We start from the raw sequence: 71677 nt of genomic DNA on the forward strand, positions 1-71677 counted from the left end.
GTAAAGTTCCACCTTATCTCAGTTCACTGGTCACGATAACAACACTCACCCGTAGCACACGTTCCAGCAGGTATATCTCACTGATCATCCCCAAAGCCAACACCTCATTTGGCCGCCTTTCATTCCAGTTCTCTGCTGCCAGTGACTGGAACGAATTGCAAAAATCGCTGAAGTTGGAGACTTTTATTTCCCTCACCAACTTTAAACATCAGCTATCTGAGCAGCTAACGGATCACTGCAGCTGTACATAGCCCGTCTGTACATTGCCCACCCTACCTACCTACCTCATCCCCTTACTGTTTTTATTTTATTTACTTTTCTGCTCTTTTTGCACACCAGTATCTCCACATGCACATCTTCATATGCTCATTTATCACTCCAGTGTTAATCTGCTAAATTGTAATTATTTGCTCCTATGGCCTATTTATTGCCTACCTCCTCATGCTTTTTGCATGAGGATTTAGAGGATTTAGACTTTCTTTTTCTACTGTATCATTGACTTGTTTATTGGGTTATTGGCTTGTTTGTTTACTCCATGGGTAACTCTGTGTCTATGTCACACTGCTTTGCTTTATCTTGGCCAGGTCGCAGTTGTAAATGAGAACTTGTTCTCAACTCACCTACCTGGTTAAATAAAGGTGAAATAATTGTATTTATTTTTTAAATGCATGGTATTTATCTTTGTGTATGATAAGATTAATGAATCAATCAATGTACATGCAAAAATAAACAAAACAGACGTTGAAACAAACAATTGTAAAAATCAAACAGCAAATAGAGCATGCTGGGAAATATTATGGGTGTGGTTTTGCCAGACCATCTTGACCAGCTAGACCATGCTGGACCAGCATGGTCTAGCATACCAAGCATCACCAGCATCACCAGCATGAGCTAGTCACCAGCATCACTAGCTTGAACAGCTGGTCGGCCAGCTAGACCCGCTTGAAATTTAGGTTGGTCTATACCGGGGGTTTCAGCAGGAAATGCATGTATTTGTTAAAGGCGTAGTTCATTGAAATAGGCTACTGAAGTCTCAGTCTGAATAACCCTTTGAAGCCTATTTCCGACTTTACAGCCTCTTTTATTCAATACGGAGACAAAGAAGGAGACTTTGAAGCTATGATAAGGTGCGACTGACTTCAGAGGCTTCTACATGTAGACTGGACCAAAAGCCAGTCTCGAGGTTGCTATCCTGTTGTGGCCTCGGACAGGGTGAGAGAGGGATGTTAGCTCGACTCCACCCACTCTGTTGAAGCTCATATTAAGTCGATGCTGCCGCTCACTCTCTCTCATTCACTCCACCTCGCTCCCTCTTTCTTTTCATTGTTTTCTTCAGGGTCAATTAAAAGTGTTTCATGAAGTGGAGGCTACATATATAACCCCTCAGCTGAGACACACACAGGACCTTGTTCCTGCACCAGTAAGGATGATTTTTATTAAAGCAAGAGAGCAACACAGGTAGCAAATCCTAAACTAGATATGGCCCCCTTAAGCCACTCATTTACACTCTCCCTCTCCTTATATCTTTCTATTGCTCTACCACTCCCCCCCCCACTTCCTCTCTGGGTAGATCAATTCACACCCGTCAGTGTCATAACTGTTCACCTCTCGAAGACGTGCATGTTGATTAATCACACCTCTCTGATTCAGAGGGGTTGGGTTAAATGTGGAAGACACATTTCAGTTGAATGTATTCAGTTGTACAACTGACTAGGTATCCCTCTTTCCCTCACTTTATCTCCTCATTCTTTCCTTTTCCATCCCTCTCTTCCTCCCCCTTTCCTTCCATCTGTGTGCCCATCTCTCACCCTCCCTGCTCCATGCCACACCACTCCAGTCAGTGTGCTGACCACAGAGAGAGCTGTTTTGGTGGTGGATGACTTAGTGAATGGATCGCATGGTCCCATGATGACTGAGGGAACATACAGAAAGGAAGTAAGGGAAAACAAACACATCCCTCTCTAAGAAGCAGCACAGCTGCTGACAGAGAATTAAACAAGAGGGTAGTCACATCACTGCCGTTCCAGACCTACAGGGCAGTGTGAGTCAGTTTCCTGATTCTCAGTAGCTGGCCCCCTCCGTCCCCCTTCTCTATCTCATTCATCCACAGACTGCTGGAGAGGGGTGCTGAGTCATGGAGATGCGGGGGAGGAAACAAACACACACACACACACACACACACACACACACACACACACACACACACACACGGAGCAATTGCAACGAAAGTAATGCTCACTGTCGAATGCTCTTCCTAAAATATGATTGGACGCAATCACAATGGAGTTGACGCTTAAAAGTTCCAAGCCATGTTTCCATGGCAATAGGAGCCGACACCATCCCGTCGTGACAAAATGTCTTTGTATACAGAGACCTGGGGTAGCGCCGCAGCCGTAAGATCTAACACTGGAGGTAGAGGGAGGTATACAGGAGAACAGGCACATAACTAGTACATGATCCTTTCTGGAAATCTCTGGTAGCCTAAACAAAACGCTACAGCTGTCGGCAAAAACATTCAGCGTCTTAAACGACCTCGTCTGAGAGACAGAGATGAAGAAAGATAGAGAGAGCGAGGGAGGAAAGAGGGAGGGTAACCACAGGGGGAGGGAGAGAGAGAGAGAGAACCATTAGACAACCAGTTTATTTACTTATTTTCTACATCTCAGATTCTTCAGAGAACATATGTTTTGGGATAAATGGGAAGCAATGTGTCGATGATTAAGCTAATTATTTGTTCATAATAAACACCTCCAATAAGGGTCAATACGGGGACACTGTTCACTTAGGTAAATGAATGATTATGACACAGATGAATAGTTCTTAGAAGTTGACCACCGATTCCTTTTTCCCTGCTAACCTAAAACGATTTGTTCACCTATGCCTAATGTTGTTCTTACTGGGAGTGATCCACACTGTCTATAGACGACAGCTCTACACACACACACACACACACACACGAGTCATCACCTCCACAATACCGAGGCCAGAAAACAAAAATGACTGTATGTCAATCATAACCATCACAATTATTATTATCATCCTGATAATGATCATGGGTTTGAGTGAGCATAATAATTATAGACATGATTCCCGAGTGGCTGAGTGTGTTGGTCTGTTGGATGGTGTGGGAGCAGAGCAGGGCTCAGCAGGTGTGCTAGACAGTGTGCGTAGGGGTAGCGTCCGCCACACGACAGTCAGCCCTGTCTTTTCTCTAAAGGGCTGGGGAACTGCATGACCCTAGAACAACTAATTAAGTCAGGAGCTGGCACCGTGTAGCCAATTGTCTCACTGCACCACTACTGAGAGTGCACAGGGACAACACAGCACAGAAATAGCGTACACTTACCTCATCTATGAGGTTATATTGGTCGATAACAGCTAAGAGGTAGAGGTTTTGTCTCAAGGTTATGAAATGGTGTTCTGAAGTTCTGGTCACATATCCACACTAGCCCAAATGCTAAGGAGGCAGACCTGTAGGCAAAAGGTCGCCGGTACAAATCCTGTGCTGGGTGACAAATGTCCATTGTTCACTGTATATCAAATACACAATAAGTGGTATGCTATGGACAATGGAAGGCAGCCTGTTTGACCACATCATACATAATCTCGTGAACAGAGACCTCTTACCCAATGTGAGTGAACTCTTTAATCTGGACTAATCTCGACAGTATTTGGTTGTACCCAGGTCTGATTCAGTTGTGTAGCCCCCAGACTTTGACTAAGCCCTCTAACAGTCAATAGGTCATCCCATTACGCAACAGGCTAACTGAAATTAGTCTAGTATGTCAAAACAATAACAAGGCCCTCCCTGTCTGCTCCACTGAATCAGTTTTATGCAACTGGCCCCTTGTCTAGTACACCAAATGGCAGACTAGCAAATCACTTCAGAATGTCCCTGGTTCAGTGAGTTCACTATAATCTAAAGTTTAAGTATTTGATTTCCGGAGCTGTGTTAAAGTGACTGTTTTAAACCACAAGATGGTAGCAGAGGGTTACAGTAGGAATCTTTAGTCTAGCAGCTTGATCCTGGCTCTGTTTCAAAGCTAGGAAAACGCTTGCTTGCTTCTGGAAATTGTAGGTGGTGTAACAAATATGTTTTTTAAAAGTGAGAATAATTGCCTACATTACAATATCCTCGTACCAGTATAGAATACACGCCCATGCATTTGATTATAAGACACTAAACTAAGGGTGTCAAATACTAATAACTGTTGCTGCCATTCTATGTTGTCATCTTAGGTCTATGTAGTGTTGTCTCACTTGTCATGAGCCAATAAAAACAGGTCTGGTGTTTGACTTGTACATTTTCTCTGAGGGTTGATGTGCTGTGGTATAGAGATGTATTAAAAAGGTAATCTCCAGATTCTGAGTGATGGAGATTTGAGACTGAAACCTTGATAAGTGATCTGTGTCCAGATATAGAACTAAATAAGAGGGATAGGAGACGCAATCCGTCAAAGAGTCGTCTCCCGTGGCCATCCTTTCTGATCTCGTCTCGTGGGCTTCCAAGGCTAGTCAAGGAGGAATGAGGCAAATCATGAAAGCACTTAATGGCTGTTCTTGGATGAAAATATATTAAAAAAAAACATTCTTTATTGACCATATGTTGATGTACACAGCTGTTTTTTTTTTATAAAAGCGCTCACAAAATGCTAATGTAGGATCTCTTATATTTTTTAAATGCTGTAACAAACGAAATGTTTAATTACAAATCGATAAAAAAATATTATAATTCAAATTCTTAACTGCTCTAAATGCAAAATAGTCACGTATTGTAGTATGTGCCACATCCCAACTGTCTGCAATAGCTAATAGCCTTTGTTTCCTGTATGTACACAGGAGCATCTACCATTTAATAATACACAGAACATCAAATAAAAGTACATTATATGTACAATAGTAGATTAAGCCATTTAGTACAGGATGTCTACTAAAAGGACACTTGCAATATTATTATTTTGAAATAGAAAAAAAATGTGCTTATGTAAAATAAAGAGGGCTCCAAAGAAACTATAATATTAAAGCCATTTGATGAAGAACAACAGTCACCAAAGTGAAGTCCTCTGTTCTCAGGACATTGGAACAGACAGGGTTGGGATCCATTCTACTTTGTCAATTCAGGAAGTCAACTGAAGAGCCAATTCTCCTCTTTGAGAAGCAATGAATTGGAATTTAAGTTTACTTCCTTAAATGTATGAAATTGTAAGTGAATTGACCACAACCCTGCAGCCATCCAGTTGTTTGTGCCATCTGTAAAGCACTCTAGACTTCCTTCTAGTAATTGTACAGCAAAATTGTTGGGAGTGGAAGGGGATGGCATAAATTGGTGAATGTTATTCCTTAAAAAAAAGAAACGAAAAAGAAACCGCAAAACGTGATCATGGTAGTAATTGTAGTATATTTACAATTTGCACATTCAATTTGAACATCAGAGTTTTTGCAGGCAAAGGAATAGACCTTGCAAGCATCCTGAAGCAGTGTCTCACACACACATACACAGCAGCACCACCTGGATGGTGAGCATCTCTAAAGGGATACAGCCAGAGTCCTTGTCTGTCTGGGGGAGCAAACAATGGTACTGCAACAGACACATCAATACTCTTGATAGCGTCTCAAATGGCACACTACTTCCTATATAGTGCAGTACTTTTGATCAAGGTCTATTGGGCTCTAGGGGAACAAGTATCCATTTGGGACAGATCCTAAATGGAACGGGGAATAAGAGGTTAATTGGGAAGCATCCTTCTATACACGTTATATATCAGGCACACAGAGGGACTGACAGAACCGACCAGACCACACAGCATGACTGACTCATTTTGGATATTTTTATTATTCAAGTTCTAAAAATCAGGAAGTCCTTCCATGTTAAGTCGTTGGGGCTACTCCCCTCCTCTCTAGCTTGACCACCATCATCTGCTTTGTAGATTTAACAAGGCATGCAACTGAAGCTAAACAGCTCATATGCGTTTTGCACTCGACACAGATGTAAATAAACACGGAATACTCTGGGGCAGTGTGTGTTTCGACGCGTCTCTCTGGTCTGTTGGGAAGCTAATGATGAATTCAACGTTACTCTTCTTTCTCAGTTTAGCCGATGTCCCCCATGTACAATAAAGGCACTATGAAAAGAAAGGCTTGTGTTCAAATTCGACTCGGTTTCTCCAGAAAGAATGGTCTTTATATGACTGAACTAGCCTACTACTTGCTAACACATAACAGCAACATCAGAAAGGAAGGGGTTTTGGTTATGAAAAGTAGAAAAACCAGCAATGAGTATTCCTCTGTGTGTAGCCCAGTTCAGTTCCTCTTGTCCCACTCACACACAAACTCAAAATGGGAGTCTGTAAACACTGAACTACAAAATTAGACCTTGGAGTTTTCACATCAATAACATGACAGAAGTTGGATATCATTGATCAATATTAATGAAGAATAAAAGACTGGTGGGGATTGTGAAGTGCACAGACAGAGTCTGTGTCTTTTGTTTTTACATGGACAGTAAACTCCAATGGATCCAGAAAACCATTGACCATTGTGTGAACAACCCAAACACACTGCAACCTGGGTCAATGTATTGCCTACAATATCATTCAGATAAAAAAAGAAAGTGAAGTTGGCACCAAACTATGTTTGTACAGACCAGCAGATGTCCAGTGGAGGACAGAAGAGCCCCTCTTCCTGTCCCTCAGCCTCAACCTTCCTCAGGCCAGCACATTTAAATCCCCACAACTTCATTAGAACAACGTCTGTTGACCAACAGACAGTCCGCCGACTGTCCCCCTTGCTTCCCCTCCTATCAAATCATAGCAGAACAAAGAAAAATGCACACAGAGAGAGAAGGGTAAAGCTCATGGCAAAAGCAGCTGTAATGGGGCTCTGAGGAAGAAGTACAGAGTTTTCCTTTCTATGCTCAAGTAGAGAGAGATGGGAAGAAAATAAAGTGGTCCTCAACCAAGCTGCTTCTTCCTCCGCCCATTACGTACAGATTGTGCCTATAATACATGTCTGTTCGCCAGTCCAATTGCCAAAGCACATGTCATCATTAATAAGAGAAAAAGAACAGAAACAAACCAACAAATAAAAACAAGAAAAGAAAACCTGAGAGAAATTACCAAAAGGGGGCACCACTTTCACAAGACAGCGAGAGCAGGACAGAGGGATAGGGAGGTGGGGTGAGGGAAACAATGTCATGTTTGGTCATGCCATAACGTCCTGTGCCATTGACATCTGTTGCGCAGGGCTGGAGTGGACTGGGCTGGGGATCAATTGTCATAGTTGGACTGGGCTAAGTAGAGTTGTGCTGATTTGGTTTGAGCTCCAGATTTTTTCAGCCAGGTCATTCTGTTCTCTTCTGCGCTGGTCCGTCCGTCGTGTCCTTCCATTCGTATCGGACTGTCAGTGTGAATCGGACTGTACTGTGTGTGGTTTCTAGTGGCCGTCGTGTGGTGTGACCATGTTCTCAGCCCTCCGGTGTGTCTCCAGGGCATTGACGGTGGAAATGTCTTGAGGCAGCTCAGACTTCCTCCTGACCAGCGGACGCTCCTTACGCTCGTTCCTCTGGAGCTATCAGGGACAGGCAGGAACAGAGAGAGAACAGTTAAGCATAGTCCAGTCATACCAAAAGCTACAAAATAGTAAGAAATTGCCAAGCGCTCCCATTTTTGGGTGTATTTTCCAAATAGCATGCACAACTTCACGTTGGCTGTTGGCCTATCAAGCACAGTGCTGAAGCTAGCTAACGAGACCCTACCCCGATTGGTTATTGGTTGCTGCTAATTTGCATAAACATGGGACTCAGTCGCTGACCGTTAAGTTACTGAATGTATCGTTGTGTCTCCTGCCCCCATTGAAAACAAATGATCTCCAGCAGTTTATCGTTAGAGACGGTGCCTGGTGTAATCAAAGCATTGGACTGGTCACACACCCATACTGGTTCCTCTGCACCAAGAGACAAGGGAACGGCTACACAGAGAGTGAGTTCACCCCCTCAAAACAAACGTTCTCTAGTCCTTAACTTCTCTAGGCTAGGGGGCGGTATTTTCACATCCGGATGAAAAGCGTGTCCAAAGTAAACTGCCTGCTACTCAGAAGCTAGGATATGCATATTATTAGATTTGGATAGAAAACACTCTGAAGTTTCTAAAACTAAAATGATGTCTGTGAGTATAACAGAACTTATATGGCAGGCAAAACCCTGAGGACAAACCATCCAGGAGAATTTTCTTTTTTGAGGTCACTCTTTTCAATGGGAATCTAGAATTCTAAGGCAGTTGCTTGCAGTTCCTATTGCTTCCACTGGATGTCAACAGTCTTTAGAAATTGGTTGATGTTTTTCCTTTGCGTAATGAAGAAGTAGGCCTGTTCAGAACGAGGGTCGAGTGAAGTGTACTGTTGTGGTTGAGGCGCGTGACCTGAAAGCACGCTCCACTTTGTTTTCCTCCGGTATTGAACACAGTTTATCCCATCTTAAATTGTATCAATTATTTATGTAAAATAATACCTAAAGTTGTTTGAAATGTTTTGACAAAGATTACAGGTAACTTATGAGATATTTTGTAGTCATGTTGCGCGAGTTGGAACCGGTGTTTTTCTGGATCAAACGCGCCAAATAAATTGACATTTTGGATATATAACGACGGAATTAATCGAACAAAAGGACTATTTGTGATGTTTATGGGACATATTGGAGTGCCAACAGAAGAAGCTCGTCAAAGGTAAGGCATGAATTATATCTTTATTTCTGAGTTTTGTGTCGTGCCTGGCGGGTTGAATTATGATTTTCATGTGTATGTTTGATGGGGTGCTGTCCTCAGATAATCGCATGGTTTGCTTTTGCCGTAAAGCCTTTTTGAAATCTGACACGTTGGCTGGATTAACAACAAGTGTAGCTTGAATTTGGTGTATTGCATGTGTGATTTCATGAAGGTCTAATATTTATAGTAATTTAATTTGAATTTGGCGCTCTGCCATTTCACCGGATGTTGTCAAATCGATCCCATATTATTATTATTATAATAATAAACAATGTGCATTGTGATAAGTTATGTAAAATTGCTTATAATACTATTAATACTCCAAACATTTTTTGGAAGAAAAACCTTTATTATTATTATTTTTTTATATAATAATTTGTATACCACTTGCAGTACCCCTGCGGACCACAGGTTGAAAACAACTGCTGTAGGGTGTACACTACAGTACGGTGTTTAATTAATTAATGTCAGCTCTTCGCTGCCTTTGAAATGTGAGCCTGCCTATATCTGATCCTGTCAATAAGTGCAGCACTCACAGCCCTCTCCCTGAACCGGTTCTTCACCTACAACCTAGACTTCGTCCCAAATTGCACACGATTCCCCACGTAGTGAACTACTTTTGACAAGGGCCCATGCTACCCTGCTCCTGTTCATACACAAGTCTGTCTCTCCACCTATTTAAAAACTGCAACAAGGTGTGAGAGGACCCACAAGATTAGTTCTACTAATGTCACACTGGTGCTACATTTCACACAGTGAGGAAGACACTGCTCTGGACATTCACGTGAACACACGACAGCATGGAGGTGGTCAGCGGAAAGGAACACACACAGTCCCACACCCACAGTACCTGTGTGGCCTCTTCCTCTATAGTCTTCTTCAGCATGTTGAAGTCCTCTATCATTGGTCCGTCTGTCTCCATGGGACTACCCAGGCCTGACGGGTCCACGTACACCAGGAACTAAACAAGGAGAGAGAAAGGGGGGAGGATTATAATGAGACACCAGGAAGTAAACCCAGCAAGAGAAAGAAGTGAAGGACTCCCAGAACCAAAGATAATAAATATACCTTTTCAGATCATTTGGTCAAAATATATGATGGCTGTGTCCAGTTCTGCTAGGTGCTTGTTGGGCTCTGAGCAATACACAGAGTACAGCCATTGCGTACATCCATTTATCTGTTGCTGCCTGGGCTGTTCTGTCCTGAGATGGGGGACTAGGTGCCGTACTACTGGGTTGAGAGGGGAAGAGACACCGGGGCTGGAGTAACATGCCCGCACAGAGACGAATAGTGACGATGCGTGCTCACCTGAGGGTTGGACTTGGCCAGAGTCTCGATCTTCACCCACGCTTCTTCTCGCTCTTTCCACTTGGCCTTCTCTCTGCGTACACACGACGACAGGGGAACAGTCATTTCAGAGTCATGGGCAACATGTGGGTGGACGTTGTAAGTTTAAGGCTTCTTACTTGTTCTTCTCTGCTCGGAACTGCTGAGTGCAGTCGTCGAATAGCTTCTGGTTCATCTCCATGAAGAGCTTCAGGGCGTTGTAGATCAGACCGTGGATCGTCCTGTACACACAGACATGCAGAGAGACACGCACACACAAATTCATATGAACCCAGGAATGCATAACAATAAAACATACGGTTGTTAACTTCCTTATAATAGGGCGGAAAACCGATAGGCAGAAAGAGAGACAGCTCCATAGTGGTAGTTAGTTGTTAGCAGAGCGACTCACTTGTTCCAGTGGGTCTTGGAGTTGCGGTAGAGCGAGGGGAACATGATAGGGAGGATTCTGGCGGCATTGTCACTGATCAGACTCATGATGTACTCGTTGTTCCAGTAGTACAGCGCTCTCTCTGCCACCTGACACACAAGGAACGCTTGGTCAGGTAACATCTTAGCACACATAACCACTAACACACACAAGCACGCAACACATAACACCTGAGCAAACAACATAACACACCTGGAAGTGTGGGCTGGACACACACTTGGCCAGCTGTCTGAAGAGGGGCTCCATGACCTTGACAAACTCAGAGGGTTCGATGACGTCCAAAATCTCCTCCAGCTCGTTGAGGAACATCACCTCTTTTGGACTGTGGGTCTTTGGCCAGTACTTCAACAGAGCCATCACTGTCTGTAGGAGAGAAGAGTAGAGCCATACTTTAACACTGCACTAACTAGTCACACGCATAGCTGTTGGTCTTTGACCAGTACTTTAACAGAGCCATCACTGCCTATGGAGACGATTTGCACATAAACACTGAACCAGCTTTGGAGCAATGTACTAATCTCACAGTGTACTGGGGACTGGTGATTTTTGCCCAGCGAACTGGAAGATGTCTTACCGGTTCTGTGAGGGTGCTGTCCTTCTCTAGAAACTGCACCACGCAGTACGCCAGCTAGAAAGAGACAGACACAAAAGAGCACATTAACTACAACTATCATGTTAACAACACTGACTACAACTGGAATGAACGTGTATTCCAACCTATAACACTGTAGGCCTCTATCAAAAGGTTTTGTTCTAAAGTAGGTCTAGTAGCTTCTTTAACAGTAATGGGTCTAGATGCGATACCTGCGGGTGATAGACACTAAGGGACTTGACTTTGTGTAACGGCAGCAACACTTTCAACAGGAATATCTTGTGCTCCTCTTTCAACGGTAATGCAAACCCATTGATTATGCTGCAAACAGAAAGACAAAAGGGTTGTGATCAGCAAAATCTAATACGGAGGAGATCGGCAAAACAACATAGGCACAAAAACTATTTGAAATAATTACAATTTGACATACCTTCCTAATATTTCCAATAACTCTGCTATTCCGTTATGATGTTCCGTTTCATAAATGAAGCTGCAATGAAATGACAGTTCTATCAATTAAAATGACAAAAGACCCAAGCAAAACAGACCAGTGAAATTAATGGTCATTTAAAAAACATTGCCACTCGTCATGTCAAGTGTCTCCGATAATGACGCGACTCAACACATAACTACAATCTCACAGTGCTGTATTAGGGCCATTTACTCACCTATAAAATATGTTATTTATCTGTTTCCTGATGTATGCTCTCAGGCCCAGGAACTTGCCGTAGATACGATGCAGAGTGGTCTTTAGAAAGTCCCTTTCCCTGGGGTCTTCACTGTCAAACAAGTCCAATAGCTGTGGAGACAACACAGTGACCTTACAACACCTGTTTACAACACACACAGAGACACAGCCAGTCCCACATCCCATGTTGCTTTACTTCCAGTGAGAAAGGACCAGTGCTTACCTGCATTACAAATTTTTGGTCAATATACTTCTTGGCTACATTTGGTTGAAAGTCTGGAGACTCTAGAAACCGGAGGAAGAACTCGTAGACGAGCTGGAGAAAGAGGAGCAGAGGTGTACACATCAGTGGTATGAAACAGTGTGTGTTCATTCATTCACGTGCGTGCGCGTGTGTGTACCTGTAGGTGCGGCCACGCTGCCTCTAGCGTGGGCTCATCCTCCTCCGGGTCAAACTCCGCCCCTGTGGGGTTGGACGATGGAGGCAACGTCCTGAACATGTTCACTGCAAACTGAAGGACAGAGACACAGACAGACAAGTCACTACACAAAACGCTACACATTAACACCATCAGAACTAATCACGACAGGGGTCAAAGATTAGCTTTAAAACCAACTCTGGCACTTTCACACCGATGTGAAAACGGACATTTTGATTAATTTGTGTCAAACTAAATAGAAGATAACGGTACTGACTTTCATCGGACCTCTTCACCCATCAGCCTGTTTCTTCCTGTTCATTTATGTGCTCATTTTTAGATTTCAAAACATTTTCTGTCAAAGCAGCCAAAAGATGAAGCACAAACCACTACTGCTGCAGACTAGAGAGCGCAGGAAGGAATGACACGACCGTCAAGATGACATTTACCTGGCCTCTCTCTCCAGCTCGGTAAAAAAAAACAAGTAGCCTAGATTGGTGAAAAGAAAGCCACCGTCTCTCCATCTCCCACAACGAATAAGCAGCAGACATCTCTCATCACTCCGTCTGTCAGAGTAGACGCAGGCTTCTCTTTATCTCACAGCCTTTTCTCACCTCTCAGAGAACACTACATCCCGCCACACCCCTTGCAGGCCTGAGGTTAGCGTGCACTCACTTGTCAATGTTTACGTTCTGAGAACCCCTTTTATTTTCCCCCCCGAGTGTGTCACTGTCAGTCTAATGGACCACCAAGTCACATGAACAGGGAGCGCTTTACCAATCTGAAGCTGATACGTCTGTAACAATAGCCCACTTATCAAAGAGCCGTCCGTCGTGGCCTATTATAACCATAAAGAACACACCTTTTACAGTGCGCTTCGTCCATCTCTCTCCATACTTTGATGTTTAAAGCAGTGAACACTTCAAAGTGAAGGGGCAAGAAGGGGAGAACTAAAGTAAACCAAGAACATTGTTATGCCGATTTGACAGCAGCCTTGCATTTTCTGCTGCACTGATCAAATAGAGGCAGGATCAGGAGAATAGGGGGAAATTTGCACCTCGATCATCCTCGGTTTCCTGCGTAGCATTGAGGCCTGCTTTGATAAACATCAAAGGCTTTAATTCAGACCTGGCTGGCTGACAGGCACGCAGGCAGCACTTAACATCTGCAGCCATGTCCACACTGGACTAATTTACATTTAGACTACCACACAGACCCAGTATTTCATTCACTCAGCTACAGCTAGTAGGTGGCCTGGCCTGCTAACCAGGGCTGAACTGAAGGGACGAGGAGGCTATATCTGTTAGAGGTAGGTAAACCCATGATGATGAACACCAATTCGATTTTTTGTCAACTATGTGGACTGAAACAGATTGAGCCCACAGTGGTAGCCCTTGGCTGATAACAGCTAGCAAGTTAATACTGGTAGATAAGAGGCCTACTGCTAACCGATAAGATTTAAGTCCAGTGAGTGTAAAGGCATCAGTATGCTTCAATTCAGCTGGCGGCTTGCCGAAGTCGACTAGGCAAACCGAACGAGTGTGCTCACATACTCCCTTAAAAGACCTTGGCTTGAGAAACTAGAAAAAAAAGCAGCAAGTACTGTTTGTCCATTCTGAGACACCGTAGCCAGTATACACTTCCTTAAAATAGTAATTATTAATCTATGACGACTCAAAAATCTGTCATTCATTTTGTTGTTTTTGCCAAGTAGATCTTAAATCGCGCAATTTTACACCTGACGAATATGTTACATGGTGCAGTATTTCTCAATGAAAAAATGTGCATGAGAACGAGGTCGTCTCTCGTTGAATGACAACAAAGACTGAAGAATCCCTACTGTTGACCAATCACCGACGAAAGGGCGTAGATGTCGGCACCCAACTTCAGCTTGCGTGCCCGAACGGCCTGAAAAAACCCTCACCGAAGTCCAAAACGTCACCATAATATATGAACACACTCTTCTGAACTGTTTGGGCTGGGAAGCATGCAGATGCCTTAAAGCAATTGTATTTTGTCATACCCTGGGTTCACATAGTTCATCTGATAGGCACGTCACATTCCCTACGCCTCAGGAACCAAAATACAATATCTAACTAGAACTGAAATAACCTGCCACAGGCAACCTCAATTTTTAAATAACTTGGAAACTTTGTGGGATTTGAAAGATTTTGACAGTTGAATTGATTGAAATGGTTTCTAGCTTTTGTGATTGTTTGAGGATGGCAGGGTTATGACGTCAATAAAAGCCAGATAGACAGAACCATGCACAAAATATTTGTTTGTATGAGGGGTTTATAGGTCTACCTACACCCGACCCAGGACAAGACCTCTAGGGGAAACACGGTTGTCTCTGGTGACCATTAATAGCAAGTTTATGAGGACAGAATCAATGTCGTTGTGACTAGTCCTATGTTCACCACACAAATCAGCATGGAAGGGAAACAGCATGATAGGCATTTGTAAGTGCATGAGGCAAGGCCTTGTCCACTGTGTCTACTGACCACGTGCACCACCTCTGGGTAGATGGGCTCTGTGATGACGTTCCTGTTGTGGGTGATGTACTCCACCATCTCGCTGAGCGCAGCCCGCTTCACCTCCTTCCATTTCAGGTCGCTCAGAGGATCCGACAAAAAGTCAAAAAGGACACAGCACTGACGCAGCTTCTGGACAAACAGCTTCTCCTGCTCCGCCGCAGGGACATCTAGGAGAGAGAGAAAGAGAAAGAGAAAAAGAGAGAGAGAGAGAGAGAGAGAGAGAGAGATTCATACGTTGTCGCCTCACGAGGGAAATAATTTTTCACTGCTTTACAAAATACGCAGAACAAACAAATTTGCAGCACAGGCTGTAGGCAAAATAATGAAATAGAGAGGCTGGGGATCCAACTTTTCCTGGACCCTTCTTCCCGATATAGTGATGTTTTTTCAGGAGGGAGTACATGCAGCTATTTAGGCAAGCTAAAAGCAGCATATCAAAACACAAGCAAGACAGACAGGTAGTCTAAGTAGCAATGTTATTTTTTCATTGCAAACATGGGAAAGCAGGGGGGCAGACAAGCAGTCAAAGTAAGTGTTATTTTTCAGCAACTAAGGCTACGATATGGCAGCATAACTTGTACACCTTTTAACTGATTTGAGGAGCAGCAGAAGTGATTCCTGGAACCCAAAGAACTTCCGGTGTGTAAACAGCTGTTCCATCACAGCCGTAACCAGCTAGCTAACGTAGTCTCGTTGTTTTCAAGGTCAAAATGTGCATTTGACCATATTATTCACGGGTGGGATCGTCCTTACGACCGGGAAGGAATCCATTTTTCAAAATTAAAAAGTTAAGATTTCCCAAAGAAGAATGGCAGCGGGATGCAGTGCCTGCATGGATAGTAACGTTAGCAGCAGGAGGTGGCGGCGCAAGGATGATGTGTAGCACACGGTAAGTTTCTAAATGTTTTTTTTTATTATTATTGAATATTTAAAACATACTTGCAGTGAAGCCGCTCAACAACTACATCACATTAGTCATCTAACAGACTCACATCCACAGCGAAACACAGAAGCAACCAGGGTCAACACCCTGCTCAAGGGCACGCCGACAGATCTCCCACAAGGTCAAAAGCGAGGACCCGAACCATCAGCCACCGGCCAAAGCTCCCAACCGCCAGGCCACCAGCACTCCCACACCAGCCCTCGCCAGGCCCAGATCCCCCACACCAGGCCAAGACCCCCCCCCCCCCCACAGTTCAAGAGCTGGCCCCTTTTTCTTGTAAATAAATACTACATTTTCCCATCAATCTAAACACAATACCCCACAATGACAAAGCAAAAAAAGGTTTAGAAATTTTAGCAAATTAAATAAAAACTGAAATATCACATTTGCATAAGTATTCAGACCCTTTACTCAGCACTTTGGCAGCGATTACAGTCTTGAGTCTTCTTGGGTATGATGCTACAAGCTTGGCACACCTGTAATTGGGGACTTCCTCCCATTCTTCTCTGCAGATCCTCAGGTTATATAGGGAGCGTTGCGGCACAGCTTTTTCCATGTCTCTCCAGGGATGTTTGATCGGGTTCAAGTCCGGGCTCTGGCTGGGCCACTGAAGAACATTCAGAGACTTGTCCCGAAGTCACTCCTGTGTGGTCTTGGATGGGTGCTTAGGGTCGTTATCAGGTTGGAAGGTGAACCTTCGCCCCAGTCCGAGGTCCTGAGTGCTCTGGAGCAGGTTTATCAAGGATCTCTCTGTACTTGCTCCGTTCATCTTTCCCTTGATCCTGACTAGTCTCCCAGTCCCTGCTGCTGAAAAACATTCCCACTGTGTTCTTGGGGACCTTCAATGCTGCAGAAATGTCCTGGTACCCTTCCCCAGATCTGTCTCGACACAATCCTGTCTCGGCACTCTACGGACACTTCCTTCGGCATCATGGCTTGGCTTTTGCTCTGACATCCACTGTGGGACCTTATGTAGACAGGTGTGTACATTTCCAAATTATGTCCAATAAATTGACCACAGGTGGACTTGAAGTTGTAGAAACATCAAGGATGATCAATGGAAACAGGGTGCACCTGAGCTCAATTTCTAGAGTCTGAATATTTACGTAATGAAGGTGTTTTTTATTATTTGTAATACATTTGCTAAACATTATAAAAACCTGTTTTCGCTTTGTTATTATGGGGTAATGCGTGTAGATTGATGAGGAAATTGCTTTATTTAATTAACTTTAGAAGAATAAGACTAATGTAACAAAATGTGGAAATATTCAAGGGGTCCAAACACTGTAGGTGTTCTTTGCATGATATGAAAGTGTTGATTCTTTGACTTAAGTATAGTGAATTTTATGGTCATTTAACATTCCCTGTTTGTCAGTTTCATTTGGTTGTCACTCATTTTGTCTAATGATATTGCACAGATTTGCAGCTGATGTCCTTGATCATTTGTGTGGGTGTAACAATCCCTGTATGGCTGATCTGGGATGCAACCCCTGTCCACAACAGCACTTTATACCCACAAAGCAGCATCCATTATCCTACCAAAACCATGATCTTGGTTGGGCTAGGATAACAGTACTTTAGGTCTCAAGGCAGGTGATATCTCCACACGATGGCTACTAGGGCTTTGTCTCACTGTCTTTCCTTGATTCCTCACATCTCACCTGTATTGGATCACAACTGACCTTCTCCAATGGGGTTTGAGGCGGCGGCAAGGAATCGAGGAAGGACGAATTGAGAAAGAGCCAAGCACTCACCTGTCAACTAGCTCACTGAATTCCTCCTCAACCTCAGCAAAGCAGACTGAACTTAGTTAATCTAGCACCAACATAATTTTACGGGTATTTAATTCTGCTACATTGACTCCGATCACAGTCGGTGACTGAGTTACACTGTTAGTGGCTTAGGTGGTGGTGAAAGGTTTGACTGTAGCAGAGGCGAGCTGGTGAAAAAGTGACCCTTCACTGTGGTCACTCTCCAGGGTATTTCTCTCTTGGCACTACTATCCATGCTTTACCCTTTTGGTTCCATTGCTTACAGTGAATGAGAGATTATTCATGCCCAATGCAGACATATGATGGGATTAGTATTGGCCTTGTGGGCATGTGCAATGCATGTGGCTTGTCATTTCTATACTGAAACAGGATTAATAAATTCTCACATTTCTCAACTAAATGTAAACAGTTTTCTCCATTTAAAATGATATTAGACATAGTAAAAGCACTCACATCTGAGGTAACTTGTGTGTGGGAATCATTTGATGATAACTTCATTAAAAGAAGAAAAAGGCTGATACTGGAAAGATGAGTGTGTGGGTTTTTCATTTTTCATTAGATGAGGCTAACTTTGCAATCACAGGCTATATATACACATACAATACCTGTCAAAAGTTTGGACACACACAACTTCTGTGACAACACCTCACGGACAGGTTTGGTTTGCAGACCTTGTGAACAGCAACCATAATACTTGGACATTCTCCTTTCACTAAAGGATAGTTTAACAAATGGATATCTTCTATTTGGATAGGTGCTAAGATTTCCATAACAGATTTGACTTCGCCAGCTACTGTACATGCAGTCATGAAATGTATTAGTACAAGCCCTACCCTAGCTACAGATTGTAACACCAGATAATGTGATTGAACCCCAAAATGTTGGTATCCATTATACTGGGAGTTACAGGTTTGCCTACACAAAACATCAGATTATTCAACTAAACTGGTATTGGCGATATTATCTTTGTTCTCAATTCACGGAAACAGGAGTCTCAATGTCCATGTCCAGTTGCAGTGGGCCCATTTTAACTTAGAAAATGCTCTGTTACTAAAATAAATACATATCTGCACCATGAAGTAATCAAACAATGTGTACGCCACCATCTTGTCTATTTCAAATATTCTCTCATTGTACGAGACGAGTAAGTGTCATGAAATGCGGCACTTTAGGGTGGACCCACCAGTCTCAATCAATGAGAGAGAATTTGAAAGGAACAAGATTGCGGCGTATACATTGTTGGATTACTTCATGGAGCAAAAACAAATTTAATAATGGGGGCATTTTCTAAATTAAAACGGACCCCCTGCAACTGGACACTGACATTGAGAATCCTGTTTTGGTTAAATCACATTTGGTGTGCAGCTAGCCTTACCCTCGTAATGAAAGTAGGCCTTAAGGATGACACGCACAGGAGAGACATCATTAGCAAATACCACAATCATGAGGGTGTGTAGAAAGGAATATTTGAAGGTTAATTTGATTTAATTGCAAAATACAAAAACCGCCAAATGCTGCTTGAAATAAAGTTAATATTATGTACCATTCTTGTGTGCAGTTCAAAATGATCACCACAAGGTGTCAGTGCTAGCATCTGTATAGTCTAGCTTTACTGTAAACAAAAGACTGGCTAGATCTCGTAAGGTGGTCGATAATACATGACTAGAGCAAGCTAGCGGTTCATTAAAACTACAGTATGTTTTTTTAACACCATGAAGGCCAAAGGGCTCATTTTGACCCAATATTAATTTAACATTTAAAAATGTTATGTCCCCACCATCCTTGACTTTTCCCGAAGTCTATTTAACACACGTATGTTAGAATTTCGATATCACAAACAGAATTTGTTATAAGCAGTTAAGAGGACATGTCAATCGAAACATCACATGCAGGTAAAACAGTTACTATATATAAATGTATCAGAAAGGGCATATTCTGAGATTTCCAAAACACTTACCATTGCCAAATAACTCAATGTTCCATGCGCTCCACAAGTGAGCACACAGCAACAAACAGCGCACAGTAACAAACTAATGAAAATGGTAGTTTAGATTTATTTTTTCTTATGTTACCCAAGACCTTCATAAACACAAGCAAAATAGTATTCTCCCCGTAGCATACATGAAATGTATTTATTACTATTAGAATGTTGAGTAAAAATGACTCCTCATTGGCCTCAAGAGGGGGTACAAAGACACCAGACTTTTCTAGTGTTAATAGAAACTAAGTGGGAAATACACCTGGGCAAAATAGTTGCATTTTGGAGGAAGCAGACGAAGAGCTGAGTGACAGATTAACGAGGTGTTGATAGCGAGCAGCAGTAAATACCCCACTAACTTTTGATGTAAACATTGTGGCCGTCACACTAGCTCTGTGGTGTTATTTGCTGTGCTAATCAAATAAAACACCATCGCAACATATCACACCCAAGTATCATGATAATATCGTACCATGAGGTCCCTGGCATTTCCCAGCCCTAAAGTACAACACGCGTGCTTAAAACACAGATTGTTCTGCCACAATGCAATATGTAGACTTCACCTTTCTTGTGCTACTGCAATATCCTTAGTTACAGAGAAGGTTGTAGCCTAAATCCCCCTACAAAACGTATTTATTTTTGGAAGGTCAATTCAAATAGCCGCTGGGTTTTTATTTCTGCTGTTCAGAAATATGAGGCAGAAACATAGGCTACATCATCATGTCGATCAAATTGGTTGAAGGTTCAGAAGACGGTGAGTAAAAGAGAAACGTGAAGGGGGAGGGTGGGCAGCAGCTTCCTAAAAAAAAAAAGTGTAAAATAACATGCACAGAACGGGAATGAGCAAATGATTGATACTCTAATAGTAGGCAGTCTCAGACCCTGAGGCACTCCTGACAACAGTGCTTGCCGAACGAATACAAAATGTAAAAACGCTTTCAATCATGCTCCAGGAGAACAGAGCGTGACAGCCACCACAGAACCATTAACTCACAAATAGCCACTCGTTATCAGTCTCCTTTTTCTGGATGAACGCTCACCTCATGTAGATGGCTAGCTATTGCACACTCATCATTGCCGAGCAGCAGCCTTCTGTGCACTGTGCATGTGATGACCGATCACAAAAACAGCCGGACAGAACTCAAGGTTTTAGAACAAAGCAGCCTCATACACTACACAGCCATTCCAATCTGCAGAGGACACAGATGCAGTCTGACATGGGTCTCCTGTGGCCTCAGACAGTGCATTCTGGTAAACCAATCAGAATGTTGCTATTAACCTGTTCAAGTACACAAAAGTTTTTCCTTTATGAAATGTCTGCCGTTCATTTTTTTTTTCTTCAACTTGTCAGCGTAGGTTAGTGCTTTACTGACCCACCTGTATGTGACTACTTCTATCTGTGCATCACCATCACCACTGAGACCGGCAAGAGACCAGGAGTGCTTCTCTAGGATCAGTTGTGCCTTTTAGATCACAATTGTATGGACAGTGGGACCCGATGATAGATCAGCACTTGATACATACGGCCGCAGATGACAATTCTAATCCCACAGATAGCAATAACCAGGGAAGTTGTTGTTTTTGGCCAATCTACACTCGCATGATGGGTAGCTTAACCATGCCTGGCTAGTTTAGACTTGAAGATGCATTTAAGTTCCCAGAACTAAAACGCCTTGGCTTTAGCTCATAGTAATGCGGTCTTGAGTTCGATACGGTGCCATGACAGTTATCCAAGATGGAACCATGTTCTGTTCATTAGGCTTCACACACACACACACACACACACACAACCTGTTTGGGCTAAGGGGCAGTATTGAGAATTTTGGAAAAAATATGTGCCCATTTTTAACTGCCTCCTACACCAACTCAGAAGCTAGAATATGCATATTATTGTTCAGGTTTGAATAGAAAACACCCTAAAGTTTCTAAAACTGTTTGAATGGTGTCTGTGAGTATAACAGAACTCCTATGGCAGGCAAAAACCTGACAAGGTTTCATGCAGGAAGTGGCCTGTCTGACAAGGAGTCGTGCGTCTTGCATCTGTTTATTGAAGAGTAAGGATCTTAGCTGTAACGTGACAATTCCCAGGGCTCCAATAGGCTCTCAGAACCCGGGAAAAACCTGAACGATGACGAGGCAGCCTCTGGCTGAAACAGATTATCGCCTTATCCAAGTGGCCGATCAGAGGACCATTGAATGAGGCGCGTGCACGATTCGCCCCCGTGGAGAAACTTCATTCGGCTGTTTAGCTTATTGCAGATTCCCGGTCGGAATATTATAGCTTTTCTACGAGATAAATGGCATAAAAATTGGTTTTAAACAGCGGTTGACATGCTTCGAAGTACGGTAATGGAATATTTAGACATTTTTTGTCACGCCATGCGCACAACCGTTATTTACCATTGTGTCTAGAACGCACGAACAAAACAGAGGATATTTGGATATAACGATGGATTATTTGGGACCAAACCTACATTTGTTATTGAAGTAGAAGTCCTGGGAGTGCATTCTGACGAAGAACAGGAAAGGTAAGAACATTTTTCTTATAGGAAATAGGATTTTGGCGAAGGCTAATCTTGCCGGTGTCTAAATAGCTAGCCGTGATGGCTGGGCTATGTACTTAGAATATTGCAAAATGTGCTTCATCCGAAAAGCTATTTTAAAATCGGACATATCGAGTGCATAGAGGAGTAATGTATCTATAATTCTTAAAATAATTGTTATGCTTTTTGTGAACGTTTATCGTGAGTAATTTAGCAAACTGTTAGTAAATTCCCCGGAAGTTTGCGGGGGGTATGCTTTTTCTGAACGTCACATGCTAATGTAAAAAGCTGTTTTTTGATATAAATATGAACTTGATTGAACAGACATGCATGTATTGTATAACATAATGTCCTAGGTGTGTCATCTGATGAAGATCATAAAAGGTTAGTGCTGCATTTAGCTGTGGTTTGGGTTTTTGTGACATTATATGCTAGCTTGAAAAATGGGTGTCTGATTATTTCTGGCTGGGCACTCTCCTGACATAATCTAATGTTTTGCTTTCGTTGTAAAGCCTTTTTGAAATCGGACAGTGTGGTTAGATTAAGGAGAGTATTGTCTTTAAATAGCTGTAAAGTAGTCATATGTTTGAGAAATTGAAGTAATAGTATTTCAAACGATTCAAAAATCGCGCCACTGAATTCAGGTGGCTGTTACGTAGGTGGGACGAATTCGTCCCGCCTTGCCCATAGAGGTTAATGGATATCAACGCATCTACACTACCCTACCTATGCATTTGGACAGTGACACTAATATTTAAATATGGCTCTAAACTCCAGAATTTTTCATACATCAGTGCTTTACTGTTTAGAAACAAAAGCACTTTATACATCTAGTCCCCCATTTGAAGATGTCATAAGTATTTATTAAAGAAGTCAAAAGTGTAGTATTTGGTCTCATATTCCTTGCACACAATGACCATCAAGCTTGTGACTCTACAAACTTGTTTGGTGCATTTAAAGCTTGTTTTGGTTGCGTTTCAGATTATGTTTTGTCCAATAGGAAGTGAATGATAAATGGTGTCATTTTTATAGTATGTAAGCATGAATGTGGTTCCTACCATGAATACAGATAACAATGACAATCGTGAATGGTGATGAGTGAGAAAGTTACAGAGGGACCCTGGTGGCAGGTAGCCTAGCGGTTAAGAGCATTGGGCCAGTAACCTAAAGGTCAGTACTTATTGCGCAAAACATGCCCCAAAACAGAATTAAAACAAACTGCGAATGTATCCAACGAGTTTGTGGAGTCACAAACTTGATGTAGTCATTGCGTGCTAGGAATATGGTACACTAACATGCTGACCAGACCGTGTGCCGTTGCGCACATGTTGATTTTGTCCATGCCCAACAGACGCGATCAGGACACACAGCTTGAAATATCAAAACAAACTCTGAACCAACTATATTAATTTGGGGACAGGTCGAAACACATTAAACATTCATGGCAATTTAGCTAGCTAATTTGTCCTGGGATATAAACATTGGCTTGTTATTTTACCTGAAATGCACAAGGTCCTCTACTCCGACAATCCACAGTTAAAAGGGTAAACAGTTAGTTTTTAGTAATCTCTCCTCCTTCAGGCTTCTTCTTTGGACTTTATATGGTGGTTGGCAACCAACTTTAAGGTGCATTACCACTACCAACTGTACTGGAGTGTGGACCTCAGTTCATCTTTCAATCACCCACTTGGGTATATGCTCCTAAAAACCAATGAGGAGATGGGAGAGGTGGGACTTGCAGCGCATCAAGGGTCAGAAATAGAACCAAGTTATATTTTAGTGTCTGGCTACGCAGACGCACGCGAGCAGTGTGGGTGCAATGATTGAATAACATGTACAGTACCAGTCAAAAGTTTTGGAAAAATCATTCGAGGTGAAGCTGGTTGAGAGAATGGCTACTTTGAATTCTCAAATATATTTTGATTTGATCTGTACCATCACCTCATGAAACATTTTATGTCAATTCCTAAATGCTGGAATAGAGAATAGCATCACTGTCCAAACACATATGTAGGGGAGTGTATCCAGATATGCTGGATATAGGCTAAGCCCTAACACTAAAACAAATGAGAGATACTTAGGAGGGAGACTGAACATCCAACAATAATGTCACACCTTATCACAGAGAAAAAAAAAAAGGAAAAAAAAAAACTGCCTGGCAATCTCAGATTTTCCCAGTTCCCACAGCATGACCAAGAGGCTGTGTCCGAAATGGTACCCTTTTCCCTATGGAACGGGATACTTTTTACTAGAGCCCATTTACCTGACGCAACCCTATAAAAAATCCTGAAGAAAATGTTGCACAAACTGGGACGGGGGCTGTTGATCATAGAGCACAGCAAATCTCGAGCATAGCAAATCTCGAGCATTTCACTCAAAATGTAATAATTTGCATATGAAATACGAGTAGTGCACCAACCCTAGTGATTGGCCAAACTGGAAAATTCCATAACATAACTAGGCCTAAACCTATGTTTTTCACAAAGTAAAAATACACTACCTGACAGCCCTGTTCTAACATGTCCGTGTCGATATCCTGTTTCCCAACACTGCTCCTGCTATGGTACATGCCAGTGTCAGGTGTGTTGAGGCATGTGTTGTTGCTTTAACACGCATCTCCCATGATCCTCCATGCCTACCGTACCCCTGCTTCCCTTACAACAGCACTAGGGTTTCTCAACACGCCTAAAACATTAAGGGACGCGCTGTGGCGTGCGTCACACACAGCTGACAGACACAGCGTGCATGCACGGGCACATCACCTTTATGCCCCCACAGGCAATTACAGTTTAAGAGAACGCATCTGAACATTTGACAGGTGTAAAAGGCAAGAGATCTAGGACCCACTTCATCAGAACTCCCAGTGAACACAAGCACATCTGAAGGGTGGTTGTTGCACAGATCCAGTCAAGGCACTTGCGGTGGAAAGTCTGTTGAAAACGCTTTTAACTCCAGTAGCAAGCTTAAACTGGGTCTCTGCAACAGCCCCGTAGTGTGGCTAGAGGTGCCTGCTCTCAATACTTTAGGCCAAGCTGAAAGTGTGGAGTGCTCTCCCTAAACAAACTGCTTTGAATTTTCGCACCATTTAGATGCCAAATACGGCATACATGCATTTCTCATGACTAGGTATAGTAACAAGTCCCCACCTCGAAGCCAAAATGGCAGTGTCAGTGCTGCAGTGTCTCACTAAACTATTCGCAACAGTGCCAGTGGCCATTAGCTTCTATGGATATTTGAACGAGTGCTGATGCTTAATGCATTAACCCCCCCCCAAATATCATGAGGCAGCAGGTCACAGGTGTCTTAGCATAATCTACAGTACTAGTCAAATCTGGGCACACCTACTCATTCAAGGGTTTTTATTTTTAATATATTCTACATTGTAGAATAATAGCGAAGACATCAAAACTATGAAATAACATGGAATTATGTAGCAACCAAAAACAGGTTAAACTAATCAAAATAATTCTCAATTTTAGATTCTTCGAAGTAGCCACCTGTTGCCTTGATAACAGTTTGCACTCTTGGCATTCTCTCAAGCTGCTTCACCTGGAATGCTTTTCCAACAGTCTTGAAGGAGCTCCCACATATGTTGAGCACTTGTTGGCCGCTTTTTCTTCACTTTGCGGTCGAACTCCGAAACCATCTCAATTAGGTTGAGGTCACGTGATTGTGACGTCAGGTCATCTGATGCAGCACGACATCACTCTCCTTCTTGGTCAAATAGGCCTTACACAGCCTGGAGGTGTGTTGGGTCATTGTCCTGTTGAAAAACAAATGATAGTCCCACTAAGCGCAAACCAGATGGCATGGCGTACCGCTGCAGAATGCTGTGGTAGCCATGGTGGTTAAGTGTAACTTGAATTCTAAATAAATCACAGACAGTACCACCAGCAAAGCACCCTCACACCTCCATGCTGCATCGTTGTAACCACACATGTCAAGAACATCCGTTCACCTACTCTGCGTCTCAAAGACACAGCGGTTGGAACCAAAAATAAATAAAAAAAATCACAAATTTGCACTCATCAGACCAAAGGACAGATTTCCACCATCCTAATGTCCATTGCTCTTGTTTCTTGGCCCAAGCAAGTCTCTTATTGGTGTCCTTTAGTAGTGGTTTCTTTGCAGCAATTCGACCACGAAGGCCTGATTCATGCAATCTCCTCTGAACAGTTGATGTTGAGATGTGTCTTACTTGAACTCAGAAGCATTTATTTGGGCTGCAATTCCTCAGGCTGGCAAATCTAAATGACCTTATCCTCTGCAGCAGAGGTAACTCTGGGTTTTCCTTTCATGTGGCGGTTTTCATGAGACCAGTTTCATCATAGCACTTGATCGTTTTTGCAAACGCACTTTAAGAACATTTTAAAGTCTGAAATTTTCCAGATTGCCTGACCATGTCTTAAAGTAATGGACTGTCATTTCTCCTTGCTTATTTGAGCTGTTCTTGACATAATATGGACTTGTCTTTTACCAAATAGGGATATCTTCTGTATTCCACCCTTGAAAGAAACTCCACAAATTCCCTTTATGCAAGGCACACCTGTTAATTGAAATGCATTCCAGGAGACTACCTCATGAAGCTGGATGAGAGAATGTCAAGTGTGCAAAGCTGTTATCAAGGCAAAGGGTGGCTATTTTTGTTTTAACACTTTTTTGGTTACTACATGATTCCAAATGTTTTACGTCATAGTTTTGATGGTCTTTGCTATTATTCTACAATGTAGAAAACAGTAAAAGTAAAGAAATATCCTTGAATGAGTAGGTGTCCACACTTTTGACTGGTACTGTATGTGCATAATAAAACGAGATTAGTGTAGTGTCCCCATCAGCACATAGTATGGTTTCTATAAACATTTACTCATATTGCAACGAGGAAACCGTTTCTTCAAAACAGTAAACCAAACATGATTATTACAGGAGACAATGACAGTAGATACACACTGACTTGAAGTGTTCATCTTTGTTTATGTGTAGCCTACATTTAACAGGGGACAATTTATGTTGATATCTACGCTGTTCTGATACATTCAACCCAGCAGCAAAATAACATCAATTAATTCATCTCAAAAGTCATGCACACGATAGTCTGCGTCTGCTACTGTTGTACTCATTTTCCCCTTCAAAGCTATGGTGTAACACTGAGGGGATGTATGAAAAATTTCCACTGCGAGGGGAGGACTGCAAGACAGAACATAGCCAAAGGGCCCTGCCGCTTTAGGGTAACACCAAACACACGCAAACGGCTGTGACCTCACTTCCTTTGACGTCAGCAGTCTTGATGGGGGATGGGAGAGGCAGAAGGCAGTAAAACTAGCCCCCCTCCCATCGCTGTCTCTCACTAAGCGATCCTAGTTTTCATAGGACAAACACACACAACCTTTTCCTGCTCCAAATACACCCCAGTTACGCAGATAACGATAAAAAAAGACACCCTTCCTCCTAAAGCAGGCATTACACTCAAAAGTGTTTATCTCCAAAGCACACTTAAAAAAGCTACAGATGGTAAATCGCAACATTCTTGTCCACCTCCCCCACACACACACAAACAAAAAGCCAGCCAGCTAGCGTTGCTCACCTCTAAAATGCATGAGGGCCACGGGCTGGAAAGGCCCATTTGAGTTTGGTCCCTCCAGAACCATCGCACTGGCAGCTCTAGTACATGTCAACATCTAGGGGCTGGGGTAGAAGAGAGGATAGCGATAGCCCAGGCTAAGTCGAGGAGCCAGCCTCCATTTTGCATCAAACACTCAGAGCAGAAAATAAAGCTCTGCCCTGCTGCTGGAGGGAACAGGCTAGATAGTGATGTCATCCCTCTAGGAAGGAGTCTGATTGGCCAACCTGGGTCACACAGGGAAAGCTGTCAGAATGCATAACCACGAGGCAGGGGATTGGCTAGTGGGCTGAAGCAGGGGATTGGCTGGTGGGCTGGGGCAGGGCCTTTGCTGCGATTGGAGCAGAGGTAGGAGGTCTGGCTAACTGAGGCACAGCTAACCTTTCCCCTCATTTATTTTTTATTTCCCTCTCAGGCTCACACACAAGTCTACCCTACAATAAATTACATTCCCAACAAGCAGAGTTTTTGGCTTATCCTAATACATATCACCTCCCTTATCTTCACTCCAGGAAAAGCACAGAGAGTCCATTGATGCATCACAGAAAGTAGGTCAGTTCTATACACACACACACTGACATTTTTAGGCTATATCTTTAGCTGTCCTTTCTGGAGCCACAACACCTGGAATTCCCCTCAAACAACATAACACAATGACACAGTGAACAATTACAGATGTGAAAAATAACACTTGAAGGGAAGCATTGATTATCATTCAGTAAAAGGCTGTTATAAACACAGAATTCACTGCTGATGTGTGTGTGTGGACAGATGGCCCAGGTGTGAGAAACAGGAAGCCAAGATTATACAAAAAACAGGAAGCCAGTGAGCGAGTGTGCTCTGCCTCAGCTGCTCTCCCAGAGTGAGCAGTTACAGTGCTTAACACCAATGCAATGTCCCCATCTGCACCACATAGTGCACACACAGCAATGGCTCACATCCGTCTATTGTTCTTAGTCGTGTGTGTGTGTGTCAGACTTTTCTGCTTTATAAGACTGACACGTGTAGACTGACTAACCACGTTCATTGTAAGAGCCAAGTTTCACGTTTTCAATGTCACATGCACAATTACAGCGAATTGTCTTTCTTGCTCGTGCTCTCCCAACAATGCAGTAATCAATATCTGTAGTACTATAAAAAAATCCCCCCCCAAAAAGTAAAACAAAAGCACATGAGAAATAGAAATAAGAGCTCGAGAAAGTAAGCTACAGTATATACAGGTTCAGTTCCAATACCATATTTACAATGTGCAGGGATACTGGAATGATAGAGGTTGATAATGTATGTATGTATGTATGTATGTATGTATGTATGTATGTATGTATGCATGTATGCTATGCATGCATGCATGCATGTATGCATGTATGCATGCATGCATGCATGTATGTATGAGCAAATTAAGTGTGCGTGTTGGGAGTGTTAGTGTGACTATGTGCGAGTGAGTGTGCGCGTATGGAGTGAGTGTGCATAGAGAAAATAAAATAGACGGGTCAATGTATCCCTCCTACTGTGGTTGATGACCCAAATCCTTAGGTAAAGTTAGTCATAGTGCATCCAGTGAACAGAAAACACCAACTCTAAGCGGGACTCCTTGGCTTTGTTTGTAGCAGGTAAAACGGAAATTGACCAGTCAGGTTAGCTGCTGAGTGTTTTCAGTCTGAACTTTGTAGGTCCTGGGCTGGGTGGCTACAGGAAGGTGTGAGGAAGCATTGATGTTGCTATTGACTCATTTCTATAAAGTTATTGATAGAGACTTGCAGCCTTGTCCTTCATTAACTACATTTGGAGCTCCATCTGTTCTGCCCAGTCTCACCAAACGTAAAGCAGATGTAACACTCGCATGCTGTGAACAGATTTGACTCAATTAGAAATCCTCCAAACCAGTCCACTCACCATCATCCCACTGCCTAGTCATGGGGCATTCTCCTGTCTGAAGAGCTGTTGTTCTTCTGATACAGACCAAATAAGCGCACGCCTGCGTGAACGGACACACGAACACACTCTCTCCATCGGTCTGCGGTTATCCTCTAAACTCTACTTTGGCACACGCAACCGTGCTCCAGTTATTTAAACTCACGCTAGCCTCTACATCTGTGCAGAACGACGGGGTTGATCTTGTGACTGACTCTGGCTATTAACGTTAACAAAGTCTGTTTTGTAGTGATTTCAAAGAGGAGTCAACGACAGGAATTGAAGACAGACTGCTGACCCTGAGGTTCTATTGACCTCGATTACTGAACTTGAAGCGATTTATCATCCAGCCAAGTCACAGAGTGAACTTTATCCACTATGAGACCACAGTTCCCATTCCCCCCAACAGAGGGAGACAGAGCGTGAGAAACTGTATCCCTCCCAGGACAGTTCCTCTTTTCACACCATCACCAGCTGTTTGTTCGTTCACTACCTTTTGGCAAACACTTGCAGCTGGAGAGTTGAGGTGAAAAAATAAAAATAAAAAAGGCACCCGTCTGAAACGGTGTGGTGTTGCTGTCTCCCAAAAATAACATGTTTGTCATGCTTATCAATTATCCTGCGACCGTGGCACAGCTCTTTTCAGGCATTAATCACCACATGAACACGGAACATACCGCATCTTCCACTCAGCAATAATGTGAGGTGGTATCAGGCATCTTTTCCTGCCTATAGACTGCTGTCCAAAAGAGGCACTTACTAAAATAACAAACTTTCCAAAAGCAGCACTCTACTACTTCATGTAGCCCAAGTCTCCAGAGTGAACACTTTGGTAAAGCTCTGAAAACCAGCCTTGCCTGACTGCCTGTCAGGACAGGACCACTGATAACATCCATGGCCCATGGGACAATACTTGGAGAAACCCTCGTTGCTGGACATGCCCAGCTGTTATCACGAATCAAAGCTTATGGAATGTGTTGTAAAGACATAGTAAAACCAAGATAAAAGGTCTCACATGATCAGAGAACAGTCCTTTGTGTCTGACAATGTAGGCTGTCCAGTGTTTCCCCTGTATTAAAATTTAGCAGCAGTGGCTCTAACAAGACAGGCTTTAAAATGGATAGTCGTTAGCTCAAATGACTTGAAGTCTATAAGAACAGCTAGCATGTCAATGCACTAACACTAGCAGCAATTCACTAACCCTAGCAGCCATGCACCCCCCATACCATTGCCACCGCTGCCGAAAAGAATCCCAGGGGGAAGCACTGCGGTCTGACAGAAGACATAGAAAAGAATGAGAGGTGAATACAGGTCATGACACCATATCACTGCTGAGGTAGCTGGCTTGGTTGGTAACTGTAACAAGGCAACTGTGGTGTGTGTGTGTGTGTGTGTGTGTGTGTGTGTGTGTTCGTCTGGATTGTCGGCAAAGCTCCAGTCTAGACTGAGTTGAAGCCAGCGGCTCTCCACTTTGCCCTAGAGAGGTTTGGTGGTTCAGGTCATGGTAGATTAGCATGGAGAGGAACCACACAGTGGTCCAAACACAGCTACATTAAAACTCTAGAAGCTCCTAAACACTAACATTATTATGGACTCTGCAAGACTGCATCATCTCTCCTGTAAAAGCCACTGGATTTGCACACTGTGCACTTTCCACATCTTTAAAAGTTTGGCCATGGAGAGCCAACTTCATGCCAGTCACTCAAAGTAGTAACATGATAGCATTGGATATGCATCTGCCAGTGCTGATATTTTCCATGAGAGAAGCAGGGGATGAGAGGTGGGTTGCAGTTGTACACTGTAGCTCCCTGCCAGCCACCCGCTTATCTAGGCACTGGCAGCATCCTGAAACACAAGGCCCCGCAGCATTAAAGCCTTATCTCTGGATTATTCCCTAAATATAGACACTTGGGTTAAATCAAGCAGTCAGTCACTTACATTCAATGTTACCATGGCTTGCGCAACACCATGGCGTTGCGTTTTATAGCAGGGCAGTGTGGATGTTCAGACACACACACACAGAAAGAGACAGTGTGATTTACGTCAGATAAGAATGCAAGCAGACTTTTGGAGATGGCAGGCAGCTATGCTAAGGCTTACCAAGGCTGAACTTAAAGGCTAAGCCAAGGCCAGGGGACATGCATCAATCAGTAGGGTGGGCTGGGAAACCAAACCTTACCAAGCCTATACATGGTTCTGTCCTGAGAGACGAGAGTCAATCAAAAGTGGTTCAAAAGGGTTGGGCAATCTTATGATAGTATCGGATATTGAAGATGGTGACGACATCGTGATGTGACAGACGATGTACAGCCCACTTCAACTTGACCAACACCACGCAGTAAGGAGCTGACCGGGAACCGCACAGCATGGCCATGCCAAGTGGCCTATTCCTTTGCTATAGCCTGCATAACCTATTATTTTAAGATGTTAAACAATTTACAGAATGCAAGAGAACAATGTAGACAGATGTAAGATTTACACCAAAGCAGTGCAAAATGTCCTGTCATAATCCCCCCCTCCATGTTGGAAGATCTGGGTCATATAGCCAAAGAGCCTAATTTGGTATTTTCTCTCCATTTGATATGAATATGACTTCGGTTTTTATGCATGCTGGTGCGTGGATCAGAAACCAGTCAGTATCTGGTGTGTCCACCATTTGCCTCATGCAGCGTGAAACATCTCCTTCAGAGTTGATCAAGCTGTTGATTGTGGCCTGTGGGATGTTGTCACACTCCTCTTCAAAAAGGTTGTGCGAAGTTGCTGGATATTGGCAGGAACTGGAACACACTGTCGTACACATCAATCCAGAGCATCCCAAACATGCTCAATGTGTGAAATGTCTGGTGAGTGTGCAGGCCATGGAAGAACAGGGACATTTTCAGCTTACAGGAATTGTGTACAGATCCTTGTGACTTGGGGCTGTACATTATTATGCTGAAACATGCAATGCCGGTGGTTGAATGGGCCCTCAGGATCTCATCACAGTATCTCTGAGCATTCAAACTGCCATCGATAAAATGCAATTGTGTTCGTTGTTCGTAGCTTATGCCTGCCCATAAACCCACCATGGGGCACTCTGTTCACAATAGCAAACCGCTCTCCCACACAACACCATACAAGTGGTCTGCGGTTGAGGCCGGTTGGACGTACTGCCAAATTCTCTAAAATGACGTTGGAGGCGGCATATGGGTGAGGAATGAACATACCATTCTCTGGCAACAGCTCTGGTGGACATTCCTGCAGTCAGCATATCAATTGCATGCTCGCTCAAAACTTGAGATATCTGTGACATTGTGTTGTGACAAAACAGCACATTTTAGAATAGCCTTTTATTGTCCCCATCACAAGGTGCACCTGTGTAATGATCATTCTGTTTTAATCAGCTATGCCACAACTGTCAGGTGGATGGATTACCTTGGCAAAGGAGAAATGCTCACTAACAGGGACATCAACAAATTAGCACACAAAACTTGAGAAATAAGCTTATGTGCGTCTGTAACATTTCAGCAATCTTGTATTTCAGCTCATAAAACATGGGACCAACACTTAGCGTTTATATTTTTGTTCAGTGCAGATAATCTGCTTCTACCTATAGAGTGAACAGAGTGACAGAAAATAGGTCTTTGAATAAACTGTTTAGAGCTAGGCGATACAGCCTAAAAATAATCTAGATATTTTTTAATTTTTTTTAAACTTTCAGACGATTCACAAAATCTCGACTTTAATGTTCTCTAAATAAGCTTTGCTGTACAATTAAAATGTCAAATACACTGCATTTCAAACAGTCAGCAATAATCTAAATTTATTCAGGGCCTGTGAAATGATACCCAAGCTAAATATAAGCCTTCCACAACCATACTCCCTTGCAATAATTTTAGCAAAATAGTTTAACCTGTCTTTTTTGCAATAGTCACTGATCTGGCTTTCAAGTCAGTCTATGAAAATGCCCTTTTTGTTACAAATTTAACCAAAACTATGCATAATGCACATTCACTAATAATGACTAACTTCTTGTTGCAGGTGTTTTAGAAAACTAACACAGGTCTCAAACAATCTAAAGGTCATGTGCTAGTGAGTAGCCAGCTAATCTGAATATGTCAAGTTTAGACAATAATTTGGATCTATTTGCTAGCTAACAAGGCAGAGCAGTTGAATTGTTATGAATACACTTCTGTGTGTCTCCCCAACTGTTTAAACAGCATATTAGCCTGTCCACTTTGTTCAGATGTTGAAATGAAGGGGCCTAGTTTATTTCTAAGAACGAGTTGCCAATTCCTTATTAAAAATAGTGTTTTATGTTTATTGCACATTTATTAAACAGAATAGACAGCTAGTATAACAGGCATTGGCTAAAATGCAGCTAGTGGTACCACAACACTGCACGCAACAAACCGCGCATTCATTTTCCAGAAGCAATGTTCATTGATGCTCCCGTTTAAGTAGTTTCTGCTGAGCGCAATTTCAGTAGTTGAAAAATAAAAGGGTCTCGTTAGAGAGGTTCACTTCTCCTCTATTACAGTAAAATATTGTCTCCATTTGTTTCGGTGTCTATATGACCAATTATGTTGGACTAAACCTCAAATGCAAATAGCGAGTTGAAACCGCTTGTCAGAGGAAGAAGTGATCTCCCATCTTTGTTGCTGTGAGTGGCAGGTTAGAGGCTTGGTGTGTGTGTGTAAACAAAGAGGAAGAGGCGAAGCGAGAGGTTTCTATCTCACCAAAATCTGCACAAAATAAGCCCAATGCATTTCTATGGGCTTATTTTGGACCTAAGCTTGCCGCCACCCTTCCCGCCTTTGGGACAACAACGTCCATTGTTAGGGCGGAGACATGAGCATCTCGTCATTATATACAGATCTCTGGCGTAAATGGGAATGTGCACACCACAGAAGGAACGAAGGAGGCGAGACCAAAAACATGTGAACAAGCGGCTCATAAAAAAAATGTAAAAACTTGATTCTTGCAATACAAGCATTTGAAATATCATCAAAAACTCATTATTTATTTAACTCGATATATCCCCCAGCCCCAACTAGCCTAAGCTAGTAGTGGCGTACTATGCAGTCATACTTTTGAAGGCAAAAAAATGGGCTGCATTACGGCAAGGCAAGGAATAGACTAGATTAGGTCCAGTCATACCTTTGAAGGCAGGCAGCTTTTGCAGCTCTCTGTTGTTGCTGAGGCTGAAGCGGGACGAGCTCTGCCTCTTGTCCTTCTTGACAGGCATCTGGGAACCCAGCTGCTTGCCCTTCAGCAGCTGAGTGGTAGGAGGGACACTGTTACTGCCTTTTCTGTTGGAGCCCTGCTGTATGAAGGGAGGGAAAGAGTAGAGGGGTGGATCAGAGCATGCACCTGGGTTTGTTCATGAGACACCAAACAATTTTTTTTTTTTAAATGACAAAGAGAGGGACTATTCATTTCAAAAGGTTTTAGCACAACCCAGTGTTGTCCCTAATCTCCCCTAGGTTGGATATGTAATCTGGTGAATGTGGGCAGTTTCTCCTGTCTTGTCCAATCTGCCTGCTGGGATCCATTCATCCCCACAAACATACACAAGGGGGGTGGGATTTGTCAAATGAACTTAAAAACTCAACTAATTTTGCCCTTCACACCACAAGACAGGGGTTTAGGGTTTTAGGCCTTCTTAGTGAGCCGCCGGCTGGCTGACTGTCTGTCTGGAAGACTAAAGCTGCTGGACCCCGTGATGGGCCTGGATTACTGACGCATGTGACCCAACCGAAGGTCTTTTCTCCCGCTGATTCATTTACCCAATGTGTGCCAGCTTCTTACTGTGCCAGCTTCTTATTAGCTTCATATAACAGCTTTAGCTTCATAAATGTGTGGGCTTCATAGCTTCATATACTATTCGCTTCATACTGCGGCTCGTTAGGCCCTTGGGTTAGAGATCGAGGTGTGGTTCATACATCCAAAACACACGAGATGGATAGAAAATAGGTTTAGCTATATCAACCAGAGAGGCAGAAATGTCTGTTCAGAAAAAAGCAGACTACATATTAACAGACTGCTTACATTTAGTGCCCTTTTTAACCTTGCTCAAACAATGAGAAGATCATGCCAGCTCACAGACCATTAGCGCTTAAACAAAGGAAATTACCAAGCCTGAACCAGCCTGTCTTAATATGACTCCCATGTTTTTGTCGTTGTCCCATTGACGTCGAAAGCTTAGAGCCCTAGTGCCCAGAAGCATCCGAGAAGAGAGTGGAGCCTGGCTGTACGCAGGGAAGGGGTGGGGGAGTAATACAGCAACAGCTTGTTGTCCATCGATTTCAATTTGACACAAGGTTGGCGCATTAGCAGATCTGCCTCATGGCTGATGACACACAGTAGATAGATAACCCCGGATTATAGCCCCAGAGAGGGGCAGACAACACAGAATAAAGAAATGCATTACTGGGTGTTAACAAGGGACATCTTCCATTCTATGAGCTTTTTTCATTACCGATTGGTGTGTGTGTGTTTCTGTGGGTTCAAGGCCACATCTTCGTTTTGGTCTTCAGTATATTTTCTGATTTGAACTGACATAGCTAACCATCACAAGTGGTCTCAGAGCACAATGATAGTAGCTAATGTTTCGCAAACATTACTTTTACCATCCATTCTGACCAAGTGAAGGGATAGTGGCTACCTAGTCTGTGTATTACAGCCTGATTTAATCAATGTAATAGTCTGAAACTGCCTGCAAAATCATGTAAATGTTCATTACAAGCCAGAATGTTATATAAAATTACATTTAAACCTACTCTACCGGTTGTCTGTGCGGTTTGTCTTTCAACTGTGAAAACAAGCTTTGGTGATAAAATTTCACTTCCTTCTGTTAGAAAATACATTTTACCAAGACAAATATGATTATTCATGTTCTGAATCATTCAGTGGGGTCTTTAACATAACATTATATCAAAAAACATTTCACAGAGATACGCTTGTTTTTGTGAGAAATCATCCATCTTTGGGGGGGGAATTTCAAATTAATATGAAAAGTGAATACTAAAAACAGACTGGTTGGTTGTTTAACAGAAACCGACACGTTCGCAACTAGGGGACAAAACAGACAGTTAGCTTAGACTGTTGACAACATGCAAACAATATTTAGTTTCCAAATATTTATTGAAAACAAATACATTTGCACAATGAGCACTTGTCTCAAATACAGTTGTTGGCTAGTTAACCTGTTAGGGCTAGGGGGCAGTATTTACACGGCCGGATAAAAAAACGTACCCGATTTAATCTGGTTATTACTACTGCCCAGAAACTAGAATATGCATATAATTATTGGCTTTGGATAGAAAACACCCTAAGGTTTATAAAAAACTGTTTGAATGGTGTCTGTGAGTATAACAGAACTCATATGGCAGGCAAAAACCTGAGAAGATTCTGTACAGGAAGTGCCCTCTCTGACCATTCCTTGGGCTTCTTGGCTCTGTTTATTGAAAACGTAGGATCTTTGCTGTAACGTGACACTTCCTACGGCTCCCATAGGCTCTCAGAACCCGGGAAAAAGCTGAATGATGTAATTCCAGCCCCTGGCTGAAAAACATTAGCGCCTTTGGTAAGTGGTCTATCAGAGGACCATCAGACTGAGGCGCGTGCACGGGGCAACACCATGTTTTTATTTTCTCTCTCTTTGTAGTAAAACACGATTTTCCGGTCAGAATATTATCGCTTTTTTACGAGAAAAATGGCATAAAAATTGATTTTAAACAGCAGTTGACATGCTTCAAAGTACGGTAATGGAATATTTAGAATTTTTTTGTCACGAAACGCATCGGGCGCGTCACCCTTCTTTACCCTTTCGGATAGTGTCTTGAACGCACAAACAAAACGCCGGTATTTGGATATAACTATGGATTATTTTGAACCAAACCAACATTTGTTATTGAAGTAGAAGTCCTGGGAGTGCATTCTGACGAAGAACAGCAAAGGTAATAACATTTTTCTTATAGTAAATCTGACTTTGGTGAGGGCTAAACTTGGTGGGTGTCTAAATAGCTAGCCCTGTGATGCCGGGCTATCTACTTAGAATATTGCAAAATGTGCTTTCACCGAAAAGCTATTTTAAAATCGGACATATCGAGTGCATAGAGGAGTTCTGTATCTATAATTCTTAAAATAATTATGTTTTTTGTGAACGTTTATCGTGAGTAATTTAGTAAATTCACCGGACGTTTGCGGGGGGTATGCTAGTTCTGAACGTCACATGCTAATGTAAAAAGATGGTTTTTGATATAAATATGAACTTGATTGAACAAAACATGCATGTATTGTATAACATAATGTCCTAAGATTGTCATCTGATGAAGATCAAAGGTTAGTGCTGCATTTAGCTGTGGTTTGGGTTTATGTGACATTATATGCTAGCTTGAAACATGGGTGTCTGATTATTTCTGGCTGGGTACTCTGCTGACATAATCTAATGTTTTGCTTTCGTTGTAAAGCCTTTTTTAAATCGGACAGTGTGGTTAGATTAACGAGAGTCTTGTCTTTAAAATGGTGTAAAATAGTCATATGTTTGAGAAATTGAAATTGATTTCTAAGGTATTTGAATAACGCGCCACGGGATTCCACTGGCTGTTACGTAGGTGGGACGAAATCGTCCCACTGGCCCTAGAGAAGTTAACAAATAATTGCCATATTAGCATAGACATGACATCAGTCAACACCTCAAAACAAGACATGGTATCCATAAGACACGAGCCACCTACGATTCCCCACATGGCAGCTTCTTGTCATTGTTGCTAGTGATCTGACCATTTAGAATCATAACGCATGCCTTCCAGCCACATCGATGCGCACATCATTTGTGTTGTCAGCCAACCAGTCCATAAAACAAACACTACATGTCATCTCTCAATTTCCATCTAACCTCTATTGTTTTATGTCCTGCAGATATGATATGACGAATTCAATGGGAAAGTGAGCCTGTCAGGTAGACAGTAGCCTTAAAGCTGAAATATATAACTTTTGGGGAAACCTGACTAAATTCACATAGAAGTGCATGTTATAGATCTGTCACCCATTGAAAGCAAGTCTAAAAAGCAATAGATATGTTATATGTGCGCTATTTATATGCTTCCCGTTCTTAAGTTTAGTTTTTGCAGGGCCTCCCGAGTGGCGCAGTGGTCTAAGGCACAGCGTCGCAGTGCTAGCTGTGCCACTAGAGATTCTGGGATCGAGTCCAGGCTCTGGCGCAGCCGGCCGCGACCTGGAGACCCATGGGGCGGCGCACGATTGGCCCAGCGTCGTCCGGGTTAGGGGAGGGTTTGACCGGCAGGGGTGTCCTTGTCCCATCGCGCACTAGCGACTCCTGTGGTTGGGTTGTGTTTCGGAGGATGCACGGCTCTCGACCGTCGCCTCTCCTGAGTCCGTACGGGAGTTGCAGCGATGTGACAAGACTAACTATCAATTGGATACCACGAAATTGGGGTGAAAAAAAAAACATGTTTTTTATAAAATAAAAAAAGTTTAGTTATTGCGTCTTCAATTTTTGTTTTCGTACACCAGCTTCAAACAGCTGAAAACAATATCTTTGGTTATGGAAAATATATTTCAGAAGGTACATTGATTCCCTACACTTGCTTGTTTTGTCAAACTGAAATTAGGCAAACTATTAGAATTTTTGCAACCACGAAATGGCAAAGAAATTTCTGCATAAATCCATCTTTAATTCTTGCACAGAACCCAGCCTAGCTGACAGGAAGCAATTTCCCTGATTTTGTACCACTTTTTTCTCTGGCCTCCATTAGTCACCCTAATAATGTCCATCCTACAAGAGTAAACACGCGCATAACTTTTGAACAAATTGTTAGACGAAGTTTGGATCATTGGTTTTCTTAGGGGAGTATCTACACAATAAACATTATTTTACCTATTGGACAAAATAGATGCATTTTTGATTGGACATGCATACGAGGCAAAATATCCACAGGAAAGTATTGTAGTGGCTACCATGTTTTTGAAACTGACTTAAACACTTACAGCTAGTGTCGTCTCCATGTGATTCAGGTTGAAAACAGCTACTTGGATAGACCAAATGGCATCCAAATTGAAATGCTTGCATTCAAAACCAAAGTTCATTCATATTTAGTTGGTGATATAACGTTAGCTAACATGCTAACGTTATAGCACATGCCGCGTGCGCTGTAAATAAAATGTACACATACATGTTATTCAATCATTGCGTATGTCAACGAGCGTCTGCATAGCCAGGCGCTAAAACATAACTTGGTTCTATTTGTGACATATGATGCGCTGCAAGTCCCACCTCTCCCATTTCCTCATTGGTTTTTGAGAGGATACACCCACATGGGTGATTGAAAGAGGAACTGAGGTCCACACTACAGTTGGTGGTGGTAATGCAGCTTAAAGTTGTTTGCCAACCGCCATATAAAGTCAGAAGAAGCCTGAAGGAAGAGAGATTACTAAAAACGAGCTCTTTACCCGTGGATTAATTGTCTGAGTAGGGGACCTTGTGCATTTCAGGTAAATTAACAACCAATGTTTATATCCAAGGACAAATTTGCTAGCATTAGCAAGCTCGCTAGCTACATTTCCATAAATTGTTAATGCTTTTTGACCTGTCCCCAAATTAATATAGTTGGTTCAGTTTGTATCACAGATCCAGCTGTGATTGGGAGTCCCACAGGGCAGCGCACAATTGGCCAAGCGTCGTTTGGGTTTGGCCGGTGTAAGCCATTGTAAATAATACATTTGTTCTTACATGACTTGCCTAGTTAAATAAATGTTAAATTGAACGTTTTATTTTTAAATCGAGTCTGTTGCTGGTGGACAAAATCAACATGCGAGCGTTGCGCACACGCAAGCGGTGTTATAACGTTACCTCAATGTCCGAGTTCTCTTGTCCTCCAGTTTTACCAACTTTTCCATATTTAGGAGACTCCTGTAAAAAAAATGTTAGATGCATTATTCACTAGTCAACTCATGTGAAGGGACAGAGGCAAGTTTTGACTAACGTTAAATTAGCTACCACTTCGTTAACTTTTCCGCTAACTAAACTGTTTCTGACAGTTGTGGTTAATTAAACAAGTTGTCACTTTAAAAAGTGAACTTAGTAGAAAACATTAGCTAGCGTTTATGTACCACAAAACGTACATACGGTAACGTTAGGTATTAACGTTACTCGTTAAACTATAGCTAGCTTCACTATAACACTCAGGTAACGTTAGCTAGCAAGCCTAGTTAGCTAGCTGATGATGCATTGATGGGACATTACAAATATCGCGTCGATGGGTGTCTGTTCGTAGTTTTAAAACATTAAAAAAACTAGCTAGTTTTGTTAGTACACTGCACTAGTATCAACTGTTCTGCAAGCAAACTCCTAACTCACCTTCTCTTTTTTCGCTTTATTCGGCATTGCACAAAAATAACCGCCGTCGTTCACGTTTTGACACACTGAAGCTAAATCCTGACAACTCTCCACCGTACCAGCCGTTCGCCTATCCTCTCGGATATGATAGGCTGATATCTGTCAGGTGACTCAACGTGCTCTGAAAGTGAGTGCATCGGAGGGAGTTCTTTATACCTTCGTGATGGAAGCACCCTGCCAGCGAGACAAATTACAGCATAAGTAAAGTATACAGTCATTGGGTGGGTCTTGTTCCCTCTCCAACGTGGCAGGTAGCAGTTTTTCTTTTAATGTGTGGGGCTAACTTTTTTTTAATGAATCTGCTGGAGACCTTTTAGAATTGTCAGTTATCTATACATTATTATTTGTATTTGTGTCTGACTACGACACATCAATTTCAAAGAAATAACGATGCACATGAGCAAATGTGTATGTAGCTATTACTAGTAGCTACTGTAGTTAGTGCCTTATACATCATGTTCAATATGCCGACTTCTTTCAGTCACTGTGTGGGGTAGTCATGGACGCAGATGCCATCTGGTGGCCAAGCTCTCTGATGCAAGACTGTAGGTTTCGCTGACTGCTGTGCATATTTATTCAGATTATGGAGTTCTTCCATTCGTGGTGTGCATGCACAGGATATGCAACTAATTATGTACTGTGCAATTGTTCTAGACTAAATTATTGTAATGCAAAGTGACCAAATAAGCTGTATCTCATCACCTCAAACTTGAGTATTTGTACAGTATCTAACTAAACCTCTAAGAGCTAATTTCATTCAACAACATAAATAGCGAAAATGAAGCAATGGAATTGGTTAACATGGTCAACTTTATTTTGGGGTCCCACCATTTCAAGTTACAGTATCAATTTCAGAAAATATTTACAGTCAAGTCAACACACAAAAGAAAGTTGGAATGTCAATAAAAAAAATCATTGATACAACTCAAGATACAAAAACAGGCTCTTGTTTTCCTTCAAAAGAAAAAGGTAAACACTTATGGGAATGAATCTAAACTGTATGTGACCAATGCGGGTCAAGGGATTTTTGGATCGAGAAGGGGGGAAATTCCAGGTTCATGAACAAACATCAAAGTCATCCTGTCTTAATTTACAACACTTCCAGTGTAAAAGCAAACTGGTGTAGTTACAGTAACACTGCAGCTGAGTCAGTTGGTCTAGTCAACCTCCTCCATCCTGGATGTGTCCTCGTCTCCCTCCAGGGGAGGCATGTCCTCCACAGGGGCTAAGGTTGGCTCCTCGGGGGTCAGGTCATCCTCGTCAATACCTGGACAGGGGAAGGGAGGGAATAGAGTCTGTCAGTTACTGAACCTTAAACAATGTTCTCTCATATCTAGACCACTTAATGCTGAGAAAATGAAGGAGGGCTAGATGGAGCCATGACCATATTGATTACACCAACATGGGTCCTTCAGATCAGCAAACACAAAAGGAGTACAGACAAGGGGCTAGCATTGATCATATTGACAGCAAACATGGTCCTTGTTTGAGCAAACTAACTCACCCAGTCCTAGCTTGATCATTCTGTAGATGCGGTTGGAGTGTGTCTGAGGGTCATCCAAGGTGAACCCAGAGGACAACAGAGCCGTTTCAAACAGCAGAAGGACCAGGTCCTTCACTGACTTATCATTCTTATCAGCCTCTGCCTTCTGCCTCAGGGTCTCCACGATGGGGTGGTCTGGGTTGATCTCCAGGTGCTTCTTGGCAGCCATGTAGCCCATGGTGGAATTGTCCCTCAGGGCCTGGGCCTTCATTATCCTCTCCATGTTGGCCGTCCAGCCATAGGTGCTGGTCACGATGCAGCAGGGAGAGGAGACCAGGCGGTTGGACACTGTCACCTATAAAGGGGGGGAGAAGATAGGAGAGGTTGGTTATTAGGGAGATGATCAGAACATTGAATCAGGCAATTGTTGTACTGGCAGTGAGCATGTAAATACAGTGGCAAATATTGGTGGCATTTTTAAGGTAATGTCAAGCCTCCTGACATTTGTCTTAACATAAAGGACCCCTTCAGCAACATGATATATGTAAGCAATGTGATTAAGCGTTCTTACCTTCTCCACTTTCTTCTCCAAGATGTCCTTCATGATCTTGCAGAGGTTCTCAAACTGAGATTTCTGCTCTTCATGCCTCTTCTTCATGTCCTCGTCCTCAGGCAGCTCCAGACCCTCCTTGGTCACAGAGACAAGGGTCTTGCCGTCATACTCCTTCAGCTGCTGGACACAGTACTCATCAATGGGCTCAATCATGTAGATTACTTCCAGGCCGGCCTTTCGAAGGCGTTCCACGAATGCAGAGTTAGCCACCTGGTCTCTGGTCTCGCCTGAAACATGCAGTAGTTATAGCAACTTGAGAAACCAGGTTCTTATCATGTGACAACCTATGAACTGGACTGTACAGAGAGGAGTGTGTTTCCTCACCAGTGATGTAGTAGATATGTTTCTGGGTTTCCTTCATGCGTGTGACGTAGTCTTTGAGGGAGACCATCTCGTCCCCTGAGGCTGAGGTGTAGTAGCGCAGCATGTCTGACAGCCTCTTACGGTTCTGAGAGTCCTCATGGATCCCCAGCTGTGAGAGAGAAAACACAGGAGAGGTTATGTAGCCCTTTCCTGCAGTCAATGACAAAAACCGCCCTCTTTGGCCTCATGGGTGGAATTGTATTAATATTTTTCATAATTAATAAAGATGATAAAACTATGAAAATCTAGTGTTTCTATGTCAAACAGTTTTGTTATTTCAGTCTAATGTGATGTATATAAAGTGTAATATTGGGACGATGTAACGTGTACGCTAGGAGTCGAGAAGCAAGTACAGGGAGTGAATATTTCATATATAAACAAACATGGCACAATACAAGTAGCGTACAGACATGGAACACAGTCAATAACGCCTGGGGAAAGAACCAAAGGGAGTGACAGAAAGGGAAGGTAATCAGGAAGTTGATGGAGTCCAGGTGAGTCTCATGAAGCGCAGGTGCATGTAATGATGGTGGCAGGTGTGCGTGGTAATGAATAAACTGGCGACATCGAGCGCCAGAGAGGGGGAGTGGGAGTAGATGTGACAGTACCCCCCCCTCCCTGACAAGTGGCTCCATCCACAGGACGTTGACCAGAGAGACGGTCCCGGGGACCAGGAGCGGGCCGGTCGCCTCTGCTGAGGCGCGGGAACCTGTAGAACCAGCTGAGGCGTGGGAGCCCGACAAGCCGGCTGTTCTATGTTCATTTATTTATAAAATACACTCCCTGTACTTGCTTCCCAGCGTACACGTTATAGAATATCACCTCACCAAAGGGGCGCATCAGGGAGTGTTTTTGTAGGTGACGCCGGGACCAGGTGCCGCTACTGGAGCAACCAGGATGCCACAGCTGGCTTGTCAGGCTTCCGTGCCTCAGCGGGCTCGTCAGGTTTACAAGACTCGGTTGGCCCGTTAAGCGACAGTAGCCGAGTCTGCCGAGGATGCCTCAGCTAGCTCGTCAGGCTCCCACGCCTCAGCCGGCTCAACAGGTTCCCGCGCCTCTGCAGAAGCGATCGGCTCGCTCCTGGTCCCGGGACCGTCCCTCTGGTCGGTGTCATGTGGCTTGGGCCGCGTGTCAGGGAGGGGGTACTCTCACGTATACTATCTCTCCAACGCTCGAGGTCGCCAGTCTGCTTATTATTACGCACACCTGTCACATCATTACGCGCACCAGCATCTCAGACTCAGATTAGACTACTTTCCGGCAACCTGGGTAAAGCACTGAATAAACTTCAGTTAGTGCTAAACACGGCTGCTAGAATCTTGACTAGAACCAAAACATTTGATCATATTACGCCAGTGCTAGCCTCTCTACACTGGCTTCCTGTTAAGGCTAAGGCTGATTTTCAAGGTTTTACTGCTAACATACAAAGCATTACATGGGCTTGCTCCTACCTATCTCTCCGATTTGGTCCTGCCGTACATACCTACACGTACGCTACAGTCACAAGACGTAGGCCTCCTTATTGTTCCTAGAATTTCTAAGCAAACAGCTGGAGGCAGGGCTTTCTCCTATAGAGCTTCATTTTTATGGAATGGTCTGCCTATCCATGTGAGAGACGCAGACTCGGTCTCAACCTTTAAGTCTTTATTGAAGACTCATCTCTTCAGTAGGTCCTATGATTGAGTGTAGTCTGGCCCAGGGGTGTGAAGGTGAACGGAAAGACACTGGAGCGACGAACCACCCTTGCTGTCTCTGCCTGGCCGGTTCCCCTCTCCACTGGGATTCTCTGCCTCCAACGCTATTACGGGGCTGAGTCACTGGCGCTCTTCCATGCTGTCCCTGGGAGGGGTGCATCACTTGAGTGAGTTGAGTCACTGATGTGATCTTCCTGTCTGGGTTGGCGCCCCCCTCGGTTTTGTGCCGTGGGGGAGATCTTCGTGGGCTATACTCAGCCTTGTCTCAGGGTAATAAGTTGGTGGTTTGAAGATATCCCTCTAGTGGTGTGGGGACTGTGCTTTGGCAAAGTGGGTGAAGGTTATCCTGCCTGGTTGGCCCTGTCCGGGATATTGTCGGGAGGGGCCACAGTGTCTCCCGACCCCTCCTGTCTCAGCCTCCAGTATTTATGCTGCAATAGTTTGTGTTTTATATCGGAAGTATTTTTCCTGTGTGAATTTAAGTATGCTCCCTCTAATTCTCCCTCTCCCTCCCGGAGTACCTGAGCCCTGGGACCATGCCTCAGGACTATCTGGCCTGATGACTCCTTGCTGTCCCCAGACACCAGGTCGTGCTGCTGCTCCAGTTTCAACTGGCCTGCATCTATGGAACCCTGACCTGTTCACCGGACGTGCTCTCTCTCTCTCACTACTGCACCTGCTGTCTCTAACTCTGAATGCTTGGCTATGAAAAGCCAACTGACATTTACTCATGTTGCACCCCCTACAATTGTGATTATTATTATTTGAACCTGCTGGTCATCTATGAACGTTTGAACATCTTGGCCATGTACTGTTATAATCTCCATCCAGCACAGCCAGAAGATGACTGGCCACCCCTCAGAGCCTGGTTCCTCTCTAGGTTTCTTCCTAGGTTCCTGCCTTTCTAGGCAGTTTTTCCTAGCCACTGTGCTTCTCTACATCTGCATTGCTTGCTGTTTGGGGTTTTAGGCTGGGTTTCTGTATAGCACTTTGTGACATCGGCTGACTCCATCACCTGGACTCCATCACCTTCCTGATTACCTTCCCTATACATGTCACACCCTTTGGTTCTTTCCCTAGGCGTTACTGACTGATGTGTTCCAAATCTGTACGCTACTTGTGTTTCTTGTTTTGTTCTATGTTCATTTATTAATTAAATACACTCTCTATACTTGCTTCCCGAATCCCAGCGTACACGTTACAGATGCAAACTCAAAATTGAATACATTTCAACTCTAAATCTTTTTTTAAGCCCATAACCATGTGTGTGATGTTTATACTCTTGTTTCAAAGTAGATTTGTTTAAGACTACCAATAATCAATCTGTATGATCCTGATTTATCCCACTGCAGTAAAAGGTTAAATAACTCTTCCCAAAAATATCTTTGTGTTACAAGAATTTGACATTTTCCAGGAAGTAACCCAAGTTTTGTAAATATGATACCAACAAGGGGCGTGTTGCTGACTTGTCAGTAAGGTTTTTCTGACTGTAATTAGTGTACTTATGCAAAAAATATATAAAGGGGTAAACGTGCCCTTTAAGATTAAAACCAGACAGATTTCACGTAATTTCAGCAGACATGAGAAAGGTGCACCCCCTGCAGATTGTTTCTACATGGAATCCAAGGTTTACCTTAAGACATATGCAATAACTGTAACGATATGCCATAGTCTGTCTAGTCATTTAAACACACTCCAGAAAGCCAGAAGATGATGGTAAGGAACTCTGTAAAGGACTGGGCCCTAAGCCGCTTATATCAGGTTTAGAGGAGACAAGATGGCGAGGGGATCAGTCGGGTGGTGACCAGTTAAAGGTTAGTGGAACATTCAACAACTACACCATTCAGAATGTTCCCCAAAGATTCTTAAAAGAATAGGTGATGATAAGGGTCATCATAGTGTCCACCTAGATCATGTCTACCACTAAATACAATGCATCCTAAATTCAGTTTAGGTTGACCTTTAAGGCAATGTTACGTAATGATGAAAGCTGAAGTGTGGTGAGCCTGCTAGCACAAAATGGCTGCCCTGTATCACCCATGTGGTGGGTGCTGCTGCAACATCAATTGTAAGAAAGAACTGGTGAGAATCTCTATAAATAATGCAATCCATTATTACTATGTTCTATACTAAAGTATGAAACTGAGAGTATGAAACTGACCTTGATGTTCTTGGAGAACTGCTCGTAGTACTTCTTGTAGTTTTCTTTGTCCTCTGAGAGCTCAGTGAAGAGCTCTATACACTTCTTGACCAGGTTCTTGCGGATCACCTTGAGGATCTTGCTCTGCTGCAGCATCTCTCTGGAGATGTTCAGGGGGAGATCCTCAGAGTCCACCACACCCTTGATGAAGTCTGGAGAGAACGACAGAGACAATTGGTCAGACATCTTCTCAATTAGATTATAGCTCCTTCCCAGATCTATGTGAGCATCTACTTCAGTTCTGTCTGACTCACTGAGGTACTCAGGGATAAGATCATCACAGTTGTCCATGATGAAGACCCTCCTGACATACAGCTTGATATTGTTCTTCTTCTTCTTGTTTTCAAAGAGGTCAAAGGGTGCACGGCGAGGCACAAAGAGCAGGGCACGGAACTCCAGCTGGCCCTCCACTGAGAAGTGCTGTGTAAGTAAACAAACAGAAGGCCAACTGCTGAAACCTTAATGTACATGTATATTTGTCATTATGAAATGACCTCACCCATTATCAACAGACTAATACTGGTACTATCTATGACTTCACAGATCATCGAGGGAAACTTAGTAAATAAACAGTGTGGGAACTTATTCTGTTGGCCAATATGAATAGAATATCCTCACCTTGACAGCCAGGTGTTCTTCCCAGTCGTTGGTCAGACTCTTGTAGAACTCTCCATACTCCTCGTTGGTGATGTCATCAGGGTTACGGGTCCACAGGGGTTTGGTCTTGTTCAGCTCCTCCTGGTCAATGTATTTCTCCTTGATCTTCTTCTTCTTCTTCTTCTTGTCACCGCATGCGCTGTCATGGTCATGGTCATCCTCCTCGTCTGAGCCTACGTCCTCGATCTCGGGTTTGTCAACCTCTCTCTTCTCTCCTTCTTCCCCATCCTTCTCCTTCTCCTCTTCCTCCTCTGCCTCATCGTCACTCACTTCCTTGTCACGCTCCTTCTCCACCTGAACAGAGAGGATCATGAGAATGTTAGGGGACACATTCATTGTGTTGATGTAATGTAGCTGACTTTAGGTGGGTAGTTGTCTGAAATATTTCAGTCACTGTGCCTGTTTTTCATTCAATATAAAAATGCTAAAAGTGAAATATCAGCATCAATTTATCATCCAGTCATTTACTTGTCCAATCTGAAATCAACTCCTAACCCCTCCCTTGACACCTCTTTTATGCAAACCTGAAAGAAAGTTTCAGATGGAGTACAACAATTTGGAGTTTCCACTATCTCATGCCTGCTAGCTCTTACAAAGAGTGTGATGGGATATCCGATGAACTGGGAGTGCTTCTTCACGATCTCTTTGACCCGTTTCTCCTCACAGTATTCTGTCTGGTCTTCCTTCAGGTACAGAATCACCTTGGTCCCACGACCAATAGACTCAGCTATAGTAGAGTGACATGGGAGTATAGTCAGTGTTTAGAACAGACCACAACAGGGGAACAACAGTCTGTAACTGTAGGCCTACATTCCTCTTCAGTTCACACAATTTATATAACATGTAAGCTCTGGTTAAGTTACGTGTACAACTATAATCTGTCCTTACCTGACGTGTCGACTTTGACGGTGAAGGATCCGCCAGCGGATGATTCCCAGATGTACTGCTCATCATCATTGTGCTTGGTGATGACAGTCACCCTCTCAGCCACCAGGTAGGCAGAGTAGAAACCCACACCGAACTGTCCGATCATGGAGATGTCTGCTCCAGCCTGCAGGGCCTCCATGAAGGCCTTGGTGCCAGACTTTGCAATGGTTCCCAGGTTGTTGATTAGGTCGGCCTTGGTCATGCCGATGCCGGTGTCAACCAGGGTCAGGGTGCGCTCCTCCTTGTTGGGAATGACCTCGATCTTCAGGTCCTTGCCAGAGTCCATCTTGGATGGGTCTGTGAGGCTCTCATAGCGGATTTTGTCTAGAGCCTAGTTGAATGAAAATACATAGGTCTAAATAAATCTGTCTTTTGACATCAATAGATTAACAAAACTCTTAATTGTATGTAAATGTATTCTGCAGGCTAAGTCAATATTTTATGTAATAAAATATGAATAGCTCCTAATAAACTATCTATAGATATGTAATAAAATATGAATAGTGGTGTAATAAACAAGTAATTAAAGTAATATGCCTGTGTGTATTTTGTAAATCATCAAATAATACTAAACTACCAAGTAGTCTAAACAAACGCCTGTGGTGCCTGAAGTACTCACATCTGAAGAGTTGGAGATGAGCTCCCTAAGGAAAATCTCTTTGTTTGAGTAGAAAGTGTTGATGATCAGGGACATCAGCTGGGCGATCTCAGCCTGGAAGGCAAAGGTCTCTGCCTCTTCCTCCATCGGGGTGTCATGGGCTTCCGGCATCTGTGGAGACACAACACACACACACAAACACACGCTGAATGAATATACTGTAAACACACTGTGGAGACAAGGGGGCCCAAGGTGGCTTACAGCCGGTCCCCGTCTTAGGTTCTCAGCTGATGGTATAGAGAACAGCTGGTTCCATGTGAACTACAATCCCAAAGCTCTGTTTTAACATTTAGAAACTAATAATCATTGCTTGTGGTACAGTTTTGGAACCATTTGGAACTTAACTTTCATAACAGCAATAAATAATATTTCAAAAACAAAAGATGCACTTACTGTAAGCAGTTCAGCAAAGTTGCATCCTGGTTGCACCCTGCATAATTGTTTAAAACAGCCCCAAGCCGAGATACGAAACTTCCTCCCCAGATACACTCCATAGGAGAAGTTTGAAGCAAAAATTGGAGGGGAGGAAGTGTAATCTCGGTTGGAGGCAGTGTTCTTGAAAATACAGCCAGGTGCAACTTTCCTAAACTGCGTACAGTAAGTGTATCTTTTGTATTTTAAAAATGATTTCTTGCTTAATGAAAGCTAAGTTCCAAATGTATCGAGTGGAAGGCATTGGAGCAGCGTCGGAGCATTTCTCTCACAAGGCTGACAGATCGTTTTAACTAGCACTTATATTTCGCCTCGCCACACTCAACTAAGACAGTACAGCATGAATATAGGCAAAAACTGCTTCTCCAATCAAAATCCCCGATCATCCTTGTAGGCATTGTCATGGTGACGTCGGCTCGCAAAGCTCATGCGCAAAATATGTAATCGGGTCTTCGAATCAAAGGTACTCCTTCAATATAAAGTTGTTTTCGACGAAAATGAAACGTGTCAGTTTGTCACATTCACAGATTGCTTGGAGTAAAAACATGTTCAACTACTTAAGACATTGGTTCGAATCTACGTTGGGCCTTTTGATTTCGAGGTAATTAACAACCGAGGAAGAATTTTATGCTTTTCTCATTGATTTCCCAAACCTCGGCCTAGTCTGTTTGGTCTGTTTCGCAAGCGTTCCTGGAAGTCTTGCGATGTTACGCCTCTGGGTTTAGAAACGAGCGTGCCGGAAATTCGTGGAGTATTTGCATAATGTTCAGCTCTCCCCAACTTGGAGAGTATCTTGGTGCTGCTCAGTTCACGTTAATCGCCCATGCTCGCATCGCCCCAAAGGTCCTCCACCCACTTTGCTTCTCTTCCATTGGAAATGAATGGCTTTCCGTAGTTTTATCGCCCACCTCGTCTTCAGTTTAAAGAGGCACTGTAAAGGGGGCGTCCAATAGGTCAATGTAATACAATGGAACTGGAGTCATGAATAAGGGTTAAGCGTAAGCACATACTAAGAAGGAGGCACAACACTACACAACGCCCTGGCACTGCATTGTTTTCTGACAGCTTGCATCACTCCTTTGGCTGTGCTATCTGACTTAAAGCAAACAGCCCCTTGCAACCATCAAAAATTCCATCCCCAAATAAACGACTATTTATCAGCATGTTAGTCACAGTATGGTTATGATAGTCCGTCCACAAGCCTACTTCAGGTCAACGGGAATCAGTGAGACTCACTACGCTCTTAGAAAAAATGGTTCCGAAAGGGTACTTCTGCTGTCCCCATAAGAGAACCCTTGTTGGTTCCAGGTGGAACCTTTTTGGTTCCATGTAGAACCCTTTCCACAGAGGGTTCTACTTAGAACCCAAAAGGGTTCTACCTGGAACCAAAAAGGGTTCTTCAAAGGGCTCTCCTATAGGGACAGTGGAAAAACCCTTTCAGGTTGTAGATAGCACCTTTTTTTCTAAGAGTGTAGTAGAGATGTCACCGGCACAATAATAGTTTTCTCAAAATCATTGGACAATGCCGGAACTGCCATTCGGACAGTGAGTTTCAGTCTTAAAACTATGACAAACAGGTGGTGTAACAGACTGTCCTCATTATCACTGCTGAATTTACTTAATTACTGTAATCCACCCAGTGCAAACCAACAGCAGAGAAGCCATAGGTCCTTGCCATGTGGTGAGCTTACTGCTTCTATTTTTTAGGAACATTTTCTCCAATAAACTGAAATAAATTCCTTGTAAGGAAATTGATAGGCACATCATAAATTGATCATTTTGTACTCTGGACAGGCACACTAGAATATAAGAAAATGTAATCAAATATTATACATTCCACATTGCTGGTAGACTATGTAAGTACCAACCATAATGATGATGCACAGTTTTTAGAGGGACGGATATATTTCATTGGCTTTCATTCATTATGCCATGTCTCAGTGTAAACTGACCAAGCGCAACGGCCAAACATACTCCCCCTGCCGGTTCGCGCGGCAAATAACATGATTCTAGAAACTACCAGAACGATCGATCATACGTTTCCATCCTTTCTCAATCTCGAGACCGGGTACCATAACGAGTTTTAATGTGAATCTTTATGAATTTCCTATTTGAATAAATATTAGCCAAAATGTGATGGATAGTTGTCATGTCGACAGTGAAGTGACGTGAATGAAAATAATTATCTGAAAAGGATTATCAAACCATGTGTGGCAGTCAAGACCCAAATGTGGATGTATTGGCATAGGTTTTACAGGTCAACTTTAATAGAGAATGTGGTAGCCTATTCTGAAATAACGTCGTTAGATCTACAAATTAGGAAACAAAATGTAAAATACTTTTGAGTGGAATATTCTGATAGTTAAAATGTTATTTTATTAAATTATATTGATATTTTAAACTTCCATTGACTATATTAATTGGATAATGACACTCGCATCATCGTGTTGGAACATAAATGTTCTTTCATGTCTTACCTTGTTGTGGAAATATCCCTGAATTCTTCAGAAGTTGGTCGCCAAAGAAACGAAACCTAGCCAGCTATCGGAGAAGATGGAGAGGGGATAACTGGCTAGGTTTTATAGACGCTGAGAGTGTTCGAGAAATCAGCTTCCAGAACAGTCTGGAATCTTCCTAACGATTCTACTGTGTAGGATGAGCGTGTACACTGAGAGGAGCGATGGAATATCAATCAAACCCTACAGTTTCTCTGTCCACGCCCCTCCTACATTTACCTCTATGGTGAAGGCGGGTCTATGGGCGTGGCGATATCAAATTTGTACAGTGGGTACATAGTGTACCTGGGATATTCATCATCATTCATGACCTTCACAAGATTTCATGATTAAGATAAACTTTTCACCTAAAAGTCTACTCTAAAAAGATCTGAAATATAGGGAGCTCTTATGGGGGTAGGGTGATTGCAAAAGTATGAATGAAGATGCAAAATAGATAGTCAAGTATTGAATTATAAACATGCCATCACAATAATCCAGACTATTTGATAAAGAGAAAACGTGAAATATGTTTCAAAATATTTTTTTATTATAAACCTTGTCGTTTTTCATAGAAAATAAATAGAAAAAGACATCCCTGTTGACTTTTACAGTTGAATAGGGTTGAAAGCAGCAGATATACTATATGATTATGGTATTCATTAATTATGATAAATTAATTACAATACTTTCCCCATGACTCGACAGTCATGTAAAATGTAAAGTCTATTTGGGACACAACGAAGTAACTTAAAAAATTAAATGTTAAAAATGTTAAAAATGATGTTCTTCTGATATATCTTTAGTCAACTTCCTCCATTCTTGATGTGTCATCATCTCCCTCCAAGACAGGCATGTCATCCTCACTGGGCTGGAGGATTTCCTCCACTGCTGAGTCATCACCATCGATGCCTGTAGAGGGGAAGAAATAGCCCACATTAGAAAAACATATTCACATGGTGTACAATCTGCTATTCAGACAGCCAAAGTATGGGAAAAACAAAAGCCATATTCCTAACCATTGTACTACCATGATAGTTCTGTAAGTTACTTGGTGTTTGCAGACCTGTACTGTAAATTGCTCTAGGAGGAGCCTTTAAACCCCATCAACCAAGATAAAAGTTGAGGGCAAATAATGCATTAAGGAAAAGCAACTCACCCAGGCCAAGCTTAATCATCCTGTAAATGCGGTTTGCATGGGTCTGAGGGTCGTCCAGCGTGAACCCAGAAGACAATAGAGCAGTCTCGAACAGCAAGATGACCAAGTCCTTTACAGCTTTGTCGTTCTTGTCAGCCTCAGCTTTCTCTCTCAAAGTCTCGACAATAGGGTGGGTTGGGTTGATCTCCAGGTGCTTCTTGGCTGTCATGTAGCCCATGGTGGAGTTGTCTCTGAGAGCTTGAGATTTCATGATTCTCTCCATGTTGGCCGTCCAGCCGTATGTACTGGTGACGATGCAGCAGGGGGAGGAGACCAGGCGGTTGGAAACTGAAACCTGTGATTAGTAGACATTGACAGTTGTGTATGAAGTGGTATGTTATTAAAAGGCGTAAACACATTGCAGAGGGATTGGGTTCAGGTAAGTTGTGCTTCTACCTTCTCAATCTTCTTGTCCAGGATGTCCTTCATTGTCTTGCAGAGGTTCTCAAATTTAGTGTTCAGCTCCTCTTGCTTCTTCTTCTCATCCTCATCCTCAGGCAGCTCCAGACCCTCCTTGGTCACGGAGACCAGGTTCTTGCCATCATACTCCTTCAGCTGCTGGACACAGTACTCATCAATGGGCTCAATCATGTAGATCACTTCCAAGCCGGCCTTGCGGAGGCGCTCCACAAAGGAAGAGTTGGCGACCTGTTCCTTGGTCTCACCTAGAAGAGGATACACAGTTATTAACAGAGATTTCCCTGGTTTTATGATGTCTTTTTATGTCACATGGATTTGACAAAGGAAGGATAATGGAGAGTGAAAATGGATAGCAGCTCACCAGTTATGTAGTACATGTGTTTCTGGGTGTCCTTCATGCGAGAAACATACTCCTTCAGGGAGACCATTTCGTCAGCGGAGTTGGAGGTGTAGTAGCGCAGCATGTCTGACAGCTTCTTGCGGTTCTGAGCGTCTTCATGGATTCCCAGCTAATGGAAAGATGGAAAATGTTCAAGCTAAAGGTCCCTCAAAAAGAGAAGGAGAAGTTTTGGTGGAAGAGTTGCAGGAACTTGGAAAATCCATTTCAAAGGGAGGAAGACCTTACCTTGATGTTCTTGGAGAACTGCTCATAGAACTTCTTGTAGTTGTCCTTGTCTTCTGAGAGCTCGATGAAAAGATCCATACACTTTTTGACCAGGTTCTTGCGGATTACCTTGAGGATCTTGCTCTGCTGCAGCATCTCTCTGGAGATGTTCAGGGGGAGATCCTCAGAGTCCACCACACCCTTGATGAAGTCTGGAGATAAGACAATGGCAACTGGTCAGACATCTTACTTACATCTTTACTCAATGTCATGCTTGAGTGAGGTGCTGAGGAGGTATCCATGAAAGGCTAAAGGTTCAAGGTACAGTACTCACTGAGATACTCTGGCATCAGCTCGTCACAGTTGTCCATGATGAACACCCTGCGCACATACAGCTTGATGTTGTTCTTCTTCTTCTTGTTCTCGAAGAGGTCGAAGGAAGCCCTCCTGGGCACAAAAAGCAGAGCGCGGAACTCCAGCTGGCCCTCCACTGAGAAGTGCTGTGGGAATAATGAGATAAATGTTGACTCATACAGTCATACTAATATATTAATTCATAGGTTGGATCAAGACAAACCCATAATGCTTGAGTTTTGATTTTCAGTTTGCCATCATAGAGACTCACCTTGATAGCCAGGTGGTCCTCCCAGTCGTTGGTCAGACTCTTGTAGAACTCTCCGTACTCCTCATTGGTGATGTCATCAGGGTTACGGGTCCAGATAGGCTTGGTCTTGTTCAGCTCCTCTGCGTCAATGTACTTCTCCTTGACCTTCTTCTTCCTCTTGTTCTTGGAATCCTTGGTGTCTTCATCCTCATCAGAACCGACATCTTCGATCTTGGGCTTGTCTTGGTCCTCAGCTGCAGAATCTTTATCAGCCTCCTCATCCTTTTCTCCCTCCTCAAGGTCCACCTCCTTCTCTCTAGACTTCTCCACCTGGACGAAAATGTTTGTTATTAAAAAGTTGTAGGATTTGTCCAGTATGGGGAGCAATGTTTGGATCCACGTTTATTAACAGGTTACTTTCCTAGTTTATACAGCAGATTTCAGTCAATCTCCCCATTATGCTGTTACATTGTTACAACCAAAGAAATATAAAGTTCTATTTGAACTTACAAAGAGTGTGATGGGATAGCCAATGAACTGGGAGTGCTTCTTCACAACCTCCTTGACGCGCTTCTCCTCACAGTATTCAAACTGGTCCTCCTTCATGTGCAGGATCACTCTGGTGCCACGACCAATGGACTCGCCTTCGGATCAGAAAAATCAGACTTAGTCATTGGATCTAAGCTTACTTCCTTTTGAATGACATTGTTGAAAAGAAGATTCAACTGATCCAGGATGTAGGTTGATGGTGTTGTATTGGAGAAAAGTAATTGAAGCAGCATATTAATCAATACTGTTGAAGAGGCTTACCAGTGTCAACTTTGACAGTGAATGAGCCACCAGCTGCAGACTCCCAGATGTACTGCTCATCATCATTGTGCTTGGTGATGACAGTCACCCTCTCAGCCACCAGGTATGCAGAGTAGAAACCCACACCGAACTGCCCGATCATGGAGATGTCAGCTCCAGCCTGCAGGGCCTCCATGAAGGCCTTGGTGCCAGACTTTGCAATGGTTCCCAGGTTGTTGATCAGGTCGGCCTTGGTCATGCCGATGCCGGTGTCAACCAGGGTCAGGGTACGAGTGCGCAGGTCAGGGGTGATCTCGATCTTCAGCTCCTTGCAGGAATCCAATTTGGTGGGGTCTGTCAAGCTCTCGTATCTGATCTTGTCCAAAGCCTGTCAGATCATGGCAAAAAGAGGTCACAAGGGCAAAAGAAAAGTGTCATGGTTGATACCTTGAGCGAATTTAACAAAGTGGTTAGCAGGCTAACTCTGGGATATAGCTTGTTTTACTATACTGGCTCAGAGAGCAGTGTATAAGTGGTTGCTTATTTAAGGTAAAATGTTACAAGGGTCAATTCAGCATTATGATTAATCTACTCACATCTGAAGAGTTGGAGATGAGCTCCCTAAGGAAAATCTCTTTGTTTGAGTAGAAAGTGTTGATGATCAGAGACATCAGCTGGGCGATCTCAGCCTGGAAGGCAAAGGTCTCCACTTCCTCCTCCATGGTGTGGCCGGCTTTCTCTGGCATCTGGAAGGAGAAACAAAATAGCAAAGTTTGTACTGATGGAGACTTTGATGCCTCAACACTTAGATTTTAATTGTTCTTCTATTATCCTAAAAATGGATGAATATTGTATTAATTCAGAAGACATGTTTTTGAAAAGCACATAAGGCTTTTTTCTGCATTTTGCAATAAACTTGCTTCAGCTAAATAAAAAATAATACAACTTATAGTAGCTTGCAAATGGTCATTGTCTGAAATGTGGACTTTTATATTTTACAGCTTTTAAAGCCAGAAACACCTGCTTTTTTGTAGACAGCCTCTAGTCTAGTCAGACCACATGACAATGAGGCAATAAGGGATTGAAGTTTTGAGGAATAGAGGCACCTGTTACAGGCCTCCGTCAGAGGCTCCTATTGCACAGGCCACATCTGTCAATCAAGGCCTCTGCCATTTGAAAACGTGTCGGAGTTTCCAGACCTTTTCACACCCTCTTGCCAACAGCTGCAGTCATGCCATGTGATACCCTTTCTTTGAAATGGAGGATTAAGATGAAGCAAGACTTTTGGCTTGAATAGAGTAATGTAGAGTTGTATTAATAGAGCTTCTTCACACTACACTACTTAAATGACACAAACTGGGTCCAGGAGACACACTTGTCTAGTGTAAAGAGACGGATCTATATTCAAATCTCTCTTTTTAAGAGATTTCGCCCACACTACCTCTGCAGGTAGTGTGCAAGACATCTACACAACATATCCTCCTCGGACTTGTACACTGTAAAGACAATGGCTCTCTCACACCACATATCCCTGCAAGAATGACCTTAATACCAGCAGAGAGCATATTTGCTCTGTTAGCCAAATTGAAAATGAAAGGCTTTTAAAATATCTGCACATTTGTGAATCATTGCATTAATAAAGTGTGCAATATGTACACTGTGAAATATGGTTTAGATGAGAAGCTCCTGTATAGTTTGAATTGCTACCCTTATTTTGTTTGTCTATATACTATGGTTTATACGGTATGTTAATTAATAGCTGCAGTCACACTTTAAGCAAGAATGTGGATTTTGCCACACCACATCCAAGGCTAGTGTAAACAGAACAGTTGCAAATCTGGTGTTGAAGAGAGATAGATCTCACTAGACATATTTTACTAATGTAAATCCACCCATAGAGTGTCTTCAGCATTGCATTTTTCTCTCAAGTACAGGGTTTTATGTTATTCACTTTCAGCTAAAATATTAGAGTTGCTCTTTAAAGTTATGATTGTTTAAAAGCACTCATATACTGAGAAGTATTCATCAAATGATGTTAACACTCTTCCCCATGAAAGATACTTTTTCCTAAAGCAGCTGCTTATCAATAAAAAACATCAAAGGCTTGATCATAAAGCACATTTTTCCAGTTCAATGAATGAATAAAGGAATCCATCCTTGTCCTTGGCCTCAAATTGACTACATGAACCAGTAGATTTCTGGTCTGAGACACTTTCAGGTCTGATAATTGCATAATTTACTAACTTGGTATAGATAACTTGATGGTAATAATTATTTGTGCTGGCTGCCAGGACTCTCTTCTCTTCCTTCTCTTCAACTGCCATGTCCCTCACTCCTTCTAACCAGGGTCATATTCCATGCCATGTGCTCCTCTCTTGCCATGCACTCGCAAAGGATTTTACCAGATCCAGGGTAACTGTCTTTAAAGTCTCCTCACTGATTTAATGCCATTTCAGATTAATACAGTGCAATTCATCCCCATGATACATTATTCAATTTAGAGTACCAACATACTGTAGGCTGCTTACTTCCTGCTGGTGCTTCACCTTTATAATATCAATGCATAATGTATTTCCAGAATATTGGCTATTGATCTTCCTTGTGCCCCTGAATTGCAAGTAGCTACATATTTGGTTTACCTTTCTCCCTGATACCCTCTCTCTCTTACCTTGAATAGATAAGAATGAGCTCCAGTGCTTCACTTCTCGTTTGCTGATCGCTGTAGATTGAATCTCTGAGCGTCTCTTCTGTTCCTCTGCAGATTAATGTAGTCTTTAAATCTCTGTATTTCACTGCTCCTAATCCTCTATGGCTTCAGGTGAATGTCTTCTCACTTTCTGTATCTGAGGACCACTGGGCCTACTCCATTCTTTTTATACAAGGGGCAGCTTTCTCGAAGCCCCCATTCAGAAGCTTCCAGAAGGAATGCCCAGTCCTACTACAGTACAGGGTAAGAGAGAAATAACCAGTAGGGTGGGGGTGATAGTGAAAGCTGTGAGGGGTCCGCGCCATAAACCACATGTGTCCTTATAGGGCAGCACAGTCATAAGGGGTGCCTGCCATTCGGGGGCCCGAGGCGTCCTGATAGTGTGTCAGGCCTGGCCCACTTGGCCACACCTGTCAGCAATGTCACAGCTGTGCGCAGCCTTTCCAACCACCTGCTCTCATTGAACCATCCGGACAGACAGACGCAGGACAGAAGGCCTCTGAAAAGATAACAGGCCGGCCACAAGTATTTTTTGGGGGCCTGTGCGATTGGGAAATAGATGTGTTAAAGTAATGGTTCAGTTCTAGCCACAGAAACTGTGTTGACAAATTGGATCAAGAGTTTACTTCTACATTCTTTAATCCCGCCAACCCATAATACACATGTAGGCCTATAGAAATACACTGGTTTTATCCCAACAAGAGGGCATGTTTTGTGTCCTAATGGTGACACTACTGCTCATTTAGTTATAATGATGATATTAACAATATGTTGATTTTATGTGAGGAGTTTAACATGAGTAGGCTAACACATCTACAATACACATCTTGATCATAAACAAGAAATGAGAAAATCTTTAATGTCAAATCATAGAAAATACCAGAATTCTCAGGCATGGGTGTACTGCACAGTGCTTGACCGCAGACTGACCAGAGGATGGCACTATTAGCAACAGACGAGTTATTAAAACATATCTAGTTGTTTCGAGAAGTTACTGTATCTCCCCTAGTGGATGTAAACATCGAGAGGAGACAGAATAATTACATTTTGACTATGGTCATACTACAGAGAACGTTAGGACAGAACAAATGATTAACAAGAAGGAATACATTGAATTGCTTGCAACTCTGATGATTGGACTGGATGACTGCAGTATGCAATTTCAATGTCATTCATTTATGCAATTAATCCAATCAAATATCCATCATATATTCATATTCACAACATTAATATAAATGCCATGTAAAGGGATTGTATTCAAATTGAAAGATCCCTTTTTTTCTTTACGACATTCTCGAGCGCGTTCAGGATGATATTATATTCCAAAGGTCCACCATGATTCAAGGACCCACAGAGACCGCATTCTCCACAAGAAGAAATTACACATCCATGCAATTCCACAAGAGCGTTTAAACTAGATTAAACTCTGACATTTATTTTGTTGAGGGTTTAGAAGTGAATACCTCACTACTTTCGCTAAACTGGAGCGTCACTTCTCACTTCATTGACGCTTTTAGCGCATGGGTTCTAGAATCAACTGCCGAGCGCATGCTCTGTGGGTAAGATCCGGGTTTTGGACAGGATGAACGCCAATTTCCAAGATGGCGGCGGAGGGAGGAGGGAAGGAGATGAACGAAATTAAAACTCAATTCACCACTCGGGAAGGTGTCTATAAACTCCTCACTCACTCCGAATATAGCCGCCCTAACAGGGTGCCTTTCAATTCACAGGGCTCGAATCCGGTGAAAGTCTCCTTCGTGAACGTCAACGACCAGTCCGGCAACGGCGACAGAATCTGTTTCAATGTGGGCCGGGAACTGTATTTTTATATCTACAAAGGCGTAAGAAAGGTACACAGCACTCAGGTGACAATGCCTGTATTATCAAGAAGTGAATGTGTGTGTTCAAACGCATAGCAATTTTCTGTCCGGTATGGTATTTTCACTGACGTGCGCAGATAGCCAGACTAGGCCACTTAGCTATGGTGGCTAGCTAGCTAGCATCGCCACAGTTTGTTTTGCCCGCACCTTGTGGAGATATGCTGGTTTACATGTCACCCACCCACCTACTTAGCTATCTAGCTGGCCAGTTAACCAGTTCAATTCAAGTGAAGGGCCCTCCTTCCGTTATGGTGGACTGTTTACCCATAGGCATGAGATTACTCTTGTGTGATACCTATTTGCTCTATATGAATATGTACGATTTAACCTTGGAGTGTGGGCAAAGGCTCGTGCCCGTCTTCAGTTCTGACATGTTGATTGACATCTGCAGTTTCAGAGTATGTTAAATAAGACACGTTTCCTCGTTGACATAGTGTATTTTGACGTTAGTGATAATTAACTAGTTGTGTTTTTAGTGCTCTTGTTTAATTGATTCTGCACAGGTTCTTTGCAATCATAGAATAGTTGACCATTGTATAGCAAGCTAGTTATGTGGGCTATGCTGCTGGTACTTCAAGGCCCCAAAGCCAGCGTTGTACAGTATCGTGGATGTGTGTTAGGTTGGAAGTAAGCTGTGTTTGTTGATTCGGGATGATGATGTCATGCAAGTGATCTGTCTGGTTCTGACAGTGGTGGTGATGCAACATTTGGGGATGTCACTGCATCGACCTGTATGCTTGTTTTCGGTATCTAGTGACGATGATGATCATATGTCTGATCCACACATTTCTAAACTTGTTCAAAACATAAAACAAGTTAAAGTTATACCATTATCAGACACCAGTAAATAATCCATTAGCTCCTAGAGGCTTTCTATTGTTATGATGAGGAAGATGTTTTACCACTTCCAGGACTTAACTGTGTTGGGCTAGTTGGTTTTAAAGGTCCAATGCAGCTGTTTTTTTTATCACAATATCAAATCATTTCTGGCTAACAATTTAAGTATCTTACTGTGATTGTTTTAAATTAAAATTGTCAAAAAGAAACAAGTAGCTTTTTGAAAAAAGCATTTTCTCACGCAAGAAATTTGCATGAGTAGTCTTCAGTGAGGGACCTAATTGGAGGAGCTTAATGGGAGGGATATGTAACTAGAAAATGAGCTGTTATTGGGAACTCTTTGTTATTGGTCTATTAACTTCAACTGCCTGGTGATGTTGCCAGGCAGACCAAAACAATAATAAATTCCCCCTCCCTCAAGCTTCCCATTGGTTCCTGCATGAACGCCCCCCTTTCAAGCACGGCATCTTCATGCTTGTGTGACACTAATGGTATTCTGTATTTTCCCTGATTGTCCTTGCTACTAAAATGTGGCTTAAAAGGAAAATAACAGTGTCTGCTGTGTACCAGTCTTCCTAGCTAGCAAAGTGTCTGTCCTTCGCTCCAGCCTGTTGAACACCTGCCCCTTGCCGTCGTTAACAGAACTGTAGGAAAGCAGTGCCTGACAGGTGGGGGCGAAGGACACTGTCTACCATTGTCCTAGCTAACCTCTTCTGTGGGGTTTAGGTTTCCAACCTCCTAGTGTGCAAATATACACTGAACAAAAATATAAATGCAACATGTAAAGTGTTGGTTTCATGAGATGAAATAAAAGATAACAGAAATGTTCCATATGCAGAAAAAGCTTATTTTTCTGCTCAAATTTGTTTACATTCCTGCTAGTAAGCATTTCTCCTTTGCCATGATAATCCTCCCACCTGAGGAATATGATTTAATTTAATTACCTTTATTTAACTAGGCAAGTCACTTAAGAACAAATTCTAATTTCCAATGACAGCCTAGGAACAGTGGGTTAACTGCCTTGTTCAGGGGCAGAACGACATATTTTTACCTTGTCAGCTCAGGTATTCGATCTAGCAACCTTTCATTTACTGGCCCAACGCTCTAACCACTAGGCTACCTGCCGCTCCATGAAGGAGCTGATTAAACGGCATGATCATTACACAGGTGTACCTTATGCTGGGGACAATAAAGACCACTCTAAAATGTGCTGTTTTGTCACACAACGCCACAGATGTCTCAAGTTTTGAGGGAGTGTGAAAATTACATGCTGACTGCAGGAATGTCCACCAGAGCTGTTGCCAGATGATTGAATGTTCATTTCACTACCATAAGCCGCCTCCAATGTCGTTTTAGAGAATTTGGCAGTACGTCCAACCGGCCTTACCATCGCAGACCGTGTATGGCTTCGTGTGGGAAAGTGGTTTGCTGATGTCAACATTGTGATCAGAGTGCCTCATGGTGGCAGTGGGATTATTGTATGGGCAGGCAGAATCTACGGAAAACGAACACAATTGCCTCACAAAGAGATCCTGAGGCCCATTGTCGTGCCATTCCACCGCCATTACCTCATGTTTAATCCCCATATCGCAAGGATTTCTACACAATTCCTGAAACCTGAAAATGTCCCAGTTCTTCCATTGCCTGCATACGCAAACATGTCACCCACTGACCATGTTTGGTATGCTCTGGATCAACGTGTACGACAGTGTTCCAGTTCCCGCCAATATCCAGCAAGTTCGCACAGCCATTGAAGATGAGTGGGACAACATTCTATAGGCCACAATCAATAGCCTGACCAACTCGATGCAAAGGAGATGTTTCATGCGGCATGAGGCAAAAGGTGGTCACACCAGATACTGACTGGTTTTCTGATCCATGCCTCTACTTTTTTTAAACATTTTTTTAAAGGTATCTGTGACCAACAAATGCATATCTGTATTCCCAGTCATGCGAAATCCATAGATAAGGGCCTAATTAATTTTTCTAAATTTGAAAAACAATGAAATAACACATGGAATCATGTAGTAACCAAAAAGCTGTTAAACAAATCAAAATATGTTATTTTAGATTATTCAAAGTAGCCACCCTTTGCCTTTGACAGCTTTGCACACTCTTGCCATTCTCTCAACCAACTTCACCTGGAACTTCCCACATATGTTGAGCGCTTGCTGCTTTTTCTTCACTCTGCAGTCCAACTCATCCCAAACCCTCTCAATTAGGTTGAGGTCAGGTGATTGTGGAGGCCAGGTCATCTGATACAGCACTACATCACTCTCCTCCTTGGTCAAGGAGGTGTGTTGGGTCATTTTTTTGAAAATCAACTACGCAAGTCCGTTAACAATTTCTTATTTACAATGACGGCCTAGGAACAGTGGGTTTAACTGCCTTGTTCAGGGGCAGAACGACAGATTTTTACCTCGTCAACTCAGGGATTTGATCTGTCAACTCTAACCACTAGGCTACCTGCCACTCCTCATTGTCCTGTTGAATAACAAATTATAGTCCCACTAAGCGCAAACCAGATGGCATATCGCTGCAGAATGCTATGGTAGCCATGCTGGTTAAGTGTGCCTTGAATTCTAAATAAATCGCAGACAATGTCACCAGCAAAGCACCATCACACCTCCGCCATTCTTCACGGTGGGAACCACACATGCTGAGATCATCCATTCACCTACTCTGCGTCTCACAAAGACACTGCGATTGGAACCAAAAATCTCACATTTGGACTCATCAGACCAAAGGACAGGTTTCCATCGGTCTAATGTCCATCGCTCGTGTTTCTTGGCCCAAGCAAGTCTCTTCTTCTTATTGGTGTCCTTTTTAGTAGTGGTTTCTTTGTACCAATTGGACCATGAAGGCCTGATTTCACGCAGTCTCCTGTGACTGGCAGAACGGGTGTTGTAAGTGGAGGATGAGGGCTGCAGTAGATATCTCAGATAGGGGGGAGTGAGGCCTAAGAGGGTTTCATAAATAAGCAACAACCAGTGGCAGGGCTCTACGCTGAGATTTTTTACGAGGAGTTGAAAAATGTAGGAGCACATGAGAAAATCTCCTGAAGAGGCTATCCCTTTTCATTTATTTTTGTTGCACTAAATGTTATCCAAGTACTGTAGGGGCACTGGTGCTCCCAAATAAAAATGTCAGGTTGCACAGCAAAATATTTAGGAGCAGATGTGACCAAAATGATAGCACCATAGAGCCCTGAGTGGGTCTTGCGACGGGTATACAGAGATGACTAGTTTACAGAAGAGTATAGGCTTTTGCGAATGCATTTGAAGAAACTTTCAAAGTTGTTGAAATTTTCCGCATTGACTGACCTTGACGTCTTAAAGTAATGATGGACTGTCATTTCTCTTTGCTTATTTGAGCTGTTCTTGCAATAATATGGACTTGGTGTTATACCAAATAGGGCAATCTTCGGTATACCACACCTACCATGTCACAGCACAAATTATTGGCTCAAATTCATTAACCTCTCTGGGCTAGGCGGGACAAAATCGTCCCACCTACGCAACAGCCAGTGTAATCCCGTGGCGCGATTTTCAAATACCTTAGAAATGCTATTACTTCAATTTCTCAAACATATGACTATTTTACACCATTTTAAAGACAAGACTCTCGTTAATCTAACCACACTGTCCAATTTCAAAAAGGCTTTACAACGAAAGCAAAACATTAGATTATGTCAGCAGAGTACCCAGCCAGAAATAATCAGACACCCATTTTTCAAGCTAGCATATAATGTCACAACCCAGAAGACAGCTAAATGCAGCACTAACCTTTGATGATCTTCATCAGATGACACACCTAGGACATTGTTATACAATACATGCATGTTTTGTTCAATCAAGTTCATATTTATATCAAAAACCAGCTTTTTACATTAGCATGTGACGTTCAGAACTAGCATACCTCCGGTGAATTTACTAAATTAGTCACGATAAACGTTCACAAAAAACATAATTATTTAAAGAATTATAGATACAGAACTCCTTTGTGCAATCGAGGTGTCCGATTTTAAAATAGCTTTTCGGTGAAAGCACATTTTGCAATATTCTGAGTACATAGCCCAGCCATCACGGCTAGCTATTTAGACACCCACCAAGTTTAGCCCTGACCAAACTCCGATTTACTATTACAAAAGTTTGATTACCTTTGATGTTCTTCGTCAGAATGCACTCCCAGGACTGCTACTTCAATAACAAATGTTGGTTTGGTCCAAAATAATCCATCGTTATATCCAAATAGCGGCGTTTTGTTCGTGCGTTCAAGACACTATCCGAAGTGTAAATAAGGTTCACGAGCATGGCGCAATTCGTGACAAAAAAATTCTAAATATTCCATTACCGTACTTCGAAGCATGTCAACCGCTGTTTAAAATCTATTTTTATGCCATTTTTCTCGTAAAAAAGCGATGATATTCCGACCGGGAATCTGCGTTTAGGTAAACAGAGAAAGAAAACAAAGCATGAGGTCGACGCGGGCACGCGCCTGAGTCTCACAGTACTGTAACCAGCCACTACCCAAACGCGCTACTTTTTTTCAACCAGAGCCTGCAAAGCCACGATTCAGCTTTTTGCCGCCTTCTGAGAGCCCATGGGAGCCGTAGGAAGTGTCACGTAACAGCAGAGATCCTCTGTAATGGATAGAGATAATCAAGAAGGGCAAGAAATTGTCAGACAGGCCACTTCCTGCATGGAATCTTCTCAGGTTTTGGCCTGCCATATGAGTTCTGTTATACCCACAGACACCATTCAAACAGTTTTAGAAACTTTGGAGTGTTTTCTATCCAAAGCTAATAATTATATGCATATTCTAGTTTCTGGGCAGGAGTAGTAACCAGATTAAATCGGGTACGTTTTTTATCCAGCCGTGTCAATACTGCCCCCTAGCCCTAACAGGTTAAGAAAGAGAGAAATTCCACAAATTCACTTTTAACAAGGCACACCTGTTAACTGAAATGGATTCCAGGGGACTCCAAGTACAGATAGATCCTTGATGAAAACCTGCTCCAGAGCACTCAGGACATCAGACTGGGGCGAAGGTTCACCTTCCAACAGGACAACGTCCCACACAACCAATACAACACAGGAGTGGCTTCGGGACAAGTCTCAATGTCCTTGAGTGGCCCAGCCAGAGACCGGACTTGAACCCGACCGAACATCTCTGGAGAGAGCTGAAAATAGCAGTGTAGCAACGCTCCCTATTCAACCTGACAGAGCTTGAGTGAATCTGCAGAGAAGAATGGGAGATACTCCCCAAACGTGTTCCAAGCATGTAGCTTCATATCAACAATAATCAAGGCTGTAGTCACTGCCAAAGGTGCTTCAACAAAGTACAGAGTAAAGTGTCTGAATACTTATGTAAATGTGATATCAGTTTTTTTTTAAATATAAATTAGCAGAAAGAAATTGCCTGTTTTTGCTTTGTCATTATGGGGTATTGTGTGTGTGTGTGTGTGTGTGTGTGTGTGTGTAAATTTGGAGGGTGGGAAAACTCATCAATTTTAGAATACGGCTGTAACATAACAAAATGTGGATAAGTCAGGGGGTCTGAATAGTTTTCAAAGGCACTGTAAAACACAGGAAAATAATGTTTTTGACTGCACTGCCCATTTAACTTCTTGGATGGAGTAGATCTGTGTGGGAGATTGTAAGATATTTTAACACTTGTCACCAAGTTTTGCAAGTGTTCCGACTAATAAATGGTCTACTGACCTTGACACAATTTATACAAAAGGTTTTGTGCCAGAGGGCCTGGATGTTGCTTTGGAGGCCTCTGTGCCCTGTCTGGAAAATAATTTAAGGGACAGACTGGTTTAATGCATCATAAAGACCTACTTCTTCACTGGGTTCACTCCTGTCACCTTGTCATTTCCTGTAAACAGTGCTCTCTTTAGCCCAGGTTGGTAAGATTGGCAAACCTGCCCTCCCCAGGACTGGACTCAGCAGGTCTCTATGTAGTCCTTCCTGTAGTCAGTGAAGCATACCAGAAGGCTATACCACAAGCCAGCTAACTTGCCTAAATCTTCTGATATAACTTTAAATTTTTGAGAGAGAAGCTTGAAATGTATGTGGTCTAATTGATTAAACACACTATAACACATCTAAGTTTAGCTTTTTTTTAATTAACAAGAAAATCATTAGTTATTTCTGCAGTCTTATTAGAGTTAGGTGGCTCACTCATTGATCTTGTTTTGTAGAATACCCCTAGGTATAGGGCTGCAGAGCTACCGCCTGTTGGTTGGATTTGAGGGTGCTGTTTGGTTTCATTGGATTGGTTTAAAGCAGGAGATACATTTCTGTTTCCCTGTGATAAGTCATCTTATAGCAGGGAGTAGGTCTACAGTCGCTCGCTCATTACCAGAGAGTTAGGACATAGTCTGTGTTATTCTCGAAATGAGTTTAATAGTGGTTTTGGATTATATTTTAGCAGTGTCTGTGTGGACATTTCTCAGTTAAAGACGAGGCAGAAGGCTAAGCACCCTCCAGTCTAATTGGCTAAACTGATTTTTGTTGTCACTAGATAGTTTTCCTTCCATTTGGAGACAGATTTACATGTGAATATTCTAAAATCCTAAAAACAATATCTGCATTTTCCCACCAGAGATGTTTCCATGCAATTGACTTGTTGTGGATAAAATGCATGATTACATAGTGTATATAAAATTACTTCCACGGTTAAATTCCTATGTACAAACCATCAGTAGAGTTGAAAAAACATTTATCACAAATTGTGTGTTTTTTATATACACTGCTCAAAAAAATAAAGGGAACACTTAAACAACACAATGTAACTCCAAGTCAATCACACTTCTGTGAAATCAAACTGTCCACTTAGGAAGCAACACTGACTGACAATACATTTCACATGCTGTTGTGCAAATGGAATAGACAACAGGTGGAAATTATAGGCAATTAGCAAGACACCCCCAATAAAGGAGTGGTTCTGCCGGTGGGGACCACAGACCACTTCTCAGTTCCTATGCTTCCTGGCTGATGTTTTGGTCACTTTTGAATGCTGGCGGTGCTTTCACTCTAGTGGTAGCATGAGACGGAGTCTACAACCCACACAAGTGGCTCAGGTAGTGCAGCTCATCCAGGATGGCACATCAATGCGAGCTGTGGCAAAAAGGTTTGCTGTGTCTGTCAGCGTAGTGTCCAGAGCATGGAGGCGCTACCAGGAGACAGACCAGTACATCAGGAGACGTGGAGGAGGCCGTAGGAGGGCAACAACCCAGCAGCAGGACCGCTACGTCCGCCTTTGTGCAAGGACGAGCAGGAGAGGCACTGCCAGAGCCCTGCAAAATGACCTCCAGCAGGCCACAAATGTGCATGTGTCTGCTCAAACGGTCAGAAACAGACTCCATGAGGGTGGTATGAGGGCCCGACGTCCACAGGTGGGGGTTGTGCTTACAGCCCAACACCGTGCAGGACGTTTGGCATTTGCCAGAGAACACCAAGATTGGCAAATTCGCCACTGGCGCCCTGTGCTCTTCACAGATGAAAGCAGGTTCACACTGAGCACGTGACAGAGTCTGGAGACGCCATGGAGAACGTTCTGCTGCCTGCAACATCCACCAGCATGACCGGTTTAGCGGTGGGTCAGTCATGGTGTGGGGTGGCATTTCTTTGGGGGGCCGCACAGCCCTCCATGTGCTTGCCAGAGGTAGCCTGACTGCCATTAGGTACCGAGATGAGATCCTCAGACCCCTTGTGAGACCATATGCTGGTGCGGTTGGCCCTGGGTTCCTCCTAATGCAAGACAATGCTAGACCTCATGTGGCTGGAGTGTGTCAGCAGTTCCTGCAAGAGGAAGGCATTGATGCTATGGACTGGCCCGCCCGTTCCCCAGACCTGAATCCAATTGAGCACATCTGGGAAATCATGTCTCGCTCCATCCACCAACGCCACGTTGCACCAGGAGTTGGCGGATGCTTTAGTCCAGATCTGGGAGGAGATCCCTCAGGAGACCATCCGCCACCTCATCAGGAGCATGCCCAGGCGTTGTAGGGAGGTCATACAGGCACGTGGAGGCCACACACACTACTGAGCCTCATTTTGACTTGTTTTAAGGACATTACATCAAAGTTGGATCAGCCTGTAGTGTGGTTTTCCACTTTAATTTTGAGATTGACTCCAAATACAGACCTCCATGGGTTGATAAATTGGATTTCCATTGATTATTTTTGTGATTTTGTTGTCAGCACATTCAACTATGTAAAGAAAAAAGTATTTAATAAGATTATTTCTTTCATTCAGATCTAGGATGTGTTGTTTAAGTGTTCCCTTTATTTTTTTGAGCAGTATATATATATATATAATGTTCCCACTCTGGTCTTGGCATGTGCGCTCTAGCCAACCACTCGCAGACAGTGCGGTATAGCCGATGTAAGATTATTATGGACAAAAGAGCGAGATTATTTTTATTTCTCAAACGCCAGCCAAGCATTGATGATCATGTCACCAGAATAAGACCCTTGATATTTATTGGAAAGGAGCATGAAGCTCATCACCGTGCATTTTTACCACCCTGTGAAGTTCATAACTTATTTCAGCTGTAGCGTAATTAACTGCATCAATTCCCAAGTTGTAGTGGGAGGACCACACAACACATTGTGTGACTCCAAGTTTACTTCGATATGATGGTTATTATATCAATATTTGCCCATAAAGGCATTTGTACCACCATTTCTCACATTATTCATTTTACAAAGATCCCACCTTGTCTAGTGTGTTTTTTGTTTTGTCGACGTTTGAAAAGTTTACTGACAGATTTTCAGTTTCCGTCAGGCCTGTCGTGACTACTTTTTTTCATCCAACATGTACTTTTACTTTACTTGCATAAACAGGTTGGATGGAAACTAGGTATGTGACAAATATTTTTTTTCTTAACGTTTAAGCGGCAATTTTTTTCTTCTTCATTAAAACAATAACAACATTTTTCTAAATTCACACTAATTCACAATGCAGCTGCACTGCTGCCAGCAACGGGTTGGGTCTCACGGTGCATCTCTTTCAAATGCAACTGTACTACCATCACTGTACCTCAGTTCCATCTCGCAAAGTTAGCATTCCCTTCTCATTTAACTTCTGAAAGCCATACAGGAATTCGCTGCTGTCGCTTGCCTTTCTCTGCCATTTGTCCAACTGTTAACGACGGTGACGTAGTGGTAGAAAGTCGACTCCAAAATAATTTATTCCTCCAATCATTGCACGTCTACTCCCATTTCTGAGTGTCAGGATTCGATTCCGCTACAAATCGACTCTTAAGTATTTTTAGAAAGGAGGAGACTGATTAGTTGCTGTACTTACGAGAACACAAACACAACTTTCATAGCGAGCAATGAGGGACTGACATTCTGACCACACCGCTCGCTTCGCAAAATTAAATGTACACATATTATTCAATCATTGCACCCACACTGCTCGCGCACGCCAACAAGCGTCTGCATTGCCAAACGCTAAAATAGAAGTCAGTTCTATTTGTGACACTGAACATGGTGCAAGACCTGCATCTCCCATCTCCTCATTGGTTCATAGAAGTATATACCCACGTGCCATCTCCTCATTAGTTATACCCACGTGGGTGATTGAAAAATGAACTGAGGTCGGTCGGTCGGTTGTGGTAATACACCTATTATGAAAGTTAAATGCCAATCGCCATGTGAAGTCCAAAGAAGGAAAAAGCCTGGAAGGAGGAGAGATGACTAGAAACAAATCGGTTGACTGTTTTATTTGTGGATTAATTGTCGGAGTAGAGGACCTTGTGCATTTTCAGGTAAAATAACTCAACATTTATATCCCAGGACAAATTAGCTAGCAACAGCAAGCTAGCTAGCTAAATTGCCATAAATGTTTAATGCTTTCGACCTGTCCCCAAATTAAGATAATTGGTTCAGAGTTTGTTTTGATATTTCAATCTGCGTGTTGTGATCACATTTGGTGTGGGGGGGGGGCGACAAAATCAATTTGCTCCCAATGGCGGACGCGTTTGGGCATGGTGTGAGAGTAAGGGGAGGGGCACAGCATAGGCAGGTCGGCCACCAGGCAGGCAGACAGAACCGCGCACTAGGCCTATCTATCAGCAATCGAAGCTGTATCTCACAATTTCTTTGCTTGCAATTTCAGTAAAGCAGGGCCTATCAATGAATAGGCTAGGATATTCTACACGCAA

General features: G+C 42.8%; 4 protein-coding genes across 8 annotated transcripts in view; 1 reads left to right on the forward strand and 3 right to left on the reverse strand.

Moving 5' to 3' along the window:
- Positions 1 to 5806: 5806 nt before the first annotated feature.
- Positions 5807 to 41141, reverse strand: LOC106571593 (serine/threonine-protein phosphatase 2A 56 kDa regulatory subunit gamma isoform). Of its 4 annotated transcripts, none has more exons than XM_014144837.2 (16): positions 40896 to 41141; positions 40389 to 40448; positions 34673 to 34838; positions 14737 to 14936; positions 12215 to 12325; positions 12037 to 12129; positions 11794 to 11924; positions 11556 to 11615; positions 11338 to 11446; positions 11108 to 11161; positions 10726 to 10896; positions 10495 to 10622; positions 10223 to 10324; positions 10065 to 10137; positions 9607 to 9717; positions 5807 to 7566 (listed from the first exon to the last, which is right to left on the reverse strand). In XM_014144837.2, exons 1-16 carry the CDS (start codon positions 40920 to 40922, stop codon positions 7432 to 7434), a joined length of 1731 nt encoding a protein of 576 aa, XP_014000312.1. In that variant the 5' UTR covers positions 40923 to 41141; the 3' UTR covers positions 5807 to 7431. The 4 variants fall into 4 exon arrangements, with proteins under 4 accessions (XP_014000312.1, XP_014000313.1, XP_045551818.1 ...); XM_014144838.2 differs by having other exon boundaries at positions 34673 to 34835; positions 40896 to 41115; XM_045695862.1 differs by lacking the exons at positions 34673 to 34838; positions 40389 to 40448; positions 40896 to 41141 and adding exons at positions 25555 to 25768; positions 27587 to 27761.
- A 585-nt stretch (positions 41142 to 41726) lies between these two features.
- Positions 41727 to 52525, reverse strand: hs90a (Heat shock protein HSP 90-alpha). The gene is made up of 11 exons (NM_001173702.1): positions 52439 to 52525; positions 49491 to 49640; positions 48833 to 49202; positions 48538 to 48671; positions 47906 to 48238; positions 47542 to 47707; positions 47249 to 47439; positions 43355 to 43502; positions 42989 to 43257; positions 42439 to 42772; positions 41727 to 42201 (listed from the first exon to the last, which is right to left on the reverse strand). The coding sequence occupies exons 2-11, from the start codon at positions 49638 to 49640 to the stop codon at positions 42092 to 42094; spliced, it is 2205 nt and encodes a 734-aa protein (NP_001167173.1). The 5' UTR covers positions 52439 to 52525; the 3' UTR covers positions 41727 to 42091.
- Positions 52526 to 52984: 459 nt separating this feature from the next.
- On the reverse strand, positions 52985 to 59029 carry LOC106571588 (heat shock protein HSP 90-alpha 1). The gene is made up of 11 exons (XM_014144832.2): positions 58740 to 59029; positions 56668 to 56817; positions 56093 to 56459; positions 55793 to 55926; positions 55304 to 55612; positions 55013 to 55178; positions 54700 to 54890; positions 54436 to 54583; positions 54051 to 54319; positions 53616 to 53949; positions 52985 to 53368 (listed from the first exon to the last, which is right to left on the reverse strand). The coding sequence occupies exons 2-11, from the start codon at positions 56815 to 56817 to the stop codon at positions 53259 to 53261; spliced, it is 2178 nt and encodes a 725-aa protein (XP_014000307.1). The 5' UTR covers positions 58740 to 59029; the 3' UTR covers positions 52985 to 53258.
- Positions 59030 to 60317: 1288 nt separating this feature from the next.
- LOC106571592 (WD repeat-containing protein 20) overlaps positions 60318 to 71677 on the forward strand; it is a 23946-nt gene continuing 12586 nt past the window's right edge. The window contains exon 1 of one of the 2 annotated variants that reach the window (XM_045695861.1): positions 60318 to 60643. In XM_045695861.1, the coding sequence (XP_045551817.1) occupies positions 60380 to 60643 (264 nt within the window). In that variant the 5' untranslated portion in view covers positions 60318 to 60379. The remainder of the gene's footprint in view (positions 60644 to 71677) is intronic. The other variant, XM_014144836.2, reaches the window with a different exon arrangement.

The sequence above is a fragment of the Salmo salar genome, chromosome ssa15, assembly GCF_905237065.1.
Source record: "Salmo salar chromosome ssa15, Ssal_v3.1, whole genome shotgun sequence".
Taxonomy (NCBI): domain Eukaryota; kingdom Metazoa; phylum Chordata; class Actinopteri; order Salmoniformes; family Salmonidae; genus Salmo; species Salmo salar.

Bases quoted from the DNA above. Each gene is read 5' to 3' on its own strand.
- LOC106571593 (XM_014144837.2), bottom strand. From the start codon at position 40,922: ATGCCGAATAAAGCGAAAAAAGAGAAG. The intron at 40,449-40,895 runs GTGAGTTAGGAG...TTTTTTTTACAG, and splicing joins ATAAAGCGAAAAAAGAGAAG to GAGTCTCCTAAATATGGAAA. The intron at 12,326-14,736 runs GTCAGTAGACAC...TCTGTCCTTCAG, and splicing joins ACCCAGAGGTGGTGCACGTG to TTTGCAGTGAACATGTTCAG.
- hs90a (NM_001173702.1), bottom strand. From the start codon at position 49,640: ATGCCGGAAGCCCATGACACCCCGATGGAGGAAGAGGCAGAGACCTTT. The intron at 48,239-48,537 runs GTAAGAGCTAGC...CTCTCTGTTCAG, and splicing joins GATATCCCATCACACTCTTT to GTGGAGAAGGAGCGTGACAA. The intron at 42,202-42,438 runs GTGAGTTAGTTT...TCCCCTGTCCAG, and splicing joins AATGATCAAGCTAGGACTGG to GTATTGACGAGGATGACCTG.
- LOC106571588 (XM_014144832.2), bottom strand. From the start codon at position 56,817: ATGCCAGAGAAAGCCGGCCACACCATGGAGGAGGAAGTGGAGACCTTT. The intron at 55,613-55,792 runs GTAAGTTCAAAT...ATTTTCGTCCAG, and splicing joins GCTATCCCATCACACTCTTT to GTGGAGAAGTCTAGAGAGAA. The intron at 54,891-55,012 runs GTGAGTACTGTA...TCTTATCTCCAG, and splicing joins GCTGATGCCAGAGTATCTCA to ACTTCATCAAGGGTGTGGTG.